Source organism: Rutidosis leptorrhynchoides, chromosome 9 (genome assembly GCF_046630445.1).
Source record: "Rutidosis leptorrhynchoides isolate AG116_Rl617_1_P2 chromosome 9, CSIRO_AGI_Rlap_v1, whole genome shotgun sequence".
Taxonomy (NCBI): domain Eukaryota; kingdom Viridiplantae; phylum Streptophyta; class Magnoliopsida; order Asterales; family Asteraceae; genus Rutidosis; species Rutidosis leptorrhynchoides.
In genome coordinates, this window is record NC_092341.1 from 254,726,656 (window position 1) to 254,794,995 (window position 68,340).

Below are 68,340 nucleotides of genomic sequence, written 5' to 3' on the forward strand. Positions count from 1 at the left end.
TTATTTATAATATTTATAATTATATTATTTATTTTAAGCGTACGCTTATTCGGTCAACGTTAAATTTATTCGTATATAACAACTCTAGGTATTTTAGTAAAATCGGAAGTCGAAAAGTGAGGGTTGTTATACGGTTCCTCTTCGGGAACTTGTGAATCAGTCCACGAATCATTCCAATTTACATTTGACTCTTCATTATTATTAGGTGAGTCAATGGGACTTGTTCTAGAGGTAGACATCTATCACATAATATCAAACGCGTTAAGAGATTAATATATCACATAATATTCACATGTTAAAAATATATAGTTTCCAACAAAATTTGTTAAGCAATCATTTTTCAAGTAAACACGGTCGAAGTCCAGACTCACTAATGCATTCTAACAAACTCGATAAGACACACTAATGCAAAATTCTGGTTCTCTAAGACCAACGCTCGGATACCAACTGAAATGTCCCGTTCTTATTGATTAAAAACGTTCCATATTAATTGATTTCGTTGCGAGGTTTTGACCTCTATATGAGACGTTTTTCAAAGACTGCATTCATTTTAAAACAAACCATAACCTTTATTTCATCAGTAAAGGTTTAAAAAGCTTTACGTAGATTATCAAATAATGATAATCTAAAATATCCTGTTTACACACGACCATTACATAATGGTTTACAATACAAATATGTTACAATAAAATAAGTTTCTTGAATGCAGTTTTTACACAATATCATACAAGCATGGACTCCAAATCTCGTCCTTATTTAAGTATGCGACAGCGGAAGCTCTTAATAATCACCTGAGAATAAACATGCTTAAAACGTCAACAAAAATGTTGGTGAGTTATAGGTTTAACCTATATATATCAAATCATAATAATAGACCACAAGATTTCATATTTCAATACACATCCCATACATAGAGATAAAAATCATTCATATGGTGAACACCTGGTAACCGACATTAACAAGATGCATATATAAGAATATCCCCATCATTCCGGGACACCCTTCGGATATGATATAAATTTCGAAGTACTAAAGCATCCGGTACTTTGGATGGGGTTTGTTAGGCCCAATAGATCTATCTTTAGGATTCGCGTCAATTAGGGTGTCTGTTCCCTAATTCTTAGATTACCAGACTTAATAAAAAGGGGCATATTCGATTTTGATAATTCAACCATAGAATGTAGTTTCACGTACTTGTGTCTATTTTGTAAATCATTTATAAAACCTGCATGTATTCTCATCCCAAAAATATTAGATTTTAAAAGTGGGACTATAACTCACTTTCACAGATTTTTACTTCGTCGGGAAGTAAGACTTGGCCACTGGTTGATTCACGAACCTATAACAATATATACATATATATCAAAGTATGTTTAAAATATATTTACAACACTTTTAATATATTTTGATATTTTAAGTTTATTAATTCGGCTGTCCTCGTTAGTAACCTACAACTAGTTGTCCACAGTTAGATGTACAGAAATAAATCGATAAATATTATCTTAAATCAATCCACGACCCAGTGTATACGTATCTCAGTATTGATCACAACTCAAACTATATATATTTTGGAATCAACCTCAACCCTGTATAGCTAACTCCAACATTCACATATAGAGTGTCTATGGTTGTTCCGAAATATATATAGATGCGTCGACATGATAGGTCGAAACATTGTATACGTGTCTATGGTATCTCAAGATTACATAATATACAATACAAGTTGATTAAGTTATGGTTGGAATAGATTTGTTACCAATTTTCACGTAGCTAAAATGAGAAAAATTATCCAATCTTGTTTTACCCATAACTTCTTCATTTTAAATCCGTTTTGAGTGAATCAATTTGCTATGGTTTCATATTGAACTCTATTTTATGAATCTAAACAGAAAAAGTATAGGTTTATAGTCGGAAAAATAAGTTACAAGTCGTTTTTGTAAAGGTAGTCATTTCAGTCGAAAGAACGACGTCTAGATGACCATTTTAGAAAACATACTTCCACTTTGAGTTTAACCATAATTTTTGGATATAGTTTCATGTTCATAATAAAAATCATTTTCTCAGAATAACAACTTTTAAATCAAAGTTTATCATAGTTTTTAATTAACTAACCCAAAACAGCCCGCGGTGTTACTACGACGGCGTAAATCCGGTTTTACGGTATTTTTCGTGTTTCCAGGTTTTAAATCATTAAGTTAGCATATCATATAGATATAGAACATGTGTTTAGTTGATTTTAAAAGTCAAGTTAGAAGGATTAACTTTTGTTTGCGAACATGTTTAGAATTAACTAAACTATGTTCTAGTGATTACAAGTTTAAACCTTCGAATAAGATAGCTTTATATATATGAATCGAATGATGTTATGAACATCATTACTACCTTAATTTCCTTGGATAAACCTACTGGAAAAGAGAAAAATGGATCTAGCTTCAACGGATCCTTGGATGGCTCGAAGTTCTTGAAGCAGAATCATGACACGAAAACAAGTTCAAGTAAGATCATCACTTGAAATAAGATTGTTATAGTTATAGAAATTGAACCAAAGTTTGAATATGATTATTACCTTGTATTAGAATGATAACCTACTATAAGAAACAAAGATTTCTTGAGGTTGGATGATCACCTTACAAGATTGGAAGTGAGCTAGCAAACTTGAAAGTATTCTTGATTTTATGTAACTAGAACTTGTAGAATATATGAAGAACACTTAGAACTTGAAGATAGAACTTGAGAGAGATCAATTAGATGAATAAAATTTAAGAATGAAAGTGTTTGTAGGTGTTTTTGGTCGTTGGTGTATAGATTAGATATAAAGGATATGTAATTTTGTTTTCATGTAAATAAGTCATGAATGATTACTCATATTTTTGTAATTTTATGAGATATTTCATGCTAGTTGCCAAATGATGGTTCCCACATGTGTTAAGTGACTCACATGGGCTGCTAAGAGCTGATCATTGGAGTGTATATACCAATAGTATATACATCTAAAAGCTGTGTATTGTACGAGTACGAATACGGGTGCATACGAGTAGAATTGTTGATGAAACTGAACGAGGATGTAATTGTAAGCATTTTTGTTAAGTAGAAGTATTTTGATAAGTGTATTGAAGTCTTTCAAAAGTGTATAAATATATATTAAAACACTACATGTATATACATTTTAACTGAGTCGTTAAGTCATCGTTAGTCGTTACATGTAAATGTTGTTTTGAAACCTTTAGGTTAACGATCTTGTTGAATGTTGTTAACCCATTGTTTATTATAACAATTGAGATGTTAAATTGTTATATTATCATGATATTATAATGTATAATATATCTTAGTATGATATATATACAGTTAAATGTCGTTACAACGATAATCGTTACATATATGTCTCGTTTCGAAATCATTAAGTTAGTAGTCTTATTTTTACATATGTATTTCATTGTTAATACACTTAATAATATATTTACTTATCATTTAACATAATTAACCAAGTGTATCAATATCTTAATATGATTCATATGTACCTAGTAAGACGTTGTTATAACGATAATCGTTATATATATCGTTTTCGAGTTTCTTAAATTAATAGTCTCATTTTTATGTATATAACTCATTGTTAAAATACCTAATGAGATACATACTTATAATAAAATCATGTTAACTATATATATAACCATATATATGTCATCGTATAGTTTTTACAAGTTTTAACGTTCGTGAATCACCGGTCAACTTGGGTGGTCAATTGTCTATATGAAACATATTTCAATTAATCAAGTCTTAACAAGTTTGATTGCTTAACATGTTGGAAACATTTAATCATGTAAATATCAATCTCAATTAATATATATAAACATAGAAAAGTTCGGGTCACTACACACACGCGCCTGCCAAACTGCCACTTTACGTCTTGTCAGCCGAATGGGTTTCTGCGACAGTGACAGGCATTTAATGACATCGAAACGCACGCGGAAAATTAAATGCTAACCGTTTTTTTGTTTTTTCTTTTTCGCTTAATAGTTTGCTATCTTATGTCTTGCGCCATATAACATCAAACTGGGGGGACATAATGATACCGCAACCCGCATGCGCAATACATACGTATGCGGGCACTCGCTGGCATGCGTATGCGTGTACTTTGTATGCGGTATGCGACATGCGGATTCGTATCGAATGCCTTTGTTCCTGGTACGGCGGTTACTTGGTCCCCAAGTAAGTATCTTTTCCATAATTATATCCGTGATTCAGGGGAGTTGGTTATGGAAGAGATTACCATTATCTCGGATGGTTCTAGAATTAGGGTTTGCCTATATATACAAACCCTTATTATCATTCTAACAACACAACAACGTTACGTAACAATCATCAATCACACATCTTACGTAACCGGCATCATCTCTCATCTTCTCAAGGTTAACAGGTTAGTTCTTTGTTGACTAGCACCTACAGCCTTTATATGAGGCCTTCTGATCAACGAACGTTATCGAAGGTAGACTTAATCACTTGGCCACTCCTCCGACATTATTATGTCGACCAGGGTTATTCACGGTAGCCGGACCGGAGAGCCTTGTTCTAATATCCTTAAACCCCCTTTGCGTATTGAACAGACATAGTAACCCTATGGTAAAAATATGCATGATCAATAGATAAAGATATTTAAGGTCCTAACTGTTTTATAGTTATTTTGCCAAAAAAAAAAAAAAAAAAAAAAACTGTGTGAGCCACATGATTGACAAAAGTGTGGTCCAAAACCAGGACTAGATGCTGCATGCCTGCACAGTTGTCCGTGTGCAGTGTGTATGCAAGAATGGATGAATTATCAAAATTATACTTCGTAACAAATTAGCGATTGAAACATTAAAATTTTGTGAAACAGAATATTACCTGTAATATCGTGTAATAATTGTTGACGAAATTTAGTGGTATTAAGAGTAACTCAATATGAAACGCTCTCTCTCACCTAATTCTTCTCCGGCAATTTTTTCCGGTGAATATACAAGTAAGTTTACAATTATTTTATAGATCTGTCAGCATCTTTTATTTCTAATAATCATATATCATCTTCTTTTTTATCCGACAACCCATCTCTTTGATTACACTTTAATCTTCATCTTTTTTTTCTTCTTCTTTCCACTGTATAATCATCGTCATCATTATGTACCCTTTTCCCACTTCTCCTTTCACACCAAGAAATCATACAGCAAAGAAAAATCACTCACAATCCAGATCATCAAACTTGATAAACGGCATCAGATATCAACCCGATAATGTCGGGATCTGGGTTAAGGTTGATAGGAATAGGAAACAACATGTTGATCATCAAACTGCTATTCCAATCGCTGATGAATTTCCACCACTAAACCCTTCATCTTCCAACCCTAATCCGCCATACCACATAAACCCTAATGCAGAAAACCCTAAATCTAATCCTCCTGTATTCACGAACCTCAACGCCGCAAGCTACTCTATTTATCAACGATTCAAAACACAGGAAAACGCCAGAAACCTAATCAACAAATTCGGGAATCCAACCGTCCCTCCTGCTCCACCCAAACCTGACAACAAATCAATAACTTCGTATCTCTTTTTCAACTTTCCTGATACATGGACCTCAATGAAGCTATGGGGATTATTCAAAAACTATGGTGAAATCTTTGAAGTTTATATCCCTAAAAAAAGGTTGAAGAATGGCAGTCGTTTCGGGTTTGTACGTTACAAGAATATCCCGAATCAACTTGTAGACACGATGGCAAGAAAGCTTAACATGATTGAAATCGAAGATAAATTTCTTGTTGTTTATAAGGCACATAATCGTAACAGTCCACATAATAATGCCACAGACCCTCGACCATCGGATAATAAATCTAGTCAGTCCAATGTTAGACCCAATCACTGTCATAATAACTTTGTCGATGACCGAAAATTCTCCGACATACTCAACAATACTCACATCTCACAATCATCTACTGTATTTGCCTTAAACAATGTTAACAAAGAATTCTCAATTAAAATACCAAAAGATGACAAGCTCATTGATCTCCTTGGTCATGGCCTCATTGGCGTTATCAAAAATATTGAACACCTGGAGTTCTTCGATGAAATTTGCAAATCCGAAAACCTTACAGGTTTTGTACCCAAGTACTTAGGGGGTAAACAAATCTTACTTTTATTCGATGACATCCGCGATGGTCTAGATGTCCTTAACCCGCAAAGTTTTGGTAAAAAACACCCTATTTGGAACTGGTTTGATGATATAAAACCATGGGATCCTGATGAAAACTCTCTTCAAAGTCGACTTGTTTGGATTGACGTTAAAGGGGTCCCTATCACGTGTTGGTCAGAATCTACATTTTTCAAAATTGCTAAGTGTTGGGGCGAGGTCATTGCGTCACAGAATTGCTCTATAGATGAAAAGGGATCTCAAGACTTGTCCGTAGGTAAGGTTCTTATAAATACTATGTCGTTTGTTCCATTTGCGGTCATGTTCACATACTACATGATTCCAAATACGTTTCTGCCTTTGTGACCGAATATGTTGAGCAAACCTTTGAATTCAACTCCACCGATAATAGCTCTTCTATTTGGGAGGATGACTATCAATCGGATGATCTCGGTTCTGATGATGAGTCATTCATGGGCGATGTTGACCTTAACGATTATAACGAGTCACATAATTCTGCAAACCAACGTGAAAAATCCGACAATGGTTCAAACCGCAATAATCACGAGCAATCTTCATCGTCAAAACGTATGGATACTGTTAGTTTTCCACAAAACCATAATGACCAACCAACTACCAAGAATAATGATTGTCATAATTCCAGCGAGCAACATGATTCAGATACTCATATCTCAGAAACACCAAAAAACCACGAAGTTCATGCTACCTCTGAACCTATTCCACATACTACTGACACACCTCTATATTCGAACGAGCCTGAAAAAAGTGATCCACCTGTTCCTATTAATGTTTCACCTCCAAGCCCACATGACATCATAAGTTCTATACTATCCAACAAGCCCATTAGTGAACATGAAAGTGAATGCCCTCTTGAGCCCACTAGACTTAACATGGATACTCCTTCATGCAACACCCAATCCATAACCCATACCCAATCCACCAAGCCCATTAATGTGACAGAATCAGATATCGAGGCGACAAAACATGATATGGATACGCCTATTCCTCACACCATCATCACGACAGAACCTATTATCAATTATCAAACTACACACAATCCTACTACTGATGCTAATGACTGCAACTCTACGCCTGCACACCATAACATTCCCAGCCCTGTCAATTCTGACCTACCTCCCAACTTTAATGTCGATGATGTTCCCGAATTGTTGAGTAACCCTTCTATTGTTAATCTCAAAGACAAAAGGAAGACAATGAAAGCCTCATCAAATAAGAAAATGAACAATGCCTACTCCAACAATATATGTTTTAAAAAGATTGTGCGAGACCAAACTATTCCTACATCACCTTCGAAATTAACCTCTATCCCCAAACCACCTATGGTCTCATCTAAAAATGGCACGAGATCGAAGTTTCTATATATCAAACATTGTGCTAGAAGCACTGATGGCAAAACCGCGGGCAACAATTCAAAGACATCGTCAAAAATAAAAAGCACTGATGGCACTACCGCAAACAAAGGCTCAAGCAATTCCATCAACACAAAGGAATTTGGTGATGGTCTTGGCATCCGATGGAGCTCGGATCATTGATCTACGTCTCATCCTATCGCATTGTAAGTCTTCTAATGAGTTGTATTTCACTTAATATTCGGGGTTTGGGTCAAACGAGTAAAATCAGTTGGCTCAAAAGTATTTGTAATAAAGAAAGTCCAGTAATTCTCGGATTACAAGAAACCAAATGTGGTAATTCACCTGACTCCTTAATTGAAGCTTTTTGGTACAATCCAAACCTTAAATTTGTCCACAAGGATGCAATCGGAGCCTCGGGAGGGTTACTTTTAATTTGGGATCCATCGACTTTTATTTTCGACCTTGCCATTGAGGGGGAATTCTTTATTGCCATTAAAGGCAAATGGGCGGGTTATGCTTCCGATATGGTTATCATTAACGTATATGGTCCACATAATCATCAGAAAAAACTTAGATTTTGGTCCGAACTTTCAAAACTTATCGACTCAATCGATGTCCCCCACATTATCTTTGGCGATTTCAATGAAGTAAGAACAAAATCCGAACGTCTTAATTGCATCTTTAAACAAACATGGACGGATAACTTTAATAATTTCATAAACAACAATAATCTCATCGACCTTCCACTAGGTGGAAAAAAGTACACAAGAATCTGCTTCAACAAACTTAAATTTAGCAAACTTGATCGCTTCCTCATTTCTGAGAGTATCCTCCAACTCTGGCCTGATGTCTCTTCCAAAACTCTCGACCGCGACCTATCCGATCACTGCCCTATTATCCTAAAAAACTCCTTCTTCGATTTTGGCCCTAAACCTACACGTGTTTTTAACGCTTGGCTAAAACTAGAAAATGCAGATGAAATCATAAAAAACACATGGTCCTTACCAGTTAATGGCAATCATCCTGACTGTATCCTTCGAAACAAACTAAAAAATGTCAAACTTGAACTTAAAAAATGTAGCCTTCAACTAAATAACCTTGACACTGAAATCAAATCACATATCAATGCTTCTAATGAATGGGAAAAAATCGCCGAAAACAGACCACTAACAGATTCTGAAAGAAATACTTGGGTAAACGATAAAATATAACACATCGAAAAAGAAAAAAAGAAAACAAACATGCTAAAACAAAAGGCACGTATTAAATGGAACCTAGAAGGAGATGAGAACTCTAAATACTTCCATAACTTCATCAAAAGACGAGCAAACAAAAACAATATTCGTGGCATCTCACACAACGGGTCATGGTCGGAGGACCCGACTACAATCAAATCTGAAGCGTTCAAACATTTTGAAACACTCTTCAAATCCAAAAAACGTAAAGGTGGTTGTTCTTTTGATAACGATCCTCATCGATCTTATATCACACAAGATGACAACCTTATCCTCGAAGCCCGATTTTCAGAAAATGAAGTGTGGAATGCACTTCAAGACTGTGACGGCTCAAAAGCTCCCGGTCCTGACGGCTTCAACATGAAATTCTTCAAAAAATATTGGTGGTTGATTAAAGAGGACCTAATGAATGCCTTAGAATGGTTTTGGCTCAATTCTGAAATATCTAAGGGATGTAATGCCTCCTTTTTCACGTTAATTCCGAAAAAAGCAAACTCAATTGGATTTAACGAATACCGCCCCATATGCTTAATCGAAAGTTATTATAAAATCCTCACAAAAATCCTTTCCAACCGTCTTTCAAATGTCATCCATAAAATAATCGGCATCGAACAAACCGCTTTCTTAAAAGGTAGAAACATTCTTGATAGCGTCCTAGTTGCAAAAGAAATAATCGATGAACTAAAAAGAAAAAAACAAAAAGGCCTCATCTTTAAAGTAGATTTCGAAAAGGCATTCGATTGTATCGAATGGGATTTCCTTTTTGAAACTATGAAGTGTTTGGGATTCGGTTCCAAGTGGATCAAGTTCATCCATGCATGCCTCACATCTTCCTCCATATCCATCCTCATCAACGGGTCCCCAACTCCGGAATTTATACCTGGTAGGGGCATCCGTCAAGGAGATCCAATCTCCCATTTCCTTTTCATCATCGCGGCGGAAGGTCTAAATATCCTTGTCAAACGGGCTATCACAAATGATCGATTTCGTGGTATTTGTGTTGGTCACGATAAGATCGTTGTATCCCACCTTCAATATACGGATGACACGATCTTCTTTGGTGAATGGAGCAAACGTAACGCAAAAAATATTTCCAAACTCCTTAAATGCTTCGAAAACATATCCGGCTTAAAAGTAAACCTTAAAAAAAGTAACCTATACGGAATCGGGGTTCCACATCATGAGGTTGTGGAGATGGCCAATTACATCGAGTGTTCTGCGGGTTCAACCCCCTTCACCTACCTCGGTCTCCCAGTTGGTGTCCCCACCACAAAAGCCTCCTCGTGGCAACCTATCATCGAAAAATTTGACAAACGCCTTTCTGACGGGAAAGCCAAATCCATGTCATATGGTGGGCGTCTCACCCTCATTAAATCTGTACTCTCTAGTCTCCCCCTTTATGAAAGGACCCGTCCTAACCCATCCGGACGAAGTTCATATTGATTATAAACGATTCACATCAATTGATTACATCGCGAGGTACTTGACCTCTATATGATACATTTTACAAACATTGCATTCGTTTTTGAAAAGACAATCTTTCATTATATCTAAAGTTGACAGACATGCATACCATTTCATAATATATCCAACTATAATTGACTTAATAATGATCTTGATAAACTCAATGACTCGAATGCAACGTCTTTTGAAATATGTCATGAATGACTCCAAGTAATATCTTTAAAATGATTAAATGCACAGCGGAAGATTTCTTTCGTACCTGAGAATAAACATGCTTTCAAGTGTCAACCAAAAGGTTGGTGAGTTCATTAGTTTAGCATAAATAATCATTTCATAATTTTAATAGACCACAAGATTTCATATTTCCATTTCTCATAAACATACGTCCCATGCATAGAGACAAAATATCATTCATATGGATTGAACACCTGGTAATCGACATTCACAATATACATATAAGAATATCCCCATTATTCCGGGATCCTCCATCGGACATGATATAAATTTCGAAGTACTAAAGCATCCGGTACTTTGGATGGGGCTTGTTGGGCCCGATAGATCTATCTTTAGGATTCGCGTCAATTAGGGTGTCTGTTCCCTAATTCTTAGATTACCAGACTAAATAAAAAGGGCATATTCGATTAGATAATCCAACCATAGAATGTAGTTTTGATTACTTGTGTCTATCTCGTAAAACATTTATAAAAGCTGCGCATGTATTCTCAGTCCCAAAAATATATATTGCAAAAGCATTTAAAAAGGGATTAATGAAACTCACCTAATATATTTTGTAGTAAAAATACATAGAACGACATTGAACAAGTATAGGGTTGGCCTCAGAGTCACGAACCTATATCATTTGTATATTTATTAATATATATAATTGCAATTGAACAAATTCATATATTATAACTTATGTTACATATTATTTATATTCAATTTTGTGTACAAAAGTTATTAGTGTTTAGATAGTTTTATCAATATATATTTTCAGTTAGTTTTATAAAAAAAATATACTTGATTTGTTATATATGGATATTTGCATAACATTCGTTAATATGATTAATACATACTTTTATATAATATTACCTATAAATGTATTTTTTTTATATACATAATATTAATTAGTAAACATATTAATAACGGTAATTAAAAGTTGTATTTGATCATAATAATATTAAAAATAACAATATTGATAACGATAGTAATTATGGTAATTTTATTGTTAATAACAGTTAGGATAATAGTTTTAATGATAATAATAACGATACTCATAATTTTTAATAATAATACTTATAATAATCTATTATCCTTAATAATAATGATACTAATAATAGGAATACATAATGTTAATACTAATAATTATATAAATGATATTAATACTAATATTTATGAAATTGATAGTAAATCGTATTACTTTCTCATTAATAATAATCATCTTAATCTTAATCACAATAATGATAATAATACTAAATAATAAAATTACTAATAATAAATACATTAGTAATACTTATAATATAAAAAAAATGACAATAATAATAACAATCTTGATAAAAACCATTATAATTATAATAACATCAATAATAATAATAATAACGATGATAATAATAATAATAATAATAATAATAATAATAATAATAATAATAATAATAATAATAATAATAATAATAATAATAATAATAATAATAATAATAATAATAATAATAATAATAATAATAATAATAATAACAAAATTTATAAATAAAACTACCTTGAGAAATCCTCTAAAAATAGAAAACTGCCCGAAGCCGGGATTGAACCCGAGACCTCTCACCCAAACACCAACACTCTGACCACTGAACCATATCTGTTTTTCTGACTTTTTAATCCCTCTGTATTTATTTAACCAGTACCTGTATCGTTCTATACACATCTTCTTCTTCTCCAGTTATAAGTCGACTAGGTAATTAATGAAAACCAATTGACGGGTTTGTGATTAAATTAAGACTTAACATGAAAGATATAAATACTTATTAGTGATTAATTAGTAAAAAAAATATATATATATAAAAGGCATGTGCTGTTCTAACCGTCGCTGCCCTTTTTTTTTAAAAAAATCGATTTTTGATCTTTACGAGTTTATAGCCAAAGATTAATACACAAATTATGTTTCAAATTACACCTAAAAACTTCCCCAATAATCAATTTAACTGAAAATTTCAAATTGAACTCGAATTCGATCGAAGAACAAAGGTTGACCTTTTAAAACTCAAAACTTTGACTCGAAAATTGAGGCTCGATAGGAAAAATTGAAATTTGAGAATTTTCAGATAGTTTCAGTGTTTGATTCCTAACAACATGACATTTCTAGATTTTGAATTTATTTACGAAATTAAACTTTTGGCAAAATGACCAAGAACAGAGGTTTAACAAGCTTTTAAGTTTTCTGTTTTTAATTTGCAGTTGAATATGGGTTTCCTTGAATTATTGGGCGAATATAGTACCTATAACTGATCTTATTTTGTTTGCAAAGAAGCTAGATTGAGACGTGTAGCAAGTGGTCGACATAAGTACAATTATTAGGTATCAGAAAATAAATAAAAACTTGAAACAGATGGCTAAATCTAATCTGATTGTACGTAAAGGGATTTGAAGTGGACTTCTAACAGAATTACAGATAAAGCAATATGTTCTGGTGGTGATGTTAATCCCAAAATACGTATTTTTCTGTATTCATAATTGTATCTCATGTATTTATGTATTTATATATTTATTTAAAATTTGTATGTATATTTATTTACACATGTTATCTATATTCAGTATATGTATATTTATTTCCTAATAATTATAATAATAATAATAATAATACAAAATGATGATAATATAATAGTAATAATAACATTAATAATAATGAAAACAATAATAGTGCTATTAATATATCAACTCATATCTTTAATGTATAATTATATTTAACCTATTAACAGTATATATTATAATTGTACCACATATAATATATGTTGAATATTACTTATTTATTTTAATACAAATATATTATACAAATTTGTGTTTGTATAATAAATGTGATTGTCTTATGTATTTATAAGTGTTATATATATATATTTACTTGACATGTTATTTTCTTTTATAAATATAAGTTTTGACATATAATATTCATAGTTTTTGTATATATTTATATATGCATTTTTATTTACAAAATTGTTCGTAAATCGTCGGGCATAGTCAAAGGTCGAATGATTACATGAACACAGTTCAAAATTTTTGAGATTCAATATTATAGATTTTTGCTTATCGGATTGAAAAAAATATAAAGATTAAGTTTAAATTTAGTCAGAAATTCCCGGGTCGTCACAGTACCTACCCGTTAAAGAAATTTCGTCCCGAAATTTGAGTGAGGTGGTCATGGTTAACAATAAAAATGTTTTCTTAACGAATATGAGTTGATAACTTGAGTTTTATCATCATTGAGTAATATGGATAAAAATAATTCGATTATTCGAAGAGTGCGAATGAAGCTATTCACAAAAGGATGAAATGAGAAACAACGATTTGTTTTTAACTTTTGACGTAGTCAGGTTTGAATTTAGAAAATAAGGCGCGTCTTAACTTTTGACATTGCCTTGGTTGAATTCCGGAATTTAAGGGATTTAAAGAAAATCTTGAAGATCTATAAAATATGATTCTTCGGGATTTATGGAAATTAAGATCTCTTTAATTAAATACGGTGATCTGCCCCGATTACTACGTCTGATATTTCCAGTATAAATTAAGCTATTCCTTTCCATTATTCTCACCATTCTTATACTTTCTTTCTTAGTTCATACATTCAAAAGATTCTGAAAATGATTAATCCAGTTCTGATCCTTGTCCTCATCCTTACTATCGCAACAATCATTCTCCTTTTCCAACTTCCACCAGAGGAATCTGCTTTCTCCTACTTCGCCCTCGGGATTATAATGTTTTTAATTCTCCCGTGTCTTTATGTTGCGCTAAACATTGATATACACGGTTTGTAATTTATGTGTTGTTATCGGACTTTATATTCTCCCTTATATTTCAAAGCTCTATGCTTTTGTTTTCTCTTCCCGACTTCAAGTCAAGCGAATAATGGTCCAGAATTTATAGATATAGAGTTTCGAATGATTATAATGTTCTAAGCATGAAGGAACGTGATAGCACGATTTGATTTTCAAATTTATCAACTTCACGGAAGATAGAACCATCAAGAATACATTTTCTTGATTTGTTCAGGAGTTGAGTAGAATGAAAGAGTTATGTAGCATGGCACATGATGACATTATGATCTGTGAATCATCACGTCCCATTAGAAACTCAGCATGACTTACTGTAATATAATCACGTTGATCAAGTGTCATTATATTATACTAACTCATGCATCAGTTCCCAACACTACTTCAAAAACATTCATAATTTAAACTCGAATTTTTAAAGAAATTTAGAAATTAAAGTAGTTTCTTTATGATGTAATATAGATAGCATGAAGAGACGATTAATTTCGGACGAGAATATTTATGAAAATATCTTCAGAAATATCGAAGATATTTATGATGATATTTTGGAATTTCTAAGTTCGAAAGTTGATGAAGAAAAATTTTTCCGCAAGATTTTAACATGATCTCGGAGAAAGATATTCGTTGAAGATTTCATCGGATCCAGAATTACCTGGATTCTTTGAATATAGGGTTTGGTCCTTGTATTTGTCCTTGGTCTCCTTCATGGTTAGCTCAATCTGTTTTTCAGTACCAAATTTTCTATCGAGTGTTCCTAACACCCCTTTCTTTATCATCAAACTTTTGGCCGTTTAGAACATCTACCATTTTTCTGTTTCCTCTGCATTTAATGTTACGATATCTGAATCATCGATTATCAATTCGAGGTGGTTTCAGAAGAGTTGTGTCTTTAGATGATTAAACGCTGATGGTAATATGATGGAATATGAAAGGTTCTCCAGTAACAATAAAAGAGCACGCATATATATAAAAGTTATAATATGGTTGTTTCGAACGAAAAGTCGAAGTTGTCTTGCTGGAGCTGTGACAAAATTTGCTACTTTGAAAGGAATTATCAAATTATTTTTTTTTTTTTTTTTTTGGTAATACAATGCCAAAAGAGCTAGTACAGATACGGTTTAAACGTTTACTCAGGTTCTGAGTGTTTTCAGGTGCATAACTATATGCACTAATCTTTTCTTCCGTAACTGAAGTGCGGTTGATTCATCCTCTCGATTGAGGTGTTTTCAAGAATCATGAAAGGTTTGAACGCGGAATGTAATCGTGAAGATACAAATGATGTTTAAGACGAAATCAAGTGGCAAACTTGAGGAAATATTAACTGTAGTAGATGTAATTTATTTACAATATTTTTAAGTCGAAATATGTTGTATTTAATATTTCCTACTCTTTTAATACTTTTTAATTGTCCATGATAGTAGTCCAATAATCCAATAATTCAATAGTTCCACCAAAACAAGTATATTTTAAGGAAATAGTCTTATAGGAACAGTTAACTAGGAACAGTTAGCTAGGATTTGGTTAATATAGTTTTTAAAGTTTTACGTAGTTAATTAATTGGTTACTAATCAATTTTATTTTGTTCATTATTTTCTTCATTATGCCACTTGTCAAATCTTGACTTGGATTCTGATCGGTCAAAATCCGAATATGAAATTGAACTTGGATGAAAATAGTTGTTCTTTGGTGAACGGATACGTATATGTGTGAATTTGAGCAGTGTTGTTAATGACTGCTAAATCTGATTTGAAGAATGTACAGCGTAACTTATTAATGTGAAATATAAATTTTTCCACGGGTATTACCTACCCGTTAAAATATTTTCACCATTAACAGTTTGTACGAAGGAATTTTTAATCACAATCTTTATGAAAATATATATACATATATATTTTCTTCAGATATAATTATGGATTTATGAGTTAATATTATATTAAACTCATATGAATTTTGATTTGAGCTAGAATAAGTAATCTCTAAAACTATTAGGATCCACATATTCTTCGCAGAATATTAATGGAGTTATGGTCCAATACTTCATCGTTCATTGCTGTTGGTACTCCTTGGTGTCTATGGTGCGTATGATGTTGAGGTTTGTGGGACAGATTGTGAAATTGAGGCTTGGGATGCAGATGTTGTTATTGGTGGTGGTACTATTGGTGTTGGTGCTGTTGCTGAAGCTGGTAAGTTTTGCACCATATTCTCCAAAAATCATTACTCAGATGTGAAGCTCGTTGACTCCTTCGATTACTTCGGAATGATTGTCGATCGGAACGAGTGAGTGAGTAAGGTTCAGAATTGTGGATATAATATAATCTTGCCGAGTTACCCTGGAAATGAGATTGAAAATGGTGTCTCGAACAGGTTCGCCGGTAAACGCTTCAGGTTCATTGTCAAGAGGTGAGTTCGATTGGTGGAAGGGATTGCCTTCTGCGCGTCTCCATTGATTAAGTCGACTACGAACCCATCAGATGAATTGATAATGGCTGATTGGTTGATTCATGCCAGTGACGCTGCTTTCAGAGCTTATGTGGACATCTATGTCGGAATAGCTGTCGGAATAACTATCGGAATAGCTATCAGAATCTGAGGGACTCGAACTGGTTGAGGGATTCATCGCGTACAATTAGATGAAGGATTTTCGATAAGAGATAAATTATAGGATGTAGATTAGTACCCTGCTATACATAATTTACATATGCATATATAATACTAAAATCCCATAAGTTATGGAGGAATCTACGGAATATGTTAGGTAAAGTTTACAATAACAGATACGCTAAGATATGAATTAGCAGATATGTTAAGATATGAATTTTGTCTATACACTAATCATGCAATCATTGCAATAAGATGTGTCTAGACTAAGGATGATAAGCAAGTGATTCTCTAAGAATGATAAGCAGGTAATTTTCGACACGAAATGATAAGCAAAACTTTTGACATGCAGACACGGTCGAAGTCCAGACTCACTAATGCATCCTAACGACTATCAGTTAGACACACTAATGCAAGACCCGGTTCGCTAAGACCACCGCTCTGATACCAACTGAAAGGACCCGTCCTAACCCATCCGGACGAAGTCCATATTGATTATAAACGATTCACATCAGTTGATTACATCGCGAGGTACTTGACCTCTATATGATACATTTTACAAACATTGCATTCGTTTTTGAAAAGACAATCTTTCATTACATCTAAAGTTGACAGACATGCATACCATTTCATAATATATCCAACTATAATTGACTTAATAATGATCTTGATAAACTCAATGACTCGAATGCAACGTCTTTTGAAATATGTTATGAATGACTCCAAGTAATATCTTTAAAATGATCAAATGCACATCGGAAGATTTCTTTCGTACCTGAGAATAAACATGCTTTCAAGTGTCAACCAAAAGGTTGGTGAGTTCATTAGTTTAGCATAAATAATCATTTCATAATTTTAATAGACCACAAGATTTCATATTTCCATTTCTCATAAACATACGTCCCATGCATAGAGACAAAATATCATTCATATGGATTGAACACCTGGTAATCGACATTCACAATATACATATAAGAATATCCCCATTATTCCGGGATCCTCCATCGGACATGATATAAATTTCGAAGTACTAAAGCATCCGGTACTTTGGATGGGGCTTGTTGGGCCCGATAGATCTATCTTTAGGATTCGCGTCAATTAGGGTGTCTGTTCCCTAATTCTTAGATTACCAGACTAAATAAAAAGGGCATATTCGATTAGATAATCCAACCATAGAATGTAGTTTTGATTACTTGTGTCTATCTCGTAAAACATTTATAAAAGCTGCGCATGTATTCTCAGTCCCAAAAATATATATTGCAAAAGCATTTAAAAAGGGATTAATGAAACTCACCTAATGTATTTTGTAGTAAAAATACATAGAACGACATTGAACAAGTATAGGGTTGGCCTCAGAGTCACGAACCTATATCATTTGTATATTTATTAATATATATAATTGCAATTGAACAAATTCATATATTATAACTTATGTTACATATTATTTATATTCAATTTTGTGTACAAAAGTTATTAGTGTTTAGATAGTTTTATCAATATATATTTTCAGTTAGTTTTATAAAAAAAATATACTTGATTTGTTATATATGGATATTTGCATAACATTCGTTAATATGATTAATACATACTTTTATATAATATTACCTATAAATGTATTTTTTTTATATACATAATATTAATTAGTAAACATATTAATAACGGTAATTAAAAGTTGTATTTGATCATAATAATATTAAAAATAACAATATTGATAACGATAGTAATTATGGTAATTTTATTGTTAATAACAGTTAGGATAATAGTTTTAATGATAATAATAACGATACTCATAATTTTTAATAATAATACTTATAATAATCTATTATCCTTAATAATAATGATACTAATAATAGGAATACATAATGTTAATACTAATAATTATATAAATGATATTAATACTAATATTTATGAAATTGATAGTAAATCGTATTACTTTCTCATTAATAATAATCATCTTAATCTTAATCACAATAATGATAATAATACTAAATAATAAAATTACTAATAATAAATACATTAGTAATACTTATAATATAAAAAAAAATGACAATAATAATAACAATCTTGATAAAAACCATTATAATTATAATAACATCAATAATAATAATAATAACGATGATAATAATAATAATAATAATAATAATAATAATAATAATAATAATAATAATAACAAAATTTATAAATAAAACTACCTTGAGAAATCCTCTAAAAATAGAAAACTGCCCGAAGCCGGGATTGAACCCGAGACCTCTCACCCAAACACCAACACTCTGACCACTGAACCACATCTGTTTTTCTAACTTTTTAATCCCTCTGTATTTATTTAACCAGTACCTGTATCGTTCTATACACATCTTCTTCTTCTCCAGTTATAAGTCGACTAGGTAATTAATGAAAACCAATTGACGGGTTTGTGATTAAATTAAGACTTAACATGAAAGATATAAATACTTATTAGTGATTAATTAGTAAAAAAAAATAAATAAATATATAAAAGGCCTGTGCTGTTCTAACCGTCGCTGCCCTTTTTAAAAAAAAAAATCGATTTTTTATCTTTACGAGTTTATAGCCAAAGATTAATACACAAATTATGTTTCAAATTACACCTAAAAACTTCCCCAATAATCAATTTAACTGAAAATTTCAAATTGAACTCGAATTCGATCGAAGAACAAAGGTTGACCTTTTAAAACTCAAAACTTTGACTCGAAAATTGAGGCTCGATAGGAAAAATTGAAATTTCAGAATTTTCAGATAGTTTCAGTGTTTGATTCCTAACAACATGACATTTCTAGATTTTGAATTTATTTACGAAATTAAACTTTTGGCAAAATGACCAAGAACAGAGGTTTAACAAGCTTTTAAGTTTTCTGTTTTTAATTTGCAGTTGAATATGGGTTTCCTTGAATTATTGGGCGAATATAGTACCTATAACTGATCTTATTTTGTTTGCAAAGAAGTTAGATTGAGACGTGTAGCAAGTGGTCGACATAAGTACAATTATTAGGTATCAGAAAATAAATAAAAACTTGAAACAGATGGCTAAATCTAATCTGATTGTACGTAAAGGGATTTGAAGTGGACTTCTAACAGAATTACAGATAAAGCAATATGTTCTGGTGGTGATGTTAATCCCAAAATACATATTTTTCTGTATTCATAATTGTATCTCATGTATTTATGTATTTATATATTTATTTAAAATTTGTATGTATATTTATTTACACATGTTATCTATATTCAGTATATGTATATTTATTTCCTAATAATAATAATAATAATAATAATAATAATAATAATAATAATAATAATAATAATAATAATAATAATAATAATAATAATAATACAAAATGATGATAATATAATAGTAATAATAACATTAATAATAATGAAAACAATAATAGTGCTATTAATATATCAACTCATATCTTTAATGTATAATTATATTTAACCTATTAACAGTATATATTATAATTGTACCACATATAATATATGTTGAATATTACTTATTTATTTTAATACAAATATATTATACAAATTTGTGTTTGTATAATAAATGTGATTGTCTTATGTATTTATAAGTGTTATATATATATTTACTTGACATGTTATTTTCTTTTATAAATATAAGTTTTGACATATAATATTCATAGTTTTTGTATATATTTATATATGCATTTTTATTTACAAAATTGTTCGTGAATCGTCGGGCATAGTCAAAGGTCGAATGATTACATGAACACAGTTCAAAAGTTTTGAGATTCAATATTATAGATTTTTGCTTATCGGATTGAAAAAAAATATAAAGATTAAGTTTAAATTTAGTCGGAAATTCCCGGGTCGTCACACTTTACTACTTTTCGTTATTCCACGCACCTATTAAAATAATTAACACACTGGAAGCAAAACGAAATTATTCTTTTGGGGAGGTTCGAACATGGAAAATAAAATTAACTGGATTAAATGGGAACACACTCTAATGCCATATGATAAAGGTGGGTTAAACATCGGGTCGTTATTTTGTAAAAATTTATCTTTATTATGCAAATGGTGGTGGAGGTTTCACAATGAGAAAAATGCACTTTGGGTTAAAATCATATCGAGCATATACGGGGAAGGGGGTGGGGGTGTTTGTACTAACGTTTTTTTCCAGAAATGTTACAGGTTGCACAATATGGAACGGGATAATCAAAGCCGAAAAAATAGCAGACAACCTCGGAGCTAACTTCTCCTCTTTGATCTCCAAAAACATCGGTAATGGAAACAACACAAAATTCTGGTTAGATAACTGGTGCAGAACGGAAAAATTTTGTACACAATTTCGAAGGCTCTTCATGCTTGAATCCAACAAAGACGTAATGGTATCGGACCGACTCACAACAAACGACTCTTCGACAATTGTCTCATGGAACTGGACACGACCACCAAATGGAAGGGTCCTCAATGAATTAACGGAACTAAACAACCTTCTAGCTTCCATTAACCTATCTAACAAACCGGATACATGGAAGTGGAACTTAGATCAATCTGGAATCTTCACAACAAATGTCCTTGCTTATATCCTCGACAACCTAAAACTCAATAATCCTACCAACCATACAGCGACACCTAGAAACAAACTAATACCACAAAAAATTAATATCTTTATGTGGCGTACTCTTTTAGGTAGAATACCAACACGTGACGAACTTGACAAACGCAACATAGATCTCGATTCATTACTTTGTCCACTCTGCAATTCTCACATTGAAACCATAGACCACATCCTCTTCCATTGCCCACATACAACAACTGTTTGGACATCAATGTTAAAATGGTGGAATCAACCCATTAACACCTTCACCACATTTCACGATATTACCTTAGGCGACCAAACCTTTACTACGTCCCAAATTGGTGCACGTATTTGGCAAGCCACCAAGTGGGCATCAATCTACATCATATGGAAATACAGGAATATCAAGGTCTTCAACAAAAAGGAATGGAATGTCACCACTATACTATCCGAGATCGAAACCCAAACATTCGCATGGATCTCAAATAGAATAAAAAAATCATCAATAGTGTGGCATCAATGGTTAATCAACCCATCCTTCTACGCATCTCCAAACGTAAATAGAACCGAAATTGGCTAACTCGGGAGCGTTAACACTTTTGGCTCAACATGGCCGAATCCACACGCCTATATTAAATTAGTCTTGGGTCTCCACTCTCACTTGGTTAAATGAAAAGTAGCTTCCTACTTTGTCATCACAACTGCGGTACTGTCTGGTTGCTTCTTTTCAACTTGTTCTTTTCAAGTGCCGTGGTGTTTAGTGGCCCCGCGACCACGTTTGATATAGGTTTCTGATCGTAATATTTATACTTTTCCTTTGCTCGATATAACATTGTATAGATTATAGGGCCATGTAATTTTACGAGTTATCAATAAAAATTTTACTTGCTTTCCAAAAAAAAAAAAAAATTGTTGACGAAATTAATGAGTAATTGAAAGTTGTAGAAAAGGAAGTATGATGGGCTTTTATTTATCTAAAGTATTTACATTTGTGACCGTTGAAATTTAGATTCAAATTTATATGCAACGGGAGGGTATTAAATTTCCAAACAATTAACCCCACCATTCCATTCAACCGCATGTAAATTTAGCATCATCAAACATCCCCTGTTCCGATCCATTCATATTTAAATTTGTTCATTTGTTTCTTGCATTCAAAGATTATTTTCTCATCTGATTCTATCTAACTCGAAGCCAAGGTACGTTACACACACAACGATCTTAATGTACACAACATAACATTCATCATTATATATATTAATCCGTCTAATACCTTCATATTATAAAAATTTTAAACGTATTTATTTATTCTCCTTACCGGCGTTTGTAGCCTCTTTGTAACGTATAATTTTTCCAATTTTAAATTGCCTTGGTATACATGAATGCTAGATCTATTCGTTAATCCTTTAATTTTCAAGTATTTGATGATCTGAGCGGTCTAAACTGCAACAAAACAAATTAAAACAAAACAAAAGAAAAAGCAAAAACTGTATTCATAATCATATACTTCATATTGATGCATTTTATAAATTTGTGCGCTTTAATATTGATGCGAGGGATATTAGAAAATGGGCCGAGGTGTAAGTTGTGGCGGAGGCCAGAGTTCGTTAGGTTATTTATTTGGCGCAGATACTGGCGACAATACTCAAACGCCACCAGAGAACATGAGTGGTGGTGAAGAGACTGATGTCAACGTTCAACCACCACCCAAGAACCCAAGTGACGATGCAACCACTGAAACCGAAACCGATGAACCATCTCAAAAGCCGGCTTCTGAACGACTCAGCATAATTAACCAAAATCCATGTGCTGAGGGTCATGACAGCACAACAAACAATTACCATAGAGCAGATGGACAAAATTGTGGCAATTTCATAACCGTACGTATAATCATTGATTGCATTCAATCAAAATAATATTAAATTATTGTTAGTATGATATTCTGATTTTAGATTGTAATTTGTTTCAGAATCGGCCTTCGACTAAAGTTCATGCTGCTCCTGGTGGCAGTTCATCCCTTGGTTATCTTTTTAGTGACGATAATAACAAGTGATTGTGTAGCGCGTCACCAAGTATTTAAGGATGCTTTCGAATTTGATTTATGCTGTTATTATAGTACCAATGTAAGAATCATATTAATGACATATATAATATAAATATATAATCTGCAAGTAAATGTATGAATGATTTATGCTTGAATTCCTTCAATTTGTAATATAATAGTCGATATAGCAACATGGCTAAACGACTAGAATGATTGTGAAAATGATAATTTGCAACTTGTAAATTTTAGTCAAATGTTAGTGTAAAAATTGGTATGAAGAATCAAGATTTTAAGCCTGTTAACTATTTTAATCTGTTTAAAGAGATGGGAATATCCGAATATATGTTGGGTTAGATGTAAAAGTTAGGGGCAAATGCCTCATTTTACCAAATAAATTGAGATTATTGAAGGGCAAATCAGAAAGTCACTTTTTAAAGTACCAAATACGTCACTTGAAGTTAGGTTTTTGTGAACACACAAAAGGTTGATTCATGTGACTATTATTTAACTTACTTTGTACTAGTCAATAGTTTGATATAAATTAACAACCTCCATAGTTGTAAATCTTCCGACTTGGCTATACTACATATATGAATATGAATGATAATTATTCAATTGTTCAAAACCTTAATATATGACAGTCCAAGATATCGTCACCAAAGCCCATTTCAAGATTTAGCAACATGGTAAACTAATGGTGAGGCTTTCAGAATCCTAGTTCCTGTCACATCAAGGTAATATTCAACCTCATATTATGGTTTTGAACTAGTGAATAATTTGATTTAAAACTAAAGGATTAGCTGATCATGATTTGTACATACCCAAATTGATTTGCATTATTTGTAAGTTATTTACGAACATCACTGATTTAAATCATCTCCATTCTTACGATTTCTATACCAAAACTTCGTAGAAAGGTTAACTTCGGTAAAGATTAGGTTAAGAAACAAGGTGAAGGTACGTAGCATTTGAAATTATATGCTGTTCCTATATTATGTTTTGAGTTAGTGTTCCCAACATGAATTAAAATAATTTAGGTTTCCCGGACGACATGTCATTCAAAGTGAAACCCGGGAAAGAACACTTCCTTTTCAATCCAAAAATGTTTCTATGAAAAATACACAAATACTCGTAAATAATAAAGTTATTTCGGACGACACACGATATGTCATCAGAAAAAATTACGGCCAATAATTGCAGAAAAAACTTGTCAAAAGGAGACCATTTTGTCATAGGTGTTTAGGACAACATGGGAAAACGTCCTTTGATTGTTCAATAATATGTTCAACATATAAATCCATATAGGTTCAACTCTAATATTAATTGGTTGTGGAGAGGGGAACTCTTTAACTTCATGAAAATTAGCTTCTATGATGACATTATTTTATTTCATTTATCGATGTGGAATATGTGTTTCCACTCCAACAATTCTCGTCTCAAACTCAAGTCCATTAGACTGAACTTAACCCAGCATTAGTCATCCTCCGTGGCCACAGTCTACTAATTCTGACGCCTTTAACCTACAAACGTTAGTCAGATATTTGACATTCCAAGCTTGAGCGTGAGATTTAAATGCAACCAATTAGATGTTTTCACAATATATATTTATTATTTAATTATTATTTTTTTTTTCACTCAACATCCAATCAGATTTTACCACTTCACCCTATCAATATTTGACACAATAATTTGACATTTTGAGTTAACGGGTGTGAAATACAATCACAGTCAAATACCCAATTTTTCACCAAAAAGTACATAATCTGACTCTGACATCACCGTCAGGGTTAGGAACAATCTTAAGCCTCTCCTCCAAACTCCTATAGTTTTAAAATTATCACCAACATTTGTGCAAACTTAAATTTTACATTTTTCATTACAAAGCACCACCAATAACTAATACATCTCTTTACTAGAGACTTCTAACCAAGTATAACTGTTATGTTATGAAATCAAGCGGCAGACAAACTCATCCGAACAATATTCCCTAATTACTCCCCCCGTCTCAAATCTATTGTCCTCAGACAAAAAATATACAATTTAAGAAAAAGTACCTGACACATGTAATTTTTTGTTAACTTTTCAGTTTTACCCCTTACATTTTACCCATCTTTTTGTCTTACATGTATAAAGTAGGGGCACAAAAGAAATTTATCACATTATTCTTTTTCATTTATGGAAGTGGATAATTAATTTGAGACATCTAAAAAAGTAAAGATGAACAATAGATATGGGACGGAGGGAGTACTAGATTTAGAAGACTACTGAACTTTTTTATCCCCTACCCATCTGCGAGGGGTTTCCAACTATATACAAGATTGCTCACAATGATCAATTGATTATACAAGTTTTCATGCTCATCGGAGTGTTTAAAATTGATCAATTATATATCACATTCAAATCAAACTTTTTTTGGTTTGATCAGTCGAGGGATGTAATATGAATGCATGTGATATAGCCTTGGATACGTTTTCTATGTGCATGTTCGTCATGTGAGAAGCAATTTATGCCTAACCGAGTTCTTTACTAATGTTTGTTCAATTTTGTAACGGCAATTGGGATTGTTACACATTTTGAACCACGTCATTATATCATTTTGATACTTTGATTTAAGTTATTATAATTAAGACCAAATGGGTCCTCCATTAGCAGGTTGAACTGTTGAAGTGAAGTTGATTAATATATGTTTGCTTAAGATTTATTACTGGAAATAAATGGGGAAGAAGAAGCATTTGGATTGGGCAAGCTGGTCAATAATATCATTGGGACGTGATAAGGTCCCTTTCATAAAGAAAAATGTAAGATTTACAACTTTTTGTTTTCTTCGTCAACTAATTTAATACTTACGAATTCGCATGATTGCGAAAGTGAAGTTTTCTCCATTAACGGCTAATAGTAACAAGTTGTAAAAGAGGTGATACATAAACATTTATTTATTAATAAGGTTACACATATATTATTTTTATTTTTTTTGAACGGCGATTTTTTGTCATCAGTAGATCATTTATTTCAACGACCCTCATCATTTGCACGTAACATACACGTTCGGGCGGAAACCCGAACCCGATCGACGGTACCCGGAGAACACATCCATTCGCGCAGTGGTTCGGGTAGAGGTCTGTGAACGAACTCGGTAAAACCTCCCTATAGGGTCAATATATACCACCATTATTGGTGTTCAATTGGTTTAAAGAAAATCATTTCATCCCTAAGGATCGAACTCATGACCTCTCCATATCCCATGACACAAAGTACATGAGGAGAACCATTGAGCTATGCCCGCAAGTTCTTACACATAATATATTATTAGATTAATAATTGCCTCATGTTTTTGGCCTTAGCAAAACAAGGATATGAAAAATGGATAACTTTTTTAGAAGAACAATTAGAGAGTGAAGAATGATAACTTGAAGAGGAGATCGACTTGAAATGGTTACATTCTCAATAGTGTTACTAAAAGAAATTTTTTAAAAAAGTATGAAATGAAGAATTTATATAGGATTTTAAAATTACCTTAAAAACTTAGAATATATAATTAATTCACATGTACTACAATATTAATTTGAATTTACCTTAAAATTCAATTTTTAGTTAAACCAAATCATTATTCACAAAATTGAAAATCAAACCGCAAATCATTTAAATCATTTTTCACAAAATTGAAAATCGAACCGCGAATCAAATTCAAATTCAAATTGCTAACTTTAATCCAAAAATTTAATATTTAATATTTGTTTTTTTCTTTAATATTACTGAAATCATCCTTGTGTTAAGTCTTTTTATCCTTTTTCATCCCTTACAAAAATAAACTGCAAAAATAGTCCTTAAAGTGGTTTATTCCAAAATCAACCATGTCACCAACGCTTGTTAAATATGTCCCTTAACTTTAGTCACATGATAAACATGTGAGGGTAATTTCGTCTTTACATATCTTATTCTCCACCTTGATATATTTTCATCTTATCTTCTCCTCTTCTTCATCTTTCATCTTATCTTCCATATATTAAAAATCTTTAGCTAAAATCTAAAATCAAAATCAAGTAAAAAGACCCACCTTATACAACTAAATTCAGACCCGTAATCTAACATTCAAACCCACCAATTTAAATATGATTCGTTGCTGTTTTGTACCCACCATAACACTAATTTATACGTATCACATGTTTTGTATCTATAAATGTGTCCAACATAAAAAATTTAATTTACTTCATTAGATATGTTCAACGATATATTAGAAAATGATTTCGGTGACCCTGATTTCGGCAAGATGGATAGAATAAAAAATATTTGATACTTACCTGATCTAATTTTCTTAAGCTTAAGTCGTTCAACGAAGGTCGTCGAGCAATTAATATATGTGTCTGCTGTTTTGTTTCGTCACTCGCTTTCCACCATGTTGTTCATCATCGCCATTATCTTTGTTCTAGCTTGCTTTTTAATTGTGCATTTTTAGTCTCAGAAGTTGAAGTAAGCAAAGCAGCCGCATTCAAGATTAAGTATTTTAACCTTGTGATGGGGTTAAAGATTAAAGATTTAAAGATGGATGGAAGAGAAGATGAAGGTAAGATGAAGCTAGAATAAGGTGGAGAAGAAGATATGTAAAAGGACGAAATTACATTCACATGTTTAGCATGTGACTAATATTAACAGACATATTTAATGAGTGTTAGTGATAGGGATGACTTTGAGATTAAAAAATCACTTGAAGGACTATTTTTGCAGTTTATTTTTGGAAGGGATGTAAAAGGATAAAAAGACTTAACGTAGGGATGATTTTAGTAATTTTGTCTTTAATATTTGAATGAAATGATTTCAAATCTCATATTAAAAACCCCTACCTAACTTCTTTAGAGCACTGGGAGTGGTGACTGAAGTCACTTGACATGTCAGGCGTGACTTGTTGAGTCAGAAAAAGTTAGGAGTGGTGACCTATGTCAGTTAATGTGTTAGTTAGTGTGTTAAAATAATATTTTATTATATTTACTAATTTATTCCTTTAAAAAAAACAAAAAGAAAAAAAATGGGGTAAACTTACGTCGCCCCTGCGACTGACATGAGGTATATTTGAGAGACTGACATGAGGTAATATGGAGTGGGGAGTGGTGTCAATTGTGACTAGGTGGGGGACGGGGCATGTGACATACTCCACTCCCATTGCTCTTACAACACACACACATATAACAAAACACTCTCCTAATACAATATTAATGTGTACTATTACATCAATAATCAATAATAATTATCAATTATATAATATATATAATGTATTACTAAATTATTAATTCATATTAAATTAAATATATATTAATATTAACAGTATAAATAATTAATAATTAATAAAGAATAATTATCAAAAAATTCATATATGAATAGATCACTTGAGTATTAAAATGGATGATGATTTGTAATTTTGTATACAATATATTTTTGATTCATAAACAATCAAACTAACATTTTAATACAGTAAATGTTTAGTTAGGTATGGATGAAAACAGCGAACCATTGAAAACTTGGTTGTTACATCGGTACACAACATACTTAAATTAGTATTATATCCTTACAATAAAAAAAGATTTAAGTCTCTAAATAAATATAGAGATATATAGAGATATAATGTAAGTTTTATTTATAATTATGGATCAAAACTGTAATACCTACTATTAAAATTCCCCTTGTCCAAAAAGAAATGGAAAAAAAAGGAGAAAGGACAATCTAATGTCGTTACCGATGTAACCACCAAGTTTTCAATGATTCGATGTTTCCGACTCAATAAAACTAAAAGTCAACATTATACGAAAAAAATATAAACGTTCTACTCCGGGTTTCATTTCCACATATGTGTTCTTGATCAACCAAACTAAAAAAAAAAAAAAAAAAAAAAAAAATTCTTTTTCTTGATCATAATATTATAAAACCATCGTATGTTCTGTTTAGGGTTTATTGAAATCTTGTGAGATGGGGAAGAAAAAACATTTGGATTGGACAAGCAAATCAATTATGTCTTCTGGAGGTGACAGAGTTCCCTTAATTAAAAAAGATGTAAGCTTTAATATTTCTTTTTTATTTTTTATTCTTCATCTTTGCATTTGCTGCTCTGACTCTAAAATTTATTAGATTTTTATGTTTTAGTTGATTTTTTTTTTATTGAATCTCTGCATGGAAGAAAACCCAATTAGAATCTCAATTTTTATTTACATTTTATTAAGTGTAAATTGCTACTTAATATTTAAAATTGAATTTTGGTACCAGTTCAATGAAGCTCAAATGTAGGCTTTTTAAGTACCTTTTGGGTTAAATTGTAGCATCAAATTTATCTAAAGTAATTTAATGATCTGAAAGTGGACAAGGGACTTATATTATGCTAATTTGTGTAAATGATCAGCAGTTTAATCTTATAATGAACATTTTCTCTTACAACTAGATGTCAGTTTGTGAATATTTATTCGTATTTTAATACAAAGTTAGCATTTCATTATGATTGTATAGGTAAAAAGAAATGATACCGAAATCGGGCCATCAAATGGTCCAGTAAATGATCTTGAGTATGGAGATTCTGTACAGGTGACATTTTTTGTTATCGCGTTTCATATATTTTTTGCAATTAATATCTGCTAGTAAACGATATTCTTTTCGCGAATCTAGGCTGCAAATGTTGGATTTTCCAGGGTTCTACTTCTGGTAAGTACAAAATTTTGAAAAAAAATTCGCTGAAGACACCTCATTGTTGTTTTTAAATCTTTTTGGAGGATTATATCTATACGGTCCCTTGTTTTTAAATCTTTTTGTCTTGTTTAAACGTTGCAGGCAAAGCCTGATGCCGGGACCCTCATTGTTGCCACTATCGCATTATTGATCGCTTCCACCTCTAGCCTTCTCATTGTATGCACTTTCTCATTTGGTAAATTCAATTTTTTTTATTATAACCATGGTAGCAGACGGTGGCTGCGGCGGCCGTTGCAGCGATTAGGCGACTAGCCCATCCCGTTTCGCCAATAAACGTCTAATTAGGCGGTCACTGCTAAAAAGTCGGGTCAAATTCGCTTAGAAGTCAATCTGGCCTTGTTTTAGTGTAAACGAAAATCCAATCCCATTTAAAAATTAGCTGAGAACAGTGGCGGAACTTGAACCTGGATAGATACAGATTGGGCGAGTATAAAAAGTTAATAATTTTTTCAGTGTCAGCAGGGGTAAACACTAAAAAAAGCCTTATTTTTTGGTAAAAAAATTTTTTTAGTGTAAATTTTTTTTCCGTTAAATCCAGGTGGGGCGGATGCTCCCTTTGTGATATCCTAAGTACCGCCACTGGCTAAGAAAAACACGAATTACATAGAATCCCTTAAAGATAAATTAATAAATACTAACATTATAGAAAACATTATAAAAAAAATGATATAAGTTATAACTAGATATATTTGGTAATCGATTGTTGTTTTGGTTACTAGCCGTCGTTTGGTGGGAAAATTATCGACATTGTTTCGAGAGATATAGAGACTCCCGAAGAACAAATTGACGCTCTGAATACCGTCAAGGACACTATACTAGCTGTTGTGATGGTGGTTGTTGTTGGGTGTGTTTAATTTCTCTCCAAGTAAAAGTTGATTTCCAAACTTTTGTTTTATCTTTTGTAATTATAAATATATAATTATATACTGTATAACCTTTTGGTGATAGTTCGTTGTCAACAGCACTCAGGGCATGGTTGTTTTCATCCGCTAGTGAACTGGTTGTCGCTCGTTTAAGAAAGGATTTGTTTAGCCACCTTATGATGCAAGTAAGTCAACTCATGGTTAAATATGACCCGTTTTGATCTGTTACCCAACCCGCCCATTTTGCTACCTATTTTGTGCAGGAAATAGCTTTTTATGATGTTACTCGAACAGGGGAATTATTGAGCAGACTATCTGAAGACACCCAAATAATAAAGAACGCTGCAACTACTAATCTCTCTGAGGCACTACGAAATGTGACAACTGCTTTAATCGGTCTTGGATTCATGTTTTCGTCTTCCTGGAAGCTAACATGTAAGTTTCATTTGCTTTATATTTTACCTAATAAATATAAATATATAAAACATTATCTGACTACTATATCTTTTCCTTTATTTATTTATTTATTTTTTTGTTTTGTTTTATGAAGTGCTGGCTTTGGTTGTTGTGCCGGTAATATCTATAGCCGTGCGTTATTTTGGAAGGTATCTTCGAGAACTGTCCCATGCAACGCAAGCTGCAGCTGCAGTTGCTGCTTCAGTTGCAGAGGTTTGTGTTTTTTTTTATATACAACATTGTCTTCTTGTTATGTCTAGAGGTGGCAATATGGGCGGGTTGGGTAACGCTTTGAAGCAAGAAGTTTGCATTGCGGGTCAAAATAGGCGGGGCCAAATTTATCTGCAAACATTTGGTTATCATTTTCTGGACATCTTGAACTGCTTTTCTTTTGACTAAGTTTGTTGATTGACTCATTTGACCTTCAAAACAACCAAAATCATCCATCGATTACTAAATGGGTAGAAATTGTCACCTTTCATAATTTCCTTACTGTTAGGTCTCACCCAATGAAACTTTTTGTCCAGGAATCTTTCGGGGCCATTAGGACAGTGAGATCCTTTGCACAAGAATCTTATGCAATTTCAACTTACTCCGAAAAAGTCGACGAGACGTTAAATCTCGGACTTCGACAAGCCGTATGTGTCATTAAATGCGCATTATCTCTTTTTTCATAAAACTTCATTTTATTTAATTATTATTATTTTTCTATTTTACCTGACAGAAACTCACGGGTATATTTTCTGGTGGTATGAGTGGTGCATCAACATTATCTGTAATCACAGTTGTGATATACGGCGCTTACTTAACGATAACCGGCTCGATGACAGCTGGCTCGTTAACTTCGTTCATTCTTTATAGTCTCACTGGTTCGTAATCCAAATATTACATCGTCTGAATTGAGAATCTTTATTATGCTGATTCATTGTCTGATTTGTAGTCGGGTCTTCGATATCTTCATTATCGGGATTATATACTACTGCTATGAAAGCTGCGGGTGCAAGTAGGAGAGTATTTCAGCTTCTAGACCGTGTGTCGAGCATGGCCCAATCTGGCGACAAATGCCCTGTGGGGTCCGTCTTTCTTCTTTCTTGTCTTTTACATTAACCGATCATATGTTTTTTTTTTTTTTTTTTTTTTTTTTTTTTTTTTTTTTTTATGAGTACGTTTGTCTTAACGGCAGAGACCCAGATGGTGACGTTGAACTAGACGATGTTTGGTTTGCGTACCCGTCTCGTCCTAATCATATGGTACTTAAGGTACTAATTTAGAAATTTTCACTTCTCTTTGTAGTACGCTTGGTCAAAGTCAACACAATTAGTGTATGCTTGTTGACCTAATGAAAAAATTTGTTGTCTTGTTTAGGGGATAACATTGAAGCTCAGACCCGGTTCAAAAGTAGCACTGGTGGGTCCAAGTGGTGGCGGAAAGGTAATACAAAAATCACTACTTTCGTCTTTTGAGTTTTTTAAGTCACGATAAGACGATAACCTATGTGTTTTGTACAGACCACGATAGCAAATTTGATCGAGCGGTTTTATGATCCGGTGAACGGAAAGGTTATGCTAAACGGGGTTCCTTTACTAGAAATATCACACGAGTTTCTACACAAAAAGGTACACTTCACATATATCACACATGACTTTACTTGCATATCAAGACTTTGACTTTGACTTTGACTTGTCTGTTTATATAGATTAGTATCGTGAGCCAGGAGCCTGTTTTGTTCAACTGTTCAATAGAAGATAACATTTCATACGGTTTTGACGGCAAAGCCAGCGTTTCCGATATCGAAAACGTTGCTGTAAGTTTTTTTTTCTTTCCCTTTTTCCTATTTTATATGTTCTTAAGCTTACTATTTGAGATTGATATAACAGAAAATGGCAAACGCGCACGATTTTGTGTCGTCATTTCCCGAAAAGTATCAAACGGTTGTAGGAGAACGCGGATTGAGATTATCGGGAGGTCAAAAACAACGAATAGCGATTGCTAGAGCACTTTTGATGAATCCTAAAGTTTTGTTGTTGGATGAAGCCACTAGTGCGTTAGATGCCGAAAGCGAATATCTTGTTCAGGTCCCACAAATATAAATTAACCTAAAAAGCATATACACACATTTTTCGAGCCATGAGTTGATTTTCTTTATTTTTTACTTTTTTTGAAAAGGATGCAATGGAATCGTTAATGCAAGGAAGGACGGTTCTTGTGATCGCACACCGGCTATCGACTGTGAAGAGTGCAGACACTGTAGCTGTGATATCTGATGGCCAGATTGCCGAAAGTGGGACCCACGATGAGCTTCTTAACATGGACGGAATTTACACTGCACTTGTAAGGAGACAGTTACAAGTTACAGAAAACGCTGATTCGTAATTTTGATTACAAAAAATAACCCCATTTTAACGATAAGATATGAAAATGGATCTAAACAAAATGGAAAATGGATCTGTTTATCATAAATGTAACAGAGGGCTCGATGTAATATCTTGTTTTACACATAGATGCACATGAACACACACAAAGGATCATATGTATGTATAATGAGAACAACATTTGTATTGAAAGGTGTTTGTACAATATACAATTTAGTAATTCATCCTATAAGTTCTGAAAATTGGTTCACCATGTGTTCATATATACAATTATGACTGCTGATTTTTGGCGCCAATACCCAATCAGTTAAACTAGATGGGGATTTCGAAGCTGGGTAAACATTCACAAATTAGCCATCAAAATCTGTACTTTTCACGGTTAATAAGGTTACGATTTAGCCAATTTGATTTTTTTCTCAACCCAAATAAATACATATAATATACTACTATCTCCTGGTTTGTTCTTCTCCTTCACTCTTTTACAGAGTTTGATACAAGTGCCTCCATCCTCAATTAACCCTTAAATCTTTATTAGTCTTTAATAAAACCCATTTTTGATAATGGAAACATTTATTTTGTCCAATATTTTCAGGTAATGAACCCATTTTTGAATGTGAGGTTTCATAAGTGATGAGTGCATGCGTGTTGTGATGATGGATTTTTAAGTACGTGTCATGTTCTTGCTTAAGGTGAGTTTGTTGCTCGACTCCGTTTATTATGTTTGATACAACTATATGGTTGATAAGACAAATGTTCGAGTTGGGTTTTATGCACCCTGGTAAGTCTTTCAATTTACTTATATATGTTTTTTTTTTTTTTTTTTAATTTATGCTTCTACGTGTTTTGGGTAGGGTCTACTCTATCCTTTTTATTTTTTTTATTTTTTTATTAATTTTTTTTTTTTGGTAAAGGGTAAATTCTACCCGATAAATAAATTAAACACGAAACAAATTACACAGTTAAGCACAAATACGCTAAGAGACAATCCTCAAAGCGTAGAGACCAGGCCTGCGGCCAACAACCAAGCAACAATGAGACACAAGCTCTAAAAAACAAAAACAAAACAAGAAGCATTACGGGACTTTCCATGCATCCTTCATAAGCTTCACCTGCACCGAATCCCTCCATTTGAGAGCCATGATCTTCAGTCTGACCATGGAAAAGATGGCAGCTACCACTTTGCTACTCGATCTCGAAACCCTCTTGAACAATCTGCTGTTCCGCTCCTGCCAAATCATATAAACAACCGCACCAAATAACAATTTGGAAACAATGCTACAGACGGACTTTCGCGCTGCGATAGGCCTAACCGAGTCAATAAATTCAACCCAGTCATTACCTGTGATACCGATCATCATGTTATTCTTTACAGACTGCCACACTGTCATAGCAAAAGGACACCGAAAAAAGAGATGTGTGTGGGAATCAGGTTCGCTGCAACAGAGAGGGCACACAAGAGAAACGTTATTTCCTACCTCCAACGGCTTTAATTTATCTTGCGTTTTGAGGTTCTCACCCAACAACAACCACACCAAAAAAGAATGCCTTGGAATGCATTGTAAATACCAAACAATATGAAAGAAAAAGTGAGTTAAAAATTACTACACAATTTAGTCTAATGTATGCTTCGATTGCTTCGATGCTCTTGACTTTGTGAGTGGGTTATAACTGATCCAGATTGACTTCCATTTTTTCTTGCTTTTAGACCATTTCCAATCGTGACTATAACGTCACAGGCGGTTTTGACACTTTTTGGCCAAAAAGTGCAAACCGACTGTGATTTGGCAATGTCAGTTTATGACATTTTATAACCGTGTGTGTCAGTTTTTTGTGTTAAAAATTGGGTATGATGATTTGGTAAAATCTGATTGGAAAAATAAATTAATTATAAAAAATATATATTAATTAAATTTGGAAAAGCATTGATTGGTTAAAAAAAAGCAAACTGACAAATTTTTTTTTTTTTTTTTTTTTTTTTTTTTTTTGCGTTGAGGGCTTGACTGACGCCCAAAATTGACGCCCGGTTAGGGTCCGTCAGTTTTCGTTTTCGTCAGTTAAGTCCATGTCATCTGACGGACTGAACTGATGCCCGGTTATGAATGGTCTTACGGTTTCTATGAGTACTCTTGAATTTGTCGATGAACGGGGCCCAATCATTAAGCTTCTTCATTTTCGAACCAATCGGCAATCCAAGGTAAATGAACGGGAAATTTTCGGCTTGGCAACCCATACGCTTTGCGAGTAACTCAACTTCACTTGCATTAACACCAATACCATACAAGCAACTTTTGTGAAAGTTGACTTTGAGACCCGAAGAAAGTTCGAAGCATTTTAAAATGTTGAAGAGGTTACGCGCATTAGAGATACTCCATTCACCCAAAAACATGGTGTCGTCCGCATATTGTAAGTGAGACAATTTAACTTTATCGTTTCCAATTTCGACTCCTTTAAACAAACCTCGATCAACCGCGGCTTTGGTGAGCATGTTAATTCCTTCCGCGGCTAGGATGAACAAAAAAGGGGATAGCGGGTCCCCTTGTCTTAAACCTCTACCGATGGAGAACTCACGGGTAGGGGACCCGTTAATGAGAACGGAGATACTAGCCGAACTTAAACAAGCACGAATCCAACTACACCATTTATGTCCAAAACCCATGCTAGCCATAACTTCCATAAGAAAATCCCAATTCAAGCTGTCAAAGGCCTTTTCGAAATCAACTTTAAAGATAATTGCTTTTTTAGTATTGTATGTCGTTTGTTTAGTCAGTCTTGGGTTTTTGTTTTGGTTCTTATATTTGTTTGTGGTCCGAAATCGTTTTTATGATCCGCTTGCTCAAGGTTTGGGTTTAGTTAGCTTTTGCTCTATGTTTAGTACTTAGTGCTAGGGATTGTTTTTTTGTTTCCGAGAGGTGCTTTGGTTCGCTTGTATCCTTGTTAATCTTTTTCATCTATTGATGAAAAAGATTTGTTTAATGTTATCGTTTTATTGCCAAAAAAAAAAAAAAAAAAAAACTAATTTAAGTGGAATTATTAGTCTCATGTTTTTAAGTTTGTTTCTTTCATCGAGGTTTCTAACTATTTTGTAGATCCAAGCATAACATTTGGTATGTATGCTATCTCGTTGTACTAAATGGCCAAATTGTAATAATAAAGTTGTACTCCGTATCATTGACCTGTTGTTTGCCTATTGTATTGTTTGCCTATTGTAGATATCATTAGAAGCGTTTTGTATATGGTGATATGGCTTTAAGGCTTATGAGACTCCTTCACTAAAGTCACGACAAAAAGGTTTTAGAGTATGTTTTGATATAATTTCGTGTATTACGCAACCATATTTGTTATATACTTAGTGGGTTTTTATTGTATAACAATGAACCTTGGTAGTACCACAAGAAAGTGGTACAAACATTTTGATAATTCCCCAAAATACATTTTTTTTTTCAAAGTTTTCAGATTAAATACATTTTTTTTTTTTAAAAATTGGCAATATACACCATTGAGTCGACCATCGTTTTGGTAGACCACAGGTATAGAGTGGCCGACTACACTTTTTTTGCCTATAGTCGACCAATTGTTGGTCTACCACTTCACAATGATGGTTGACTATGTAGTCTACTAAACATTAAGGAAGAGTTGGTCGACCACTTCAATAGGATGGTCGACTACGTAGTCTACCAAGGAGTTGGTCGACCACATCACAATGATGGTTGACTACATAGTTTACCAAACATAAAAGACGAGTTGGTCGACCATTTCAATAGTTATGGTTGACTACATGTTTTGAAAGTTGGTCGACCACTTCCTAATCATTGTGAAGTGGTCTACGAAAAAAATGGTCGACCCAATGGTGTATATTGCCAACTTTTTTTGAAAAAAGTGCATATTGTTGAAAAACTTTGAAAAAAGTGTATTTTTGCTAATTTCCCTTTTTTCTTTCAACATTTAATATATTTTTTAACAACCTCGTGATTTAACGGGTCATTTAACTAGTAATATATCTATTTTACAAGAATACAACTTTATAAAGTAATTTTTTTATTTTAGGTTTTTTTATTTATTTTAATAACATGTGTTTACCAATAAAAATCAATGTATTTATTTGTATGATATATGATAAAATAAAATGTGTTTTGCAAGCCAACCCGACCTAACCCGCTAATAGACGACTTGTTTCAGTCATAACCAGCTTGACCCATACCCAACCTGCATGATTGCCCATCTTGCTACCCGTATCCTAAAAACCATGCATGATGTGTACAAAGTAATGGAACAAGAAAAGCAACCATCTACACACGAAGTTATTAAAACATTGATAGCTGAAGATGATGATGGCTGGAAAGGTTTCTACAGAGGAATTGGTCCGAGGTTATTTAGCATGTCAACATTTGGAACATCAATGATAATCTCATACGATTATTTGAGTACGTAGTCTTTCCTCTGATGCATATTGATTTCATTTTAGTGTTTATTTGAGTCCACAGGATTTGTTAACAGAAATTAGAAGGGTAATTTAGATTATGTTAGTACTAATATGCTGATTTAAATATTGTAATGGGACAAGGAGTATGATCTAATCTACTTTTTTGATATGGTATGATATGATATGTTTCTTTTGTACTGTACTCATTCGCTAACGTTTATCTTTTTTTCTTGTTTTTATGTAGAGCGGATAAGTGCTCGGGATTAGTAGATGAGTCCACCACTTATCTACATTCGCTAAGGCTGTTTGTGCAATTGAATAGAACTTCATAACATGAAAGAAACTGTATAATCTGTATATCATTCTTTTAACTATTCTTTACTTAATTAATTCAAATATGTTGTGTATCAAGTTAGAATATTAATTTTAAGTACAGCTTTTCAATTTCAATTTCATAGCCATAGTTACAGTATTTTAGCTTCTTTTAATTTTGTTCTTGAAACTTTAATGCCTGTAATCTGTAATCAATTTGTTGGTTGGTTTAAAAAAATAACTGATCCATTGATAATTAGGCATACAAGAACGTTCATCTTTAAAATAGTCAATTAGGTGTAAAAAGCGAACAAAACAGGAGAAACTCGGAGTATGTGTTTTCTTAATACTGTGTTTTTGCTGTTAGCAGCATTGTAAGTAAAGTGCAAAAGGGTATTTTCTCTCTCCTAAAAGGGTGATCCGGCCACTGTTCACCGTCGAATATTTAGTTGTTTCTTTTAATTTTTGCATCTCACCACCCCCACCAATCGATTCAGACATACTCGAATTGCAAAACCTGAAATTTTCATTCTGTTCCGACCACCACTGCCATCCCACGCGCCACCTTGTTCCGCTGCCGGTATTCCACGCGCCGGCGCGTGAACCTCTGTTCCACCGCCGTTCGCTGCCGTTTTCTTCCAGTTCGACTGTCTTGGATCTCCGACCAAATCCCTGGTGAGTATTGGTCTGATTGTTGCTTTCAAATTTGAGTTATAGTTCGATCCTGCTATCTCTGCTATTGCTATCTGCTGTGTATCATGGTGTCCAAGAAGAAGAAAAAGAACCAAGATTTAACGGCGACTGCTACTAGGGTTTTGCGAAACCGATCGGTTAGTCGTGGAACAGCGGATGCGGCTTCTAAAAGTGGAGAAGTGTCTTCATCTAATTCTGATGGGGATCGTTCATCTCAGATTTTGGATGATGTCGTACGTTCCAATCTGATGGGAGATGAAGTTGATCAGCCAAATAAGAACGAGGGAGATGTGCCAATTGATCAACCTGGGAAGGATAATCGTGATTCAGAGGGGATGATTCTGAAAACCTATAGTTCTAGAAAGAGGAAGGGTAAAGTGAACCAGCTGATTGATATTGGGGATGGTCCGTCTAAAGAAAAGAAGAGTGCTCAATTTGTTCCTTATGCTGGTGATTCTTCTATTCCTGCTAATGAAAAAATTCTCCCTGAAGTAATTAAAAAATGCAAGGGTAACAGGAAGAAAGGTGGGTATGGTAAGAATTCTGCTGTAACTGATCATTCTATTGATGATATTGTAGCTAGTAACGATGATATTTATTGCTAAATCTATTGGTGAAACAATTGCTGTTGCTAAACCGACTGTTTCTGCTAGTCCTGTTGTATTCTTTAAGAGTTCAAAAGATGGTAGTTATAATGAGGTTGATGTAAACCTAGTGGCTGCTGCTGAGAATGCTGTTAAGTTATTTAAGAATGATGGTATTAGAGAGTCAATTGTTGTTCCTGATGATTTCTCCCAATTTACATTGGGTGGCAATGTAACTTTAATGAATACGCAGGATAATAATAGTGGTGATAAAGATAATGTTGTTTCTGGGATTAAATCTACAACAATGGAAAGGGTTGAGACTAGTGATGGGCAAGGCAATACAAATACTAAATTCCCAAGAGCATGGGTAAATCCAAACATCACTTTTGCTGACTTCTTAAAACAAAACAAAGATGAAGAAGAATTAAAAATGGAGTTCATTCCTCCTGTTTTAATGTCTAATGGTCAAAAGAGAGTAGTTTTCTCCGCTGAGGAGGTTAAGAAGGGCGGTAGTGCATTTTCTCTTCAATTATATGGGTATTTTATTGGAACTTCTATGGATTATAGGGTTGTTAATGCCCATCTAAGGAGAATGTGGCGGAGGTATGACCTTAAAGAAATCGTCAAAACAGCCGCAGGATTTTATTTATGCAAATTTAATAATGAAAAGGGTATGAAGGAGGTTCTTGAGAGTGGTCCATGGTTAGTTAATAATGTTCCTTTTTTCGTGAATCAGTGGGAACCTGGGGTTTGGCTTGAAAAAATTGAACCTGAAAAAGTTCCAATTTGGATTTGCATTCACAATATACCCATTGAACTATGGAGTGGCAGAAGTATAGGTAAACTAGTTAGTGGTATTGGTAGGCCTATGTTGATGGACAAAGTTACTTCAGAGAGATGTTTAAGTAAAAGTGGGAGACTAGGTTTTGCTAGAGTTTTGACTGAAGTCAATGCAGCTGATGACCTTCCTAGATTTGTCGAATTTTCCTATCCTGTGATTGGTTCTTTTCCAGCCAAAGTGGGTAAACTTGAGGTGATTTATCAATGGAAACCGCCTTTATGCACTCATTGCAAAGTGTTTGGCCACTCTTTTAATACTTGTAAAATTAGGCCTAAAACAGAAGATGAAGTATCTGCACAAGTGTTAAAAGACGCTTTGAAAATCAACAATGATGGTGAAACAGTTGATTTAAATAACCAGTGTGTTGAGGACGGCTCTAAAGTTGTTGGTAAGAAAGGAAGGGTATTTCATAAGTTGAATTTTGATAACAATAAAAGTCAATGGCAGTCAACAGAAACAAAAGGTATCAAGCAAAATGCAGTTAAGAATAATTATGGTATTAAAGACAATATTGCTGTGGAGGAAACAAATTGGAATGTGGAGTCCCAGAAAAATCGAAATCATAATGTTTTAAGGAAAAGAGATAAAGGGAAGAGCATTGATGGTGAAGGTAATAATAAGATATATTCCAAAGATAGAATTGAAACAAACAATCATTTTTATGTATCAGTAGATGATGAGGGTAATGGTGATTGATGTTAAGTTTGATAATACTGCTCCGAAATCAAGGTATTCTACATCTTGTTAGTCTCTTACTTTATATCTAGTATAGGTCCTCGAGTTTCGCTCAAATTAGTGTTACTCATATTGTAATCCTCGTTGTATCATTTCCTTATTAATAAAATTATCTTGCTTTTCAAAAAAAAAAAAAAAAAAAAAAAAAAAAAAAGGAGAAACTCACAATATTGCACTATCGCTATAATGATAGAAAATATTCATCTCTATGTTTACATATATAAATAAAAAGTGGTCATTCCTAGCCCTGATTTGATCAAACTAAGAACAATCTCAATTGACTACTTGGGTTTCATCTTCACTACCATCCTCATTTTCATCATCTCTTGTAGCGGCTGCATATGCTTCAAGTAATTGAGCTTTAAACAAATCACCAGTCTTATCTTGATTATCGATTGGGTCTTGTTCTTTTGTTTCAGATTTGTCTTTATTCACCTTGATTTATCTGTAACAAGAGTAGGAAAATAAACACAAATAACATCACATAATTAGTAGCATGACAACTAGTGGAATTAAAATTGTGTGAGAAACTACCAGGATGGTACAAAATCAAAGTTATGAAAAATGAGTTAATATAGCTTCGTTATTCGTTGGTTATTTTACCCACGGAAAATCATAAAATCTGATGCATAATACTTATAAAGACAAAACAAAACTTAAAGCACGAAGCAAAGATCTCTTATATTTTTCTCGAGCGTTACTAATAGCCTAAAAGAAAAACCAAAAAATATATTAGTTTCCAAAAGTAACATTAAAGAGACCTAAAAACTGTAAGCATAGGGAGTCAAAACAAACCTCTGTTTTTATGTTTCTTGTACAAAAGGGGGCATGATAGTGATGATGAAGGAAGTAGCAACAGGGTGGTGAGGTAGAGGGTAGTGATTAAGTTAGATGAAGTTGTGATTGAGGCTCTCGAAGAAAATCAGCCTTAGATTGATGAAGGTGCTATTGAGGCTCCCGAGGAAAATCAGCCTGATATAGGTGGAGGAGTTATTGAGCCTCCTGAGAAAAATCAGCCGGAGATTGATTTAGTTTTGAGTGGCGAAGATGGAAATCCCGAAGATTCAGAAGAGGCTACTGATGGAAAGGATGTTAGGGGCACCAATCTCAAGCTGTTCAGGATTTGGTGTCCCTAACATCCTCTCCATTAATAGGCTAATATCCTCTTCAAGGTCTTCAAGATTTCCGTCATGGCCACCCAAACCAAATCAATTTCAAGCTGATTTTCCTCGAGAGGCTCAATAACTCCTTCACCCATCTCAGGCTTATTTTCCTCGAAAACCTCAATGACATCTTTACCAATCTAACGCTGATTTTCCTCAGAAACCCGAATAACACCTTTACCAATTTTCATTCAACAAGATATTTGTAGACTTAACATCCCGATGAATTATTACACTGTTCGCACTCGTATGGAGATATTGCAATCCTTTGGCTGCACCAATGCATATAACGAGACGTTTTTGCCGTGACAAAGGAAGGCTTTTATTATTATAAAGATGTTCTTGTAGAGTCCCGTGCGCCATGTAATCGTACACTAGTATCATCTCGCCCTCATCATCACAATATCCAATCAGCGACACTAGATGATAATGACGAAGTTTCCATAGGAACACGATTTCCGTTTGGAATTCTTAAGGACCTTGTTTGGATGACGTGTCAAGTCTTTTGATCGCAACCGTCTTCTTAAGATTTTCAATTTTCCCTATATACATTTTACCATATCCTCCTTTGCCAATAACACAATTATCGTTAAACATACATGTAGCAACTCTCACTTCCTTAAGTGAAAAACGACGACAACGGTCTTTAGCTCCTTCAAAGCTTTTGACTTTCCTTCAACTGAAAACCGTAAGGACTAAAAAAGACATCAAGACTAATGCTCCGCCAATACCTCCGATTAGGGCGGCATATGGCGGAGTTTTTTTGTTTATAAGTGATTTCGGTTTTGATGGTGGAGCTTTCGGACCTAGTTTGGGATTGGGGCTAGATAAACTATCGTCCATGCTCAACTTAAAGGCTTCCAAACCATTCAAATAAGCATCTAAATACGCTCCAGATTCGCGATTAGGGTGCAAGGCAACCCACAAATCATGCTTACTTTGGCTGCCATTCGGGTCATTGATAAACACAATGTAGTCCTTGAAAACTGGATAACCGACACCTCGAGTCTAGTAGAAAATATCAATTTCCTCGTCAGCGGTTTGATTATTAATGAAAATCGTGAAAATCATCTGACCTTGTTTTGCGTATTCTGGTATAATGTTGCAAAAATGGAGTCTGAGGTTGTAATAGAACCCGGAATCAACAGGAAGTATCCAAGTTAAATTGTACAATTCAGACCAGTGGCGGAACTTGAACCCGGCCACAGATGGAGCGGGTGTAAAAATTTATTAAATTTTTTATTGATAGGTGGGGCGAACACTAAAAAAAACCTTATTTATTGATAAATTTTTTTTAGTGTTATTTTTTTTTAAAAAAAATTCCACCTGGGGTGGGTGCCCGCCCTGCCCCTTATATATTCCGCCCCTGATTCAGACAAATTTCCCATACTCCTTTGTGTATCATAAAGTAACTCAGGTGCAGTATAGTTTGGTGTTTCATTGGTGTATGTTATTGGCATCATGTTAACGGGCGTTAACCCAAACGCTCCTCCGTATATGTAGTTATTATCTTGATCCCATGATCTGTACATACCAGTATCGTCGTTTACTGATAATTGTTTCCCACCAACATTTAGCCGATACATATTTTTGAGTGCTATGTTTTCGTCTATCACAAGTCCCGAATGTTGAGCAACGTATTTCAAATTACTGTTTTTATAGTACAGATATTCTGGCATTGAAACTATTTTGATACCATTAATGAAAGTGTACAAGTTGTGCGAGGGTGTGAATGTAACATTTAGAATTTGGGTGTCTTTTACGTAAATAATGAATTCTTTGACAATATGTGGAATTCCCATGTTGGAGGCGGTTAGGAAAGCGCTAAAGTTAGTTAAGAGAGAATAGCCCTTAGATGATACCGAAAAGAAAGATTGGTTTTCGTTTTGACCAGAGTAAGTGGCGGGGTAGAAATATAAGCGTATGAATTTGGGGCCCGGTGAGACCAGAAATGAGTAGGTGAATGATGAAATGTTAAAGATTCGAGCAGTGGCGTAAGGGACTTGAAGGACGGAAGGGTGTAGGAAGTTAGGGGAAGATGAAAATGAGGTGACGGTGATGTTTGACGGTACAAATTGCAAACGGTTATCTGGGTCCCACGTACGGTCAGCAACGGTGGTTGATGATGAACTGCAGTTGAGGAGGAAGTGATCGGTTGGTTTGTACGGTTGCGTGTGTGTTGTGGATAGAACCAAAGAAAAAAGTAGGAATGTGAATAGCATGATGGTTGACGGTTTATTTTGCTTGCGTGTATAGGGAAGCATATTATTAAGGGAAGTGACATGTATACAACTCAAAATTGTTATGTACACAACCTTCATGCTTTACAGTGTTGTACTGTACAACACTGTTAAACATCATGGTTGTGTACATAACAATTTTATGTTGTGTACATATCATCACCCATTAATGGTCATATCATCACCCATTAACGGTCTTTTATACATCAGAATGGTAGTTACATACAAACAGTTAAGATTGGTTAGTTGACTGAAAAGGTCTTTCTGTTGCTGTCACCAGTCAATAATAATGGTTTGTAAAATGTGGGGTAGGATTCCAAGAAGAAGGTGATGCTTAGTAGATATTTGGTGTATGCGTCATTTGAATTCTCTTTAATGACCAAAGAGATCATTCATCACACTTGGATCAAATTGGGATCATTATAAGATTATACTAGTTTAGTGACCCGTGAATTCACGGGTTTGATTAAAAACCATTGTGCTAAAAACCATTGTGAATTCAAGGGATCCCAACAAAGAGTTGTGTAACACTGATGAGTAGTGTTACTCAACAATACGGAGTATTAACTAACAAAAGTTCATTATCATAATAAAAACATCACTTTGAAGTACAAATCCTTTGTGAGAAAGCCATAAGTTTGAGACATAGTGTAGAAAATGGTTTCAAATTACCAATTCTGATCTATTTCGAGTCATTACACAACATATTGAGTTTGTCCAGAATCATAAGCTGCACATACTTAATACTATGTCCTTACTCATTAGTCATTCTATTTTAGTAACATTGTATTTTTTTGTCAACTGAAAAAAATATTTAATGCATTGTGACCAAACTTTTCAGTACAACCAAAGATAATTTCTTGTTATTTTACTCGTGCAAACCATCAATAAATTACAGCTCTTTGATTCATTCTTCTCACACGATCTCTTTGACTTAGGAAAGAAATAGTGACTTTAACTCAATGAAAATGGGTCTTAAAATTATCTCACATCTCACCTCAAAGATTCAGATTATTAAGATGATATAATCTCTCCTCTTTAGTCACATTCTTAGTGCCAACATAATTGTTACCTCTTCAGCAAATACAAATGAATTCTTTAATCTGGTATTATAACTCACTCCTGTAATGAATATCTGCAACGTAGACATGTAAGCAACATAAGTAAGTTTGGTGAATGGAAAGAATCTATTTCTTAAATCCAAACATGGAGATTTTTAACAAACAGTACTATTAATCTTACATATCCATTTCATTATTTGACACTTTAAGTCTACACGGGCAAGAGTTTCATCATTCCAGAAACAAAACATCTACGCTTGCTAACACACCATTTTGCCACTAAATGGACATTATTAACACACCATTTTGCCGCTCAATTATGCTTCTAACTAATGTCCATTTCGCCACTAAATGGACACTATTAACTATATTCGTAATCCATCAAAATTAAATTGACAGAAAATATATAAATCGATGTAAAACACACCTCATCAGCAAAGAACTTCCATGTAATGGATAATCACTATCTAATTCTAACTTTTAACCTTATATAGTTTTAAACATGTATTCAAAACTTAGATATACTTACAAACCAAATTCATAAACTACTTACCATAAGAGTTAACACCCATTTCCTTGCAAGTTCAAATATAACAGATTTATACTTAAAAACTTCATGTTCCTGCAAGTCACACTTTTGATAAAATTATAATACCAAGTAGAATCTGGAAACCAAATCAAGAGATCCATTACCAAGTTTAAATCATACAAAGCACACCTGAAATTTAGCATACAACAATAAAAAGATTCAAATTTAAATTATACAAATTTACCTCAGAATGTTTTGTTATTCATATGAAACCGATTAGAAGAGAGATAGAGTAGTGAACCTGAAAACAGATAAAGCACCATTCGTATAACTTGAAACTTTTTGTAGAAAAGCCCCAAATCACAATCTGATTGCATTGCTAAACCAACCTTCTATATATTCTTCAAATATGATTGTTTAGCATCTGGATTCATTCCTGACTATATTGAAAGACAAAACACATGCTAAAAAATGGGTTTGTGTTTCAAAATAAGACCGAAGAGAACAAAAGATGAATTGAAAACAATGAGGAAAAGAAATTAAATAAATGGAGGCGGTAGATTTTTGGATTGCTGATTGATTCATTCGAATTTCAAAATTATAGCATCAAAATATTATGTAGAGGCGTGAGGTAGATGGTAGAAGAGAAGTGTGACATAGATATTCTGAATACCAATAAAAAAGAGAGGCTTGCTATAGAAGCTCTCATTTACAGATAATACAATTAATAATCAATTTGATATTTAATATAATTAATACCTACTTTAATAGGAGAGTGAAATAAGAAAATCAAATGTTACAATCCTTAAAGCATACCTTACAAGTTTTGGAAACACTATATGACCTCAGCTAAAACTCCCAATTATTAGATAGATACTTAAAAACTTCATGTTCATGCAAGTCACACTTTTGATAAAATTATAATACCAAGTAGAATCTGGAAACCAAATCAAGAGATCCATTACCAAGTTTAAATCATACAAAGCACACCTGAAATTTAGCATACAACAATAAAAAGATTCAAATTTAAATTATACAAATTTACCTCAGAATGTTTTGTTATTCATATGAAACCGATTAGAAGAGAGATAGAGTAGTGAACCTGAAAACAGATAAAGCACCATTCGTATAACTTGAAACTTTTTGTAGAAAAGCCCCAAATCACAATCTGATTGCATTGCTAAACCAACCTTTTATATATTCTTCAAATATGATTGTTTAGCATCTGGATTCATTCCTATGACTATATTGAAAGACAAAACACATGCTAAAAATATGGGTTTGTGTTTCAAAATAAGACCGAAGAGAACAAAAGATGAATTGAAAACAATGAGGAAAGGAAATTAAATAAATGGAGGCGGTAGATTTTTGGATTGCTGATTGATTCATTCGAATTTCAAAATTATAGCATCAAAATATTATGTAGAGGCGTGAGGTAGATGGTAGAAGAGAAGTGTGACATAGATATTCTGAATACCAATAAAAAAGAGAGGCTTGCTATAGAAGCTATCATTTACAGATAATACAATTAATAATCAATTTGATATTTAATATAATTAATACCTACTTTAATAGGAGAGTGAAATAAGAAAATCAAATGTTACAATCCTTAAAGCATACCTTACAAGTTTTGGAAGCACTATATGACCTCAGCTAAAACTCCCAATTATTAGATAGAATAGATGATGATTTGATGATGGCTCTTCGTGCTAGCTGAGTTCCATCTTCGTTGCTTTGGTTTATTTAGTCTTTTTTGTTTCGATCTTTGTTGAGCTTTGATTGTGTTTTCTTTTCGGGAAAATTAGCTCAGATACACTTTATTTTTTAAATTTTATTACATTTTACACTTTTATACACTTTTATGATGAATATTTATGTACTCAAACAAGTGTACCTAGTCGGCTTCAAGATTTAAGAACCGATATAGATCACGTGACAATCGGCAGATTTAATCATTCACGATATCTCTAAGAACATGTTGCATGTCGACCAACTGAACATCAAGAACCAAATCTTGAATGCATGATTTAGCTGATTATCATATATATGCAGGTTCACTCAATCGATGACATCAACTTGAACTTTGATAAATATATATTGCAGAACATAACATTTTACTTGATTTTTTTTTCTTTTTCAAAATGGTAATATTTGTTAGGGTTTTACAGAAATGATTTTTCAAATATAAAATTTGTAAACATAGGTAAACCGGCTTTTTGATTGTCGGTTTGTCAGTTTTCATCCCAAACTGGCATTTCATTTGCCGGTTTGTCAGTTTTCATCCCAAACCTGGTACCAGTTTTTAGGGTTTTGTGTGATGACCCGGAAATTTCCGACCAAATTTAAACTTAACCTTTATATGTTTCCGACACGATAAGCAGAATTTGTAATGTTGAATCTCAAAAAGTTTGGAACTACATTCATGTAATCAATTACCCTTTGACCGTGTTCGAAGATTCACGAACAATTATGTGTATATAGATATGTATATATAATATATAATATTAACTGAAAACATTAACAAAGTATTAGATATATGATACTTTACATGAACGTATTTGTTTCGATATATTTATTGACAGAATTAAGAGATAATATCAAATGATTGAATTATCAGATATATTATGATATGATTACGGGCCTATGTTATGAGGTCCACTGTGATTTAAGAAATCTATTCTTTTTGACCACTCATTACTTAACCAGTATGATAAAAATAACGATATTTATATTTTATTTTATCAAATATATATAACGATTTAAATTAATATTATATATATTTATACGCGTATTATACGTACATAGTTTTATACTTTTACTATATTTTAACTTTACCTTTACTTTACTTTTACTTTACTTTAACTTTAATAATTCATACTTTAATAATTCACTTTAATAATTCATACTTTAATAATTCACTTTAATAATTCACTTTAATAATTCATACTTTAATAATTCACTTTAATAATTCATACTTTAATAATTCACTTTAATAATTCATACTTTAATAATTCACTTTAATAATTCATACTTTAATAATTCACTTTAATAATTCAAAAATCTATTATAAATAGAATTCAATAGGTTTCATTATTTCATAGAAACTTGAAAATATATTTCTCTAAACTCTCTCAATCGAATTACATATATATATATATATATATATATATATATATATATATATATATATATATATATATATATATATATATTTACTTAGTATTATTTCAAGATATTATTAGTATACATAAAATACTACGACGGAGTTATATTCAGACGATTTCAAAATAAGTTTTCAAATGGAATAGAGCTAAGGAAATTATGGGTTATAGCTATGGAGGTTATGGGCATTGATCGAGGGTATTGCTCGTGAGGTCAACCTAACGTTTATCATTTTCGTTGCGTCTACATACTTGCTTGCAATATTGAATCACAATATTGATACGTGAGCATTCATATCTTATCTTTTATATATTAATAGTGTATCCCTGACTAGTGCTCGAGTATATATGATTTTGCATATTTGTATGCTTAGTTTCGCCGTTAAATAGTTTATGATAAATCACGAATTTGATACATATGCTACTGAGATAAGGTATATGATATGCATGTCGTTGAAAAGATGAAGAAAAATTAATAACTTTTCATTTAGAAATCGCGTGGTTTCGATGAACGGATTAAAAGATATGGTCAACTGAATTATCATTAATTTTAATATTATTATTAAAACGATTATTATAATTGTTATTAGTTGATGTTATTACTAAAATTATCTTTATTACTAAAAATTAATATTTTTATTGAAACTATCTTTTTATTATTTTTTTCATTATTATTATTATCAATATTATTTTATCAAATAAATATGCGTACAAAGATATTTTTATCACACGTAATATAATTACATTAATAATACATACCACTATATTTTTATGATATTAAGTGAATTTTATAAATTTTATTACTTGAGATATATAAAAGTATATTTTTATCATATATGAATTTTAATATAAATTTTTATTTATTAATAAATGACTTGTATTATTTAGTATAATAAGATCTGATAAATATATTTAAATATATAAAACGACTATACATAAGTTATATAATAAACATGTATAGATTTTGGAAGTCATTTTGGGTCAAGTTGACTTTTGTTGACTTTTGCATGTCGGTCTCGAGCATTAGGATTGTAATACACTACGACTTGACCTAAATTGTTAGACAGATATTGACCAACATATAAATATATATACTTAATATAGGTTCGTGAATCCGTGACAAACCCTGCACTTGTTCAGTGCCGTCATATACATAATTGCTACGAAATACAGTATTGTGAGTTTCATTACTCCCTTTTTATATATATATATTTTTGGGATGAGAATACATGCACTGTTTTATAACTGTTTTACGAAATGGACACAAGTACTAAAAACATATTCTACGTTGAGTTGTACCACTTTGCATATTTTTCCCTAATAGCTTGGTAACTACCATTTACATGCGGTATTGTAAACGTGAATCCTGTTGATAGATCTATCGGGCCTGACAATCCCAACCGGACTGGACGACCAGTATTCAACGGTTGCACAGTACTTCATTTCAGTGACTAAACTTGGTACTGTGTAGTGAGATTTCATAATAAAGGGAATATGCGACGTTGATTAAATGTTAAGTATGGTTACCAAGTGCTCAACCACTTAGAATATTTTTATTAAAACATTTATGTATATGAAATCTTGTGGTCTATTACTATTATAAAAATGATTGATTATGATAAACTAATGAACTCACCAACATTTTGGTTGACACTTTAAAGCATGTTTATTCTCAGGTATTAAAGAAATCTTCCGCTGTGCATTAGCTCATTTTAAGGATATTACTTGGAGTCATTCATGACATACTTTAAAAGACGTTGCATTCGAGTCGTTGAGTTCATCAAGATTAATATTAAGTCAATTATAGTTGGATGTAATATGAAATGGTATGCATGCCGTCAATTTTTGATGTAAAGAAAGTTTGTCTTTTAAAAACGAATGCAATGTTTGTAAAACGTATCATATAGAGGTCAAATACCTCGCGATGTAATTAACTATTGTGAATCGTTTATAATGTATATGAACGGATCCTTTCAGTTGGTATCAGAGCGGTGGTCTTAGCGAACCAGGTCTTGCATTAGTGTGTCTAACTGATAGTTGTTAAGATGCATTAGTGAGTCTGGACTTCGACCGTTTCTGCATGTCAAAAGTTTTGCTTATCATTTTTAGTCGGAAATCATCTACTTACCATCCTTAGGAAATTACCTGCTTATCATTCTTAAGTCTAGATGCGTTTTCCTACATTTATTGCATAATAATGTATAGACGAATTCTTATCTTAGCATATCTGTTACTGTGAACTTTGACTGACATCTTTCAAAGATTCCTCCGTAATTTATGGGATTTTGGTATTATATATACATATGTAAATTATGTATTGAAGAATACCAAATCTAAATTCTACAATCTATTTTATACCAAAAATTCTTTCCCTGATCATACAAGATGGATCCCTTAACCAGTTCGAGTTCCTCGGATTCCGACAGCTATGCCGATATGGATTTCCACATGAGCTCCGAAAGCAGCATGACCGGAATGGATCAACCAATTAGCCATCATCTATTTTGGATGAATTGGGGATGGGTTCGTAATCTACTTAACCATTGGAGACAAGAAGAAGGTGATCCCTTTCATCCACCACATTGCCCTCTTGGTAATGAACCTGAAGCACTTACCGGCGAACCTGTCCGAAACACCATTTTCTCTCTCATTTTCAGAGTATCTCGTCATGATTATATACTACACCAAATTCTAGATCTTATTTATCCGCTCATCCGAACCGACAATCACCTCGGTGTAATAGAAGAAGTCAACGAGCTTCGCACTCAGGTAGTGGCTTTGGAGAATATGGTGCAAAGGTTACAAACACCAGCAGCAGCACCAGCAGCATAACCAGTACCACCATCAACAACATCAACAGTACCATTACCACCACCAACAACAACCGCATCGCAAACCTCAACTTCACAATCTGTCCCATGAGCATCGACGGCATACGCCATGTAGATACCAAGGAATATCACAATGATGAAGTATTGATTCATAACTTCATTGGGGAAACATTCTACGACGATTATGTAATTTCTAAAGTTTAGAAATTATCTATCCTAGCCTTAACTATAAATCAAATGAGTTTAATTTAATATTAACTCATTAAATCTATATTACATCTGAAGAAATATACACATATATATTTCCATAAAGACTGTAATAAAATTCTTTTGTACAAAATATTAATTGTGTAATTTTTTTTAACGGGTAGGTAATTGTAATGACCCGCACTTTTTCGATCAATTTATACTTATAAGATTAATATTTACATAAATTAAACCTTACCAACATGATAAGCAATCCAAATTGTTGAGACTTATGTTTTTGAAATGAGTTTTACACAACGTTTGACCGTCTAGTTTGACCGATGATATCATGAACTATACAATATATGATAATTATACGTTTGTGTATATATATGTATATATACATATTTAACATGATCCAAGAATGTTTTAATATCTCATTTTGTATTAATAACAATAAGTTATAAGTATATTTTGAAACTACTAACTTAAGTTTTCAAAACAATAACCATACGTAACGTTATTTGATATAAATACTTATAACCTATAATGTTTATACATATATCGTATATATAATGTATTTAATCACTTTTTAAAGACTTAAATACATAAAACAATATAAGTATATTCACAAAAGATAGCTATATTTGAATTCTCATTCCATTTTTCACAAAATTTCTATACGTATATCTAGAGTACATGTACTCGTATCATACCTAGCTTCTATACGTATTTACTATTGGTATATACACATCAAATCACCACCAACCAGCCCTTGTTCAATGCCTTATGTATAAGGTAACTACTTTTGTTATCTAGTATGACAATTTCACATGATTAAAAGATTTTTTCACAAAATTACAAACTTATACACCTTTTACATCACCATTTATACTCCATCCATTTTCAATTTTTGATTCATTTTTACCTCAAACCTCTAGCTAAAAACACACACACTTTTAAGAGTCTTAAACTCCATAACCATTCAGCTAATATCCATGAAGATCTAGCCATAAAAACATCACTTAATCACCATAAGAAAACTCTTACAAAAACACTTCAAGAATCCTTCCAAGAACACAAACTTACTTCCAATCTTTCATCCAATTCCATCACCCTTTTGGTTCTAGGTTCTTACTCCTCTTTTACAGCAATCTTGTCCAAGTAACTTGAGGTAGTAACTTTGTTCATAACCTTATTCGATTCATATATATATATAGCTATCTTATTTTGTGGTATAAAATTTTAACAACAAGAACATAGTTTGAATGTTTTCAAACTTGTTTGCAAACTAAATAGATCCTTCTAACTTAACTTTTAAAATACTTTAAGACCTATAATATAACATAAATATATGCTAATTTAACAAGGTATAACTTGGTTTTTCAAAGAACACCTTAAAAACTGTTTTTACGACGTCGGAGTGCAACCGGAGGCTGTTTGGGGTTGGATAATTAAAAACCATCTTGAACTTTGAATTGGAGGTTTATATTCTGGAAAAATGATATTTCTTATGAATATGTTAACACATAAAAATTTCATGATTTAATTCAAAGTATAAGTGTTTTTAGAAAAATGGTCATTAAATGATATTTTTGTAACAAAAATGATTAACTTCATAAGTTTCACCAAAGTTTGACCTTTGACCTGTGATTTCGAATACAAACTAAGGTATTTACAGTTCATATTCTTAAAGAGAGACTCGATCCAAGGAAGTGGCAAGTTGAACCAACGAAAACGGAGTTGTAACGAAGAAACTATGACCAAAACAAAATCGGATATCCAAGACTTGTTTAGTCACGAAAATAATTGGAGAAAAATTAAATAAATCACATCTTTTTAAAATAACATGATATTTTATATATATGTACTCATAATTTAATTTTATATGGTTCAGGATCACCCATAAACAATACGAGAAGATTAATCATAAGATCCCATGATTGTACGCAACACGTCATTTGACAACACCGGTACTTTATGTACGCAACACGTCATTTGACAACACCGGTACCGTGGGTCAAGATTAATCTCGACCAATACATATACGATGGGGGTTTTTATTTATTTCATTGGGGGTTTATTAAACACCTAAAAATGAACCATTTAAAATTGAATTACTAACATCGGACTGCTAACTACGGACTAAGGAATTATTAAAAGTATTAAAAGTATTATAAGTATATATATGTGACGTTTGTTTAAAAAGAAAAGGTATTGATATATTATATATGGATAGGTTCGTGATATCAATCGGAGACCAAGTCAAAATTACATATCTTCAAGACGAAAGTGAGTATATAGTCCCACTTTTAAACTCTAAGTATTTCGGGATGAGAATACATGTATTTTATGTTTTACGTTATGGACACAAGTAACTGAAAAATATATTCTACGTTGAGTTGTACCACTGGCATACTTCCCTGTAGCTTGGTAACTATTATTTACAGCGGTATTGTAAACGCGAATCCTGTTGATAGATCTATCGGGCCTGACAACCCCAACCGGACTGGACGACCAGTATTCAACGGTTGCACAGTACTTCGTTTCGTGACTACACTTGGTACGGTGTAGTAAGATTTCATAATAAAGGGAATATGCGACGTGATTAAATGTTAAGTATGGTTACCGAGTGCTCAACCACTTAGAATATTTTTATTAAAATGTTTATATATGAAATCTTGTGGTCTATATATATATATATTGCTGCCGGCATTAAACCTATATCTCACCAACTTTATGTTGACGTTTTAAGCATGTTTATTCTCAGGTGATAACTAAAAGCTTCCGCTGCAACATGTTGAATTTAAGCAAGATCTTGAGTATGCATATTTGTGTCAAAAATAAAACTGCATATCCGAGGAATTGTAATGTAAAATATGCTAGAAATCGTATTGTTATCATCACATGTAAAGTTTGTAAGTCTAAGATTATCGCTAAACGATAATCATCTTTTTATTGTCTAAAGCTTGTATTAAAATAAGAGTTATGGTTTGTAATGTAAAATAAATGCAGTTGTTCTTTTAAAAAATGTCGCATATAGAGGTCAATACCTCACAATGAAATCATACGTTATCTAACTCGTTCTTATGGTTAAGGACGGGTTATGACATGTGGTATCAGAGCGGTGGTCTTAGCGAACCAGGTTTGCATTAGTGTGTCTAACTGATAAGTCATTAGGATACATTAGTAAGTCTGGACTTTGACCGGGTCTGATTTAAAAACCATTGCTTATCATTGTTGGTTAAAATTTATATGTAAATATTATGTAGTACTAATGGGTTAGTTGTTGTGTGATAGATGTCGGGCTCAAAACTTGTTATCACATTCAGCGACTCCGAATCAGAATCTTCAGATGGCGTTTCAGTCATTAACCTATCCGATGACGAAAATAATATCTTTGGGGAAGACTCACAAATTCCGGATGAACCAACTATAGGGAACCCGGAAAGTGAACCCGAGGAGGAAAGTGAACCCGAGGAGGAAAGTGAACCCGAGGAAGAAATACAGGAAATTACAAAAGACAAGTTCGAACTAGGAAAGAAACGAAAGGCTAATGAATTAGAAAATTCAAATCCCGAGTTTAGTAAGGATGATGTGGCACCAACTCCACTAGACACTACCACCCCTATTCCCGCTATTCCTATTCGTTCTATGAGACGACCCGACCCAATCCATAGGGACGAATACAATAACATATGATAACATTGCGAGGTACTTGACCTCTATATGATACATTTTACAAACGTTGAATTTATTCTTAAAAGGAAAACTATCATTACATCAATATTTGACATTTTCGTCTAACATTTCATAATATCCAAATGACCTAATCTGTCATTTACTTATTTATATTCTCTATTGAACTCCAATGACTCGAATGCAACGTCTTTGTATCATGGCTTAAAAAGGTCCCAAGTAGTATCCTTAACATGAGCTAATGCACAGCGGAAGACTTAATTCATACCTGAGAATAACATGCTTTAAAACGTCAACAAAAAGTTGGTGAGATATATAGGTTTAATGCTAGCAGCGTTATAAATATAGACCACAAGATTTCATATATAAACATTTAATAAAAATATTCTAAGTGGTTGAGCACTTGGTAACCATACTTAACATTTAATCACGTCGCATATTCCCTTTAATATGAAATCTTACTACACTGTACCAAGTGTAGTCACGAAATGAAGTACTGTGCAACCGTTGAATACTGGTCGTCCAGTCCGGTTGGGGTTGTCAGGCCCGATAGATCTATCAACAGGATTCGCGTTTACAATACCGCTGTAAATATTAGTTACCAAGCTACAGGGAAGTATGCCAGTGGTACAACTCAACGTAGAATATATTTTTCAGTTACTTGTGTCCATAGCGTAAAACATAAAATACATGTATTCTCATCCCGAAATATTTAGAGTTTAAAAGTGGGACTATATACTCACTTTTGCCTTGAAGATATATATATATATATTTTGACTTGGTCTCCGGTTGATATCACGAACCTATCCATATATAATATATCAATATATTTTCTTTTTAAACAATCGTCACATATATATACTTTTAATACTTTTAATACTTTTAATACTTTTTATAATTCCTTAGTTCGTAGTTAGCAGTCTGATGTTAGTAGTCCACAATTAGTTGCTTAATAAAATAAATAAAGACCACATCGTATTCATGTTGATCGGAATTAATCTTGACCCATGGTACCGGTGTTGTCAAATGACGTGTTGCGTACATAAAGTACCGGTGTTGTCAAATGACGTGTTGCGTACATACATGAGGTCTTATGATTAATCTTCTCGTGTTGTTTACGGGTGGTCCTGATATATATAAAATTAAATTACGAGTACATATATATATAATATCATGGTATTTAAGAAAGATGTGATTTATTTAATTTTCTCCAATTATTTTCGTGGCTAAACAAGTCTTGGATATCCGATTTTGTTTTAGTCGTAATTTCTTCGTTACAACTCCGTTTTCGTTGATTCAACTTGCCATCTCCTTGGATCGAGTCCCTCTTTAAGTCTATGAACTGTAAATACCTTAGTTTGTATTCGAAATCACAGATCATAGGTCAATCTTTGATGAAACATATGAAGTTAATCATTTTTGTTACAAAAATATCATTTAATGACCATTTTTCTAATAATACTTATACTTTGAATTAAATCATGAAATTTTTATGTGTTATCATATTCATAGTAAAAATCATTTTTCCAGAAAATAAACCTTCAATTCAAAGTTTAAGATGGTTTTTAATTATCCAATCCAAAACAGCCCCCGGTTGTACTCCGACATCGTAAAATCAGTTTTTAAGGTGTTCTTTGAAAAACCAAGTTATACCTTGTTAAGTTAACATATATTTAAGATATATTACAGGTCTTGAAGTATTTTAAAAGTTAAGTTAGAAGGATCTATTTAGTTTGCGAACAAGTTTGAAATCATTCAAACTATGTTCTAGTTTATAAACTCTTATATATATATAGCTATAAATATATGAATTGAAAAAGAGTTGAAGTAGAGTTTTTACCTCAAGTTTAAAATGTAAAGTTGCTGGAAAGGAGTAGTAAAATAAAAGTTGAGAGAGTTCTTGCAAGTGTGTGTGAAAATTGGAAGTAAAATTTGGAAAATGAATGTGTAAAAATGAGTTAGAAATGGTGCTTATTTATAGGCTTGAAAATTTGGTTTTTAGTGAAAATATCTAAGATAAGTTAAAATATATTATGTCATGAATGACATATTACACCAATAATTGAAGATTTCTATTGGTATATACCAATAGTAAATACTTCTAGAAGCTGTGTATAGTACCCTAGATATACGTATAGGATTATTGAGGAAACGGAATGAGAATTCAAATATAACTATCTTTTGTAAATATACTTATATTGTTTTATGTATAAAAGCCCTTTAAAAGTGATTAAATACATTACTTATACGATATATGTATAAACATTATAGATCATAAGTATTTATATCAAATAACGTTACGTATGGTTATCGTTTTGAAAACTTAAGTTAGTAGTTTCAAAATATACTTATAACTTATTGTTATTAATACAAAATGAGGTATTAAAACATCCTTAGATCATGTTAAATATGTATATATACATATATATACACAAACGTATAATTATCATATATAATATAGTTCGTGATATCATCGGTCAAACCAGACGGTCAAACATTGTGTAAAACTCTTTTCAAAAACATAAGTCTCAACAATTTGGATTGCTTATCATGTTGGTAAGGTTTAATTTATGTAAATATTAATCTTATAAGTGTAAAACGATCGGAAAAATCCGGGTCGTTACAGTACCCACCCGTTAAAGAAATTTCGTCCCGAAATTTGGTAGAGGTTGTCATAAATAACAATAGGAATGTTTTCATGACGAATATGAGGTATTAATAGAGTTTTATCATTATTGGAAGATATGGATAAAACGATTCGATCTTGTGAAGCACACGAGTGAAGCTATCACAAAAGAATGAAATGAGTGAATATGAAATTGTTTTAACCGATGTCGAGATTAGGATTGATTTCCAGAATTTAAGGGATTTAAAGAAAATCTTATGTAATAAGATTTGGTTCTTCGATGATTTAGAAAACAGAATTTCCTTTGATTTAATGCGATAATCTGTTTCGATTTCTTTGTCGGATATTTCACTATAAATCCACCTCCTTCCCTTTCTTACTTCCATACCTCACATCTCTTACTCTTCCTCCTCTAATTCATACCTTAAGGTATCCTTTAAAATGCTTCATCCCGTTCTGATTTTTGTTATACTTCTAACTTTCATATCTTTCATTCTTCTCTTTCATCTACCGCTAGAATAATCTATTCACTTTTATGATTTTCTTGGAATTATAATGTTTCTAATTCTCCCGTGTCTTTACATCGCCATACGTATTGATATACACAGTTTGTAGTTTCTGGGTGGTTATTGGGTTTGATATCTTTCCTTATATTTCGATGCTCCTGCTTCTGTTTTCCATAATCATTGTCATCCATAGTTAATACTCTCTCCTATTTGCTGTGATCTATACCCCAATTTCTATTTTGGGACTTTGTCCCTTCGTTTCTTCTTCCCGTCCTTGAGTCAAGCGATCAATAGTTCGGAATTCGTAGGTATAAAATTCGGAATGAACATAGCTAATGCTCTAAGAAAGGAATGGTAATGGCACGATTTTGATTTGTCAAATTACCAGAATATCCAGGAAAATAGAACTATCAAGATGATTTGTTCTTAATATGTTTCGGAATTGGATAGAATGTAAAAGTCGTGTAACATGGCACATGATGACGGTACTGTGAATCATCATATTCCATTAGAAACTTAACATGACTTACTGTAATATAATGAAGTTGATCAAGTTTCATTATATTATACTAGTTCATGCATCAGTTCCCAACACTGCTTCAGAACATTCCTATTTTAAACTAGAAGGATTTAGAAACTAACACAGTTTCCTTTATATTGTAACGCAGATATTACAGAGAGATAAATGATTTCAGATAAGGATAGTGGTGAAAATATCTTCAGAAATATTGAGGATATTTATAATGAAAGATATGATAATATCTTGGAATTTCTAATGTCGAAGGATGATGATGAAGATTGACCCGTAAGGGTTTAGATTCAGAAGCAAGGTGTTTGCTACAGAATCGTCATAATTCTTTATGTACAAGTTTAGTCCTTGTAACTTGTTCAGAGTCTCCTTCATGGTTTGCTCAATCCGGTTTTCAGTACCAATTTTCTATCGAGCGTTCCTAACACTTCCTTCTTTTATCATCAACTTTTGGTCATTAAGACCTTCTACAACATGCTGCTTCATCATTATTTTCAAAGTTATCGGATCTGGGTCATTGGTTATCAAACCAAGATGGTTTAAGGAGAATTGTATTTTTAGATGATTAAACGCTGATGGTAATATGATGGAATATAAAAGGTTCTCCGGTAACGATGGCAAAAGAACAACGTATATATATATCGAGATTGTAATAAGAGTAGTCTTACTGAGATATCGAAGTGGATCTGTGACAAAATTAGTTAATTGAAAAGGAATCGCGTGATTGTTTTTGCTAATGGATGATAAGGAATTCGATGCAGATACGTTTTAACTATAACTTCGAGTTCAAAAATTTTTAGGTGCATAACTGTATGCATAAATCTTTATTCCGTAGACGAGGTGCGGCTGGTTGAACTTCTCGATCGAGATGTTTTCAAGAATCATGAAAAGTTGTGAATGCGAATTGTAATCGTCAAGATACAAATGAGGTTTAAAATAGAATCAAGTGGCAAACTTGAAGGATTGTTTAGTTTCATATGTAATAATCATCATTTTAACTCATTTTTAATTGTCTAAAGTTAGCAGTCCAATAGTCCGATTGTCCAATGGTTCAATAAATTCATATATGAACTAAATATATAATATTCGAATTACTTAATACGTATCGTGACCCGTGTACTAGTCTCGGTGTCGATCAAAACTCAAAGTATATATATATTTTGGAATCAACTCGGACCCTGTATAGCCAACTCCCACCTTCACATATAGAGTGTCTATGGTTGTTCCGAAATATATATATAGATGGATCAATATGATAAGTCGAAACCTTGTATACGTGTCCCGTTATTTAAAATGCGTAAAATAAATAAATATATATCATGACCCATTATACAACGTGTTGTCTCAGAATTAATCCGACGTGTTGTTGTACATGTGTCCCGACGGTATGTAAAGTACAGAAATTAAAATTGCAAGAATGTAAATTGCGATAAATTAAATATTAATCAGTTAGCTGGGAACAGTTAGCCGGAACAGTTAGCGTGTAATCCTATCACAATTTCAATTAATTAATTCATCTGTTTCTAACAATTTTTATTTTGCCAATGTTTCTTCATTATGCCACTTGTTGGATTCGGATAGGTAAAAATCCAAATATGAAATTTAAATGGAAATGGTTAATCTGGGGTGAACGGATACGTATATCGGTAATTGTAAGTAGGATAATAAATGATCGTTGAATCAGATTCGAAGAATGTACAGTGTAACTTGTTAATGTGAATTCTAAATATTCCTTGGGTACTACCCACCCGTTAAAATATTTTCATCATTAACAGTTTGTACGAATGAAATTTTTAATTACAATCTTTATGAAAATATATTTGCATATATATTTTCTTCGGAGGTAGCTATGAATTTAATGAGTCAATAAAATATTCAACTCATTTGATTTATCGTTATTACTAGATTACATAATCTCCAAAACATTAGAGATTACATAATCGTCATGTCGAACGAAGAACGATACGTAAAGAAGAGGTAATCGGTGTAGAATGATATGTAGAACAAAGATCATATTCGAAGTTCAGATGATGATGTTGAGGTACGTGGTGCGGATGTGATTGTTGGTGGTGGTAATGATACGGTTGGTGTTGATGCTGATGATGCCGTTGACGTCGATGATGCTACTGGTACTGAAAATTGCGAGGTCGATGTTGTTAACGGTACTGGTTATGCTGCTGGTGCTGCTGCTGGTGTTTGTAACCTTCGCACCGTGTTCTCCAAAGCCGTCACACGAGCGCGAAGTTCGTTAATTTCTGCTAGTACACCAGGATGATTGGCGGTTGGAGTGAGCGAATGAACAAGATCCGAAATATGGGATAAGATATAATCGTGATGAGATACTCGAGAAATGAGAGAGAAAATGGTTTCTCGAACAGGTTCGCCGGTAAGTGCTTCAGGTTCGTCGCCAATGGGGCAATTCGGTGGGTGAAAGGGATCACCTTCTTCTTGTCTCCAATAATTTAGTATACTACGAACCCATCCCCAATTCATCCAGAATAGATGATGAGAAATTGGTTGATCCATTCCAGTGACGCTGCCTTCGGAGCCCGAATGGAAATCCATATCAGCGTAGCTGTCGGAGTCGGAGGAATTCGAACTGGACGCGGAGTTCATCTTGTATAGTCGGGGAAATGAATTTTTGGTTTAGAATAGATTATAGGAGTTGGGTTTGGTATTCTTCAATACATAATTTACATATGTATTTATAATACTCAAAATCCCGTGAATTACGGAGAATCTTTGAAATTCGTCAGGCAATGTCTATAGCAACAGATACGCTAGGATACGAATTTTGTCTATACACTATCGATGCACTAAATGCAGTAAGACGTGTCTAGACTTAAGAATACTAAGCAGGCAATTTCTAAGGATGATAAGCAGATGATTTTTGACTAGATATGATAAGCAAAACTTTTGACATGTAGACACGGTCAAAGTCCAGACTCACTAATGCATCCTAACAACTACCAGTTAGACACACTAATGCAAGGCCTGGTTCGCTAAGACCAACGCTCTGATACCACATGAGACGACCCGACCCAATCCATAGGGACGAATACAATAACATATGATAACATTGCGAGGTACTTGACCTCTATATGATACATTTTACAAACGTTGCATTTATTCTTAAAAGGAAAACTATCATTACATCAATATTTGACATTTTCGTCTAACATTTCATAATATCCAAATGACCTAATCTGTCATTTACTTATTTATATTCTCTATTGAAATCCAATGACTCGAATGCAACGTCTTTGTATCATGGCTTAAAAAGGTCCCAAGTAGTATCCTTAACATGAGCTAATGCACAGCGGAAGACTTAATTCATACCTGAGAATAACATGCTTTAAAACGTCAACAAAAAGTTGGTGAGATATATAGGTTTAATGCTAGCAGCGTTATAAATATAGACCACAAGATTTCATATATAAACATTTAATAAAAATATTCTAAGTGGTTGAGCACTTGGTAACCATACTTAACATTTAATCACGTCGCATATTCCCTTTAATATGAAATCTTACTACACTGTACCAAGTGTAGTCACGAAACGAAGTACTGTGCAACCGTTGAATACTGGTCGTCCAGTCCGGTTGGGGTTGTCAGGCCCGATAGATCTATCAACAGGATTCGCGTTTACAATACCGCTGTAAATATTAGTTACCAAGCTACAGGGAAGTATGCCAGTGGTACAACTCAACGTAGAATATATTTTTCAGTTACTTGTGTCCATAGCGTAAAACATAAAATACATGTATTCTCATCCCGAAATATTTAGAGTTTAAAAGTGGGACTATATACTCACTTTTGCCTTGAAGATATATATATATATATTTTGACTTGGTCTCCGGTTGATATCACGAACCTATCCATATATAATATATCAATATATTTTCTTTTTAAACAATCGTCACATATATATACTTTTAATACTTTTAATACTTTTAATACTTTTAATACTTTTTATAATTCCTTAGTCCGTAGTTAGCAGTCTGATGTTAGTAGTCCACAATTAGTTGCTTAATAAAATAAATAAAGACCACATCGTATTCATGTTGATCGGAATTAATCTTGACCCATGGTACCGGTGTTGTCAAATGACGTGTTGCGTACATAAAGTACCGGTGTTGTCAAATGACGTGTTGCGTACATACATGAGGTCTTATGATTAATCTTCTCGTGTTGTTTACGGGTGGTCCTGATATATATAAAATTAAATTACGAGTACATATATATATATAATATCATGGTATTTAAGAAAGATGTGATTTATTTAATTTTCTCCAATTATTTTCGTGGCTAAACAAGTCTTGGATATCCGATTTTGTTTTAGTCGTAATTTCTTCGTTACAACTCCGTTTTCGTTGATTCAACTTGCCATCTCCTTGGATCGAGTCCCTCTTTAAGTCTATGAACTGTAAATACCTTAGTTTGTATTCGAAATCACAGATCATAGGTCAATCTTTGATGAAACATATGAAGTTAATCATTTTTGTTACAAAAATATCATTTAATGACCATTTTTCTAATAATACTTATACTTTGAATTAAATCATGAAATTTTTATGTGTTATCATATTCATAGTAAAAATCATTTTTCCAGAAAATAAACCTTCAATTCAAAGTTTAAGATGGTTTTTAATTATCCAACCCAAAACAGCCCCCGGTTGTACTCCGACATCGTAAAATCAGTTTTTAAGGTGTTCTTTGAAAAACCAAGTTATACCTTGTTAAGTTAACATATATTTAAGATATATTACAGGTCTTGAAGTATTTTAAAAGTTAAGTTAGAAGGATCTATTTAGTTTGCGAACAAGTTTGAAATCATTCAAACTATGTTCTAGTTTATAAACTCTTATATATATATATAGCTATAAATATATGAATTGAAAAAGAGTTGAAGTAGAGTTTTTACCTCAAGTTTAAAATGTAAAGTTGCTGGAAAGGAGTAGTAAAATAAAAGTTGAGAGAGTTCTTGCAAGTGTGTGTGAAAATTGGAAGTAAAATTTGGAAAATGAATGTGTAAAAATGAGTTAGAAATGGTGCTTATTTATAGGCTTGAAAATTTGGTTTTTAGTGAAAATATCTAAGATAAGTTAAAATATATTATGTCATGAATGACATATTACACCAATAATTGAAGATTTCTATTGGTATATACCAATAGTAAATACTTCTAGAAGCTGTGTATAGTACCCTAGATATACGTATAGGATTATTGAGGAAACGGAATGAGAATTCAAATATAACTATCTTTTGTAAATATACTTATATTGTTTTATGTATAAAAGCCCTTTAAAAGTGATTAAATACATTACTTATACGATATATGTATAAACATTATAGATCATAAGTATTTATATCAAATAACGTTACGTATGGTTATCGTTTTGAAAACTTAAGTTAGTAGTTTCAAAATATACTTATAACTTATTGTTATTAATACAAAATGAGGTATTAAAACATCCTTAGATCATGTTAAATATGTATATATACATATATATACACAAACGTATAATTATCATATATAATATAGTTCGTGATATCATCGGTCAAACCAGACGGTCAAACATTGTGTAAAACTCTTTTCAAAAACATAAGTCTCAACAATTTGGATTGCTTATCATGTTGGTAAGGTTTAATTTATGTAAATATTAATCTTATAAGTGTAAAACGATCGGAAAAATCCGGGTCGTTACATTCTATCCCGGCATCCAGTTCTTCAGTCCCACAGCCAAAATATAGGCAGACAGCTAGGATAAGCGTTAGGCGATTCATTGAACCTAAACGTCTTAGAAAATAGACCAAACGATGCGCTTCCGTATTAAACCATGGGATCATATAATGTTTTGTATAATATTATTAGTGTGGTTTGCTTAATGTTCGATGTAAGATAAGCATATGTAAAATAGTGAAGTGTGAAATGCAATAATTTTCCATGGTTAAGTATTATTTAGATGGTAGTAATTGATTCTGTACTAAGCTATTAAGTATGGACATTAACGGGTAGGTACTACCCTAGATATAATTATAAAACGCTAATAAGAAGAAAAGGCTTTTATAATAATACCTGGTTCATATTATTAATAAGCTATAATGTACTGTAAATATACACTACATCTATAATATTCCATGTGAATAATTATTTTCTTTTCATTCTTATAGAAGAATATGGCGCGATTGAACCGAATGACGGAACAAGAAATCCAGGAACTCATCAATCAGCGAGTGAACGACATAATGTTATGGGTCGAGGCTGCAAGAGGTGCTGCAGTTAACCCAAATCCTCGTGTGGGGTGCACTTACAAAACTTTTCAAGCTTGCAAGCCCTCATCATTCAGTGGAACAGAAGGACCGATCGGTTTAACCCGGTGGATAGAAAAGATGGAGACTGTGTTTAAAATCAGTGGTTGTGTTGAAAAGGACATGACCAAGTATGCATCGTGCACTTTACAAGATAGTGCACTCACGTGGTGGAAAAATTATGTGAAGGCTGTAGGAGGAGATGTAGCTTATGATACTCTTTGGGAAGAATTCAAAACAATGTTAATCAACGAGTATTGTCCAAGGAACGAGGTTAGAAAGTTGGAAGATGAATTACGAAGCCTGAAGGTTGTTGGTACTGAAATCACCAACTACAATCAGCGATTCATGGAATTAGTTTTGCTATGTCCTGAATTGGTTCCAACCGAAGAACGGAAGATTGAAATGTACAAAGATGGTTTGCCCAAAAAGGTCAAGGCAAATGTTACAGCATCGAAACCTAAGACAATTCATGAAGCTATAACTATGGCGAACGAGCTAATGGATCAGGTCATCATGGATAAGAAAGTATCCAATACTGATGTGAAGGTATCAGGTAACAAAAGAAAGTGGAATAGAAATTATGATCGAGGTAACCAACAACAATCTTTTAAGAAACAAGAAATCACGCAAGGTGCGGGTAGTGGTTTAAGCTTTGGTTATAAAGGACAAAACCCTTTATGCAACCGATGCCACAAACATCACTCTGGTTACTGTAATGTGGTATGCAACAAATGTAATCGAAAGGGTCATCTTGCTGAAGATTGTAGGGCTCTCGTTACAAATACAAATGGTACCAAGACTCCTGCCACTAATGCAAATAGAACTGCTTTGGCTACTGTTACTTGTTATGGATGTGGGAAACAGGGTCATTATAAGAGCCAGTGCCCGAATCCAGAGAAGAATATCGGACCTGCACGAGGGAGAGCATTTGTTATTAATGCTAGAGAGGCGTGTGAAGACCCGGAGCTTGTTACGGGTACGTTTACCATTAATAACTTATCCGCATCTATTATATTTGATACTGGTGCCGATAGAAGTTACGTGAGTAGAGGCTTTTACGCTAAATTGAATTGTTCATCATTACCTCTAGATGCTAAGTACATGATTGAGTTAGCTAATGGTAAACTAATTAAAGCCGATAAAATTTGCCGTGATTGTAAAATAAATTTAGCCGGAGAAACATTTAAAATTGACTTAATACCCGTAGAATTAGGAAGTTTTGATGTAATAGTCGGCATGGACTGGATGTCCAAAGTAGGAGCTGAAGTTGTGTGTGCCAAGAAGGCAATTCGCATTCCTTGTAAGGATAAAATGCCGGTGATGATTTATGGAGAGAAGGGTAACTCAAAGCTAAAACTCATTAGCTGTTTGAAAGCCAAGAAGTGTTTAGAAAAGGGATGTTATGCTATTCTAGCACATGTTAATAAAGTCGAAAAGAAAGAAAAAGAGAAGTGCATCAATGACGTGCCTGTGGCAAGAGATTTTCCTGAAGTTTTTCCGGAAGAGTTGCCGGGATTACCTCCATTTAGATCTGTAGAATTTCAAATAGATTTAGTACCAGGAGCTGCACCAGTTGCCCGTGCTCCATATAGACTTGCACCGTCCGAGTTAAAAGAACTTCAGAGTCAGTTAAAAGAATTACTGGATCATGGATTCATACGACCAAGTACTTCACCGTGGGGAGCTCCGATTCTATTTGTTAAAAAGAAAGATGGATCTTTTAGGATGTGTATAGATTATCGTGAATTAAATAAGTTAACTATCAAGAATCGGTATCCACTACCGAGAATTGACGACTTATTTGATCAACTCCAAGGATCATGTGTGTACTCGAAAATTGACCTAAGATCGGGCTATCATCAATTACGCGTCAAAGAAGAAGATATACCGAAAAATGCTTTTCGAACACGTTATGGTCATTACGAATTTTTGGTCATGCCGTTTGGGTTGACAAATGCGCCAGCTGTATTCATGGACCTTATGAATCGAGTTTGTAGTCCGTATTTAGATAAGTTTGTTA

The 68,340-nt window shown here is 33.0% G+C and overlaps 3 protein-coding genes, 1 long non-coding RNA gene and 1 pseudogene across 5 annotated transcripts; 3 read left to right on the top strand and 2 right to left on the bottom strand.

The window, feature by feature from the left end:
- Positions 1–7,763: 7,763 nt before the first annotated feature.
- Positions 7,764–8,759, top strand: LOC139868696 (uncharacterized). Its single transcript, XM_071857035.1, has one exon. It carries the CDS (start codon positions 7,764–7,766, stop codon positions 8,757–8,759), a length of 996 nt encoding a protein of 331 aa, XP_071713136.1.
- A 13,827-nt stretch (positions 8,760–22,586) lies between these two features.
- Positions 22,587–23,626, top strand: LOC139867291 (protein SPIRAL1-like 3). The gene is made up of 3 exons (XM_071855642.1): positions 22,587–22,627; positions 22,994–23,308; positions 23,398–23,626. The coding sequence occupies exons 2-3, from the start codon at positions 22,997–22,999 to the stop codon at positions 23,479–23,481; spliced, it is 396 nt and encodes a 131-aa protein (XP_071711743.1). The 5' UTR covers positions 22,587–22,627; positions 22,994–22,996; the 3' UTR covers positions 23,482–23,626.
- A 2,560-nt stretch (positions 23,627–26,186) lies between these two features.
- On the top strand, positions 26,187–34,077 carry LOC139866415 (ABC transporter B family member 27-like). Of its 2 annotated transcripts, XM_071854651.1 has the most exons (18): positions 26,187–26,270; positions 29,407–29,511; positions 29,959–30,033; positions 30,115–30,150; positions 30,277–30,351; positions 30,915–31,039; positions 31,144–31,243; positions 31,322–31,493; positions 31,609–31,727; positions 32,042–32,152; positions 32,239–32,383; positions 32,455–32,587; positions 32,698–32,773; positions 32,880–32,945; positions 33,023–33,130; positions 33,211–33,318; positions 33,392–33,589; positions 33,681–34,077. In XM_071854651.1, the coding sequence occupies exons 1-18, from the start codon at positions 26,187–26,189 to the stop codon at positions 33,885–33,887; spliced, it is 2,043 nt and encodes a 680-aa protein (XP_071710752.1). In that variant the 3' UTR covers positions 33,888–34,077. The 2 variants fall into 2 exon arrangements, with proteins under 2 accessions (XP_071710752.1, XP_071710751.1); XM_071854650.1 differs by lacking the exon at positions 26,187–26,270 and having other exon boundaries at positions 29,333–29,511.
- Positions 34,078–41,649: 7,572 nt separating this feature from the next.
- On the bottom strand, positions 41,650–42,407 carry LOC139865796 (uncharacterized). Its single transcript, XR_011765109.1, has 3 exons — positions 42,270–42,407; positions 42,078–42,182; positions 41,650–41,919 (listed from the first exon to the last, which is right to left on the bottom strand). It is a non-coding gene; the product is annotated as an uncharacterized lncRNA (long non-coding RNA).
- Positions 42,408–42,814: 407 nt separating this feature from the next.
- On the bottom strand, positions 42,815–44,859 carry LOC139868697 (receptor-like protein kinase FERONIA; annotated as a pseudogene).
- Positions 44,860–68,340: the final 23,481 nt, after the last annotated feature.

What these genes read in the sequence shown, in the direction of transcription:
- LOC139867291 (XM_071855642.1), top strand. Translation starts at nt 22,997, where the DNA reads ATGGGCCGAGGTGTAAGTTGTGGCGGAGGCCAGAGTTCGTTAGGTTAT. An exon ending in ATTGTGGCAATTTCATAACC is followed by an intron (nt 23,309 to 23,397) that starts GTACGTATAATC and finishes AATTTGTTTCAG; the next exon opens with AATCGGCCTTCGACTAAAGT.
- LOC139866415 (XM_071854651.1), top strand. Translation starts at nt 26,187, where the DNA reads ATGGGGAAGAAGAAGCATTTGGATTGGGCAAGCTGGTCAATAATATCA. An exon ending in TTCCCTTAATTAAAAAAGAT is followed by an intron (nt 29,512 to 29,958) that starts GTAAGCTTTAAT and finishes ATGATTGTATAG; the next exon opens with GTAAAAAGAAATGATACCGA. An exon ending in ACGAGTTTCTACACAAAAAG is followed by an intron (nt 33,131 to 33,210) that starts GTACACTTCACA and finishes CTGTTTATATAG; the next exon opens with ATTAGTATCGTGAGCCAGGA.
- LOC139868696 (XM_071857035.1), top strand. Translation starts at nt 7,764, where the DNA reads ATGAGTTGTATTTCACTTAATATTCGGGGTTTGGGTCAAACGAGTAAA.